At 51.1% G+C, this 69,484-nt stretch overlaps 2 protein-coding genes and 1 non-coding gene across 8 annotated transcripts; 2 read left to right on the forward strand and 1 right to left on the reverse strand.

Annotated features, from left to right (window-relative positions):
* Positions 1 to 1,815: 1,815 nt before the first annotated feature.
* Positions 1,816 to 31,559, reverse strand: EVI5L (ecotropic viral integration site 5 like). Of its 6 annotated transcripts, XM_057541298.1 has the most exons (21): positions 31,382 to 31,559; positions 20,307 to 20,490; positions 18,754 to 18,943; positions 18,124 to 18,348; positions 17,964 to 18,038; positions 17,182 to 17,307; positions 15,811 to 15,954; positions 15,573 to 15,662; positions 14,328 to 14,425; positions 14,184 to 14,244; positions 10,907 to 10,960; positions 10,004 to 10,036; positions 8,817 to 8,957; positions 5,840 to 5,968; positions 4,771 to 4,822; positions 4,294 to 4,434; positions 4,057 to 4,212; positions 3,824 to 3,970; positions 3,650 to 3,745; positions 3,474 to 3,569; positions 3,106 to 3,317 (listed from the first exon to the last, which is right to left on the reverse strand). In XM_057541298.1, the coding sequence occupies exons 2-21, from the start codon at positions 20,441 to 20,443 to the stop codon at positions 3,238 to 3,240; spliced, it is 2,271 nt and encodes a 756-aa protein (XP_057397281.1). In that variant the 5' UTR covers positions 20,444 to 20,490; positions 31,382 to 31,559; the 3' UTR covers positions 3,106 to 3,237. The 6 variants fall into 6 exon arrangements, with proteins under 6 accessions (XP_057397276.1, XP_057397278.1, XP_057397281.1 ...); XM_057541293.1 differs by lacking the exon at positions 4,771 to 4,822 and having other exon boundaries at positions 1,816 to 3,317; XM_057541292.1 differs by having other exon boundaries at positions 3,106 to 3,569.
* A 21,478-nt stretch (positions 31,560 to 53,037) lies between these two features.
* LOC114236197 (U6 spliceosomal RNA) lies at positions 53,038 to 53,144 on the forward strand. Its single transcript, XR_003622193.2, has one exon. It is a non-coding gene; the product is annotated as a U6 spliceosomal RNA (small nuclear RNA).
* Positions 53,145 to 55,802: 2,658 nt separating this feature from the next.
* On the forward strand, positions 55,803 to 58,977 carry CD209 (CD209 molecule). Its single transcript, XM_007169054.2, has 8 exons — positions 55,803 to 55,936; positions 56,116 to 56,190; positions 56,305 to 56,391; positions 56,691 to 56,840; positions 57,059 to 57,136; positions 57,380 to 57,531; positions 58,021 to 58,133; positions 58,542 to 58,977. The coding sequence occupies exons 1-8, from the start codon at positions 55,897 to 55,899 to the stop codon at positions 58,681 to 58,683; spliced, it is 837 nt and encodes a 278-aa protein (XP_007169116.1). The 5' UTR covers positions 55,803 to 55,896; the 3' UTR covers positions 58,684 to 58,977.
* The last annotated feature ends 10,507 nt before the right edge of the window (positions 58,978 to 69,484 follow it).

Genomic DNA, 69,484 nt, shown 5'->3' on the forward strand with positions numbered 1-69,484 from the left:
TCCTAGACCCAGTCCCTGAAGCCAGGTTCCTGTCAGACAGGAATCACCAAGTCCTGCCTGTCCCCCAACCCAGAAGCGGCTGCCTCCCAACCTGGGGTCTGAAGAGACATTGGCGCTGTCGCAGTGGGACACTGCCACCTCCACCCCTGGGAGCCAATCAGTTAGGTGGCAAACTACAGAAGTTCCTTTTTTTTTTTTTTTTTTTGGCCACACCTAGTGGCATGTGGGATCTTAGTTCTCCTGACCAGGGATCGAACCCATGCACCCTGCATTGGAAGTGCAGAGTCTTAACCACTGGACTGCCAGGGAAGTCCACAGAGGTCCCTTTTTAAGCTGGGCCCTGGTGAGGACCCAGGTGTCCTTGTTTCCAGATGCTGAGACAAGCCCAAGGGTAGGGGCTGACTCCTGACATGCTGGGCAGCCAGGGCTCCAAGGCCAGCCCCTGTGAGGGTGCAGGGCAGAACCTCAGACACTTCCCCCAAGGCCGTGCCCCCTCCTGGCAGCCAGCCAGGTGGAATTACCTGGTGGCAGCAGGAGAGGCAGACAGCAACTGCCAGGGTCTCAGTGTTAAATCTGTGTGATGGGAATGATGCATGGGCCCACAGGAGCTGTCGTGGGAGGGAATAGAACTGGGATTCGGCTGTCCTGGTGCATAACCAGTGTCCTGCCCTGCCGCTTGGCAGGTATCAGGCAGCAGAGTGGGGGACAGTTGGTGGGTCCACACTGGGTGTAGAGGGTAGGGCCTGGCTGGCACCTATTAAATGTCTCCTCCTAGGAAGCCTTCCTTTGCCATTCCTGGCTCTGTCACCTCTGTGCTAGCTGGGACTCTGCCTCAGCTCCATGGGCAACCCCACAAAGGATGCTGCCTCTCTGGGCCTTCTTCCCCCAGGGGAACCCCCACTGCCTGGCTGTTTTGTCTCTGCACTGCCCCCCAACACTGTAGTCTACCTGATGGTGCCTCTCTCACTTAAGCCCTCCATGGCTCCCCAGCGCTCTTAGTTCATAGTGCAAACTCTTTCTCCTGACTAGAAAAGCCCCTTCCCGGTCTGGCCATGCCCACTCTCTCCTGTTCCTTCTTCACAGACCTCATGTGCCTCCTGCTGGTCCTTGCGACGTCTCACCGTTATGCTTCTGCCCTTGCAGATCCCCCCCCCAACACCTCCTCCAGGAAGCCTTCCCTGATCTCCTTACACATTTGTCTAGGCACTTGCCACACTACTGTGCAGGCTAATCCCCGCCCCCACCCCAATGTCTGTCTGCTCCACTACACTTGGAACCCCTCAGAACCAGGCACAGTGGAGCACCCGGAAGGCCTTGGGAAGTGGGTGCCGAATAAACCAGATCCTGAATCTTCCTGAGGCCCTAAGACCCTTCACTCCTCTGTGTCTCTCAGGGGAGGCCCCAGCTGAGTCACCCAGGTGGGAAATCATGGCCCATCCTCCCTCCCCATCTCCAGAGCCACCCTCCTGAAAATGCCCTCCTCTAAGGGTCTGTCCATACGCCTGACGTCCCAGGTCCTTGGTGACTCGTTCCTACAATACTAACCGTCTCTTCCGACACCCACACTTATGCTCACACTGTACATGTGAATGTCCTTTCCTCTCCCACGCGGCACCCGACCTGGACAGCCTCTTTGGCCCCCTGCTACTGGCCTGCTATGATCTCCACCTCTGGTTCTCTTAGATGGTGGGAGGCTCCCAAGGACAAGGACAGCCTGCTCGCTTCCCCGCTGCTTCACTGGACAAGGGGCCGGGGACCCATGGCTGTGGTGATTCCCCTACCCCAAGGCCTGCCCCGCTCAGCATCCCTTGTCCGTGACTGTGTAAATACACTTTATTTTCCATCTTTCCCGCCTGGGCGACATGTGGAGTGTGAAGAGGCAGTGTGCAAAATGGTGGTGGGCAGTGTGGGGGGCACGTGGGAGAGCCCCTCGGATGCCCACCCTGGTCCCCAGGCTTTGTTACACTGAGGAGTGGGCGACCGGGAAGGGGGTACTGAGCATGGATCCCCACCCCAGGAAGTGCCGGGGAGACTGCTTGTGATGCTGCTCTAGGCTCCAGGAGCACCGAGAGGGTCAGCCCGAGGGGCGTGAGGCCCCAGGGGGTAGGGGTCTGGGGGCATCGTTGGATTTTGGCACCGTTCTTGGTTCTGACTCAGCAGAGACCACGGGACCGCCATGAGCAGGCACGGGGAGGCAACTCACCTGGGAGGCCTCCTCCCCTGGGGCCTGGCTCTGGCCAGAGAGTGGGGCCGGGGATACTGAGAAGGAACGGAAGTGGAGGCTGGGGACCCCCTGGAGAGGAGGCTAGCCTGGGTCGGGGAGCCCCTTCATCACTGGCCAGGCTGGGGCGATGGGACTGTCACAGAGGAAGATGTGGTGTGCTGGGGAGAGGGGGGTCTCTTCACTTCCTTACAGCTGCTCTGGCCCCCAAGAAGCAGGGACAGGCACTACCCAGGCCCTGGCTGGTTCCGGCTGGCCACTCACACCCTGGCCCTGCACACAGTAGGGGGGGCTTTGGTTTCTGTCGCAGGGGCCACAATGCCTGCACCAGGCAGGAAAACCCAGCCTGGCCATCTGTCCCCAGAGGCCAAGGGTCCCATGGGTGGTTCGGGGTGGTAACGACAGGCCTAGAGCGGCCTCTTCTTCCTCAGGCCTCCTCTAGCTCCTGGGTCCTTCCCAGCCGGGCCACCCTTGTCCCAGAAGGAGGCCAGCTAGGAGGGGGGACGTTCCTGCTCCTCCAGTCCTGGGACCCCTGGGTCCTCCCCTGCCCTGGCTGTTAAGAGGGGCATACCCTCCAGGTAACTGGGCCCAGAGGGGTACGGACCAAGATGGGTAAACACTGCTGGGGAGAGTGGGCCTGGCAGGGGACTCAGGATCCCCAGACTTCGGTCCTACCCTCTGCGCCCTGCCGCGCTGGTCCTGGCCCTCGGGGTGGGCGGGACCACCGAGGGCCTGGAGTTTGTTAAGTGCGGGCGGCGGCGAAGGAGCGGGCAGGCGGCGGCCCCGGGCTCCGAGCACGCGGGGCACTGCCTCAGTTGTCCAGGCCCTGGCTGTAGGGTGCGGCCAGCTCGTCGGCATCGCTGTCTGAGCTGCCCTCACTGTCCTTGGCCGGCCGCTCCAGACGGCGGAAGAAGCGCGCGTCGCGCGGGGACAGCGGGTAGAGCGCGTCCTGCAGCGCCGCGCCCACGCCCACGCCCACGCCGAGCAGCTCCTCGTCCGACGACGGCAGCGAGTCCTCATCCAGGTGCCGCGCCAGGCCGAGCCCATCGAAGGCCAGCGGGTCCTCGAAGGGCGGCGGGCCCTTCAGAAGCCGCACCTGGGGCGGGGGACCCGCGCGCTGGAGGCGTGGACCGACGTACCCACGGACGGAGTCCGGCCGCCGGGCCCCCTCCTCTCCCGCTCCCCGAGGCGCCGACTCCCGGCCCGTCACCGGCCGAGGACACCGGGGCTCTTACGCCCCTCCCGCGCTCACCTCGGCTTTCAGCTCCTCGATCTGGTCCTTGAGCTCGCGGATGTACTGCGACGAGTCCGAGTGGTTCAGCTGGCCCTGGATGCGGCCCTCCTCCCTCTGCGGGCGGGCCAGGTCGCCGGACTTCAGCGCGGAGTCCCGCCCCGCAGCCCGGCCCCAGCCCCGGCCCCGCCGCTTACCTGGATTTCCAGCTCGGCGATGCGCTGCCGCATCTCGGCCACCGCCGCCATGCTGTCCGCCTCCCTCAGGCGCACGGCCATCACCTCCTCCTTGCTCTGGGGGCGGGGGGACAAGCGGTCAAGGGGCGCGGCGGGGCGGGCGGGGGCGCGGGCGCGGGTGGGGGGGTGCGACACCTTGCACTCGGCCTCCGCCTGCTTGCGGCGGCTCTCGCTGAGCTGCGTCTGCAGCCCCTTGTTCTGCGCCGCCAGGTACTGCAGCTTCTCCTGCAGCGCCGCTCGCTCCGCCTCCACGCGGTTCAGCAGGTTGCGGTGGATGTGGTCCTGGGGGCGGACGGGCGGGGGTCACGGCCTCGCCGGGGGGCCGGCCCCGGGCTCCGAGTCCCCTCCCCAGGCGGGCAGCGGCCCACCTGCGTCTCGAGCTCCACCACGCGCTGCCGCAGCTCGCGGCCCTCGGCCAGAGCCTGGGCCTCGCGCAGCCGCACGCTCATCAGCTCGTCCTGCAGCTCGCCCACGACCAGCTTCCGCGGGGACTCCTTCCAGCGGCCGCCGCGGGACAGATGGGCCTGCGGGCAGAGGTCGGCGGTCGGCCTCCGCCTGGGAGCCCCGAGGCCGCTTCCTGCGCGTCGGGCGAGGCCCTCCCTCACCTGCCAGGTGTCCGAGAGCTCCTGCAGCTGCAGTTTCAGTTCCCGCGCCGAGGCCACGGCCTCGCCCTCCCGCACCTTGAGCGCCTTCAGCTCCTCCTGCAGCCGCGCCACGTTGTTCTCGTCGGGCAGCGAGCTGTTCCTCTGCGGGGAGAGGAGCGGTCAGAGCCCAGGGGAGCTGCGCAGCCACGCGGCCCTTCCCGCAGGCCCCACGCCCCGGCTCCCCTCTCCTCTGCGCTCCGCCTTGGGCGGCCCGGCTGGGAGAGGGCGCACCCTGGACCCCAGGATGCGCCGGGGGAACAAGGACCAGGCCCGAGGGGAGGAGACCCTGCCCTTGCCGCCCCGGCTGGACATCCTGGTCTGTAAAACCGGTGTAATAACAGCATCTGCTCTCTGGCACGACTGGCCTAGGGCAACCCCCTCACACCATGTGACTGCTAGTAACACTGGGTGGGCTGGGAGAGGACGGGCGCTACCCACCTGGGAATCTGAGATCCACACCCTCCGGGCCCAGACCCGGGACCTGGCCCAGCTGGAGCAGAGAAGACCGTGGATTTCAGCACCGTCTCCCTGGGGATGCACTGAGGGCAGGCTTAGGCCCTATCCTGGCCTCCCAAGGGCTCAGTGATGAGAGATTCATGCTCCAGCCTCTTGGACCAAAAGCCAACTCGCTGCATGAGGTTCTCCCTGACCCTTGTTTGAGTCTGGGAGTTGGGGTGGGGGGGGTGGTGGCAGACCTACTGGGCCCACATTTCCCTCTGATGTGGAGGGAGAGGGGTGGGAAGCCCAGCTCTGGGCAGGCGGGCAGTTGGGAACCGAGAGGCCGATGGCCCCATGCAAGGCTGTGGCAGAGACACCCCACCTGGGAGGGCACCCAAAATAGCGCAGCTTGGAGGTGAGGGGCATGGCTCCTGCCAGTGGGTGAGTGCTGCCCTCTGGTGGCCGGGGCACCTCCCTTCTGGCAGCGCACTGGGAATTGAGACAATAACCGGTGTGGAAGGAGCTGGGAAGGGACCAAGAGGCCTGGTGCCCCCTGCAGGGCTGCAGGTGGGAGAGGATGGCCCCCTGGGTGGTGTCTCCATGGAGGGGAGCAGCCCTGATGGGCCTGGGCCTTGGCCTTCCCTTCCCCTCTCTCCAATCCTGGAACCCAGGGCCTGAGGGGGACACATACAGCCCAGGGAGCCCATGAAGGCCACCGCACTGGTGGCCTGGTGCCTGACACATGAGGGCGGGCACACCCCTTGTGGAGTCGTGTTGCTTTTTGTATGCTTGTGTGTGTGTGTGCGCATGCACGTGTGTACCTCCAGGGCTTGAGAGGGTCTGAGGGTGAGGGGCCCAACTTCCCATCTGCCCAGACCCTGGTGTGGAGACCAAGGAGAAGGAGGCAGGGGCCGAGGGAGGTGCCCTGAGCTCCGTGGGGGCTGCTGGGGCAGGGGGCTCTGACTCCAGGGCCTGTCCCACTGGTCCCCCTGGCCGCCCCTTCTCCTTGGCTAGGGCCTCTTGTCACCTCCCCTTCCCCAGGGTTCCCCCAGCACCTGCCCAGTCGCACCTTCTCCATGTCTAGAACCTTGTCCTGCATCTCCCGCAGGGCCCCCAGAGTCTCGGTCTCCCGCAGCCGTGACTGCTCCAGCTCCGTCTCCAGGTGGGCCACAAAGTCCTCGGTGAGGCGCGGGTTATCCTGGGGGCGGGCAGAGGGCTGCGTTGGGCCCCAGGCTGTGGCCAGAGGTGGGCAGCCTTCCTGCCAGCCGGCTGTGGGCCCAGGCCTGGCCCCACCCCGTCCACCTCCAGGGCCAGGCTGTGGGTGGAGAGGGGGGTGAGGAGAAACTCCGGATCCGCCGGAGGGGCCAGATGCCAGGGGGGCCCTGATGCTCTGTGCCTAGGGGTCCTGGGAACAGAGGGGACTTTCCATGGCCTCAGGATGCCATGGAAAGGGACACCAGTGACTGGTTCCCAGGATCACTGGGATGAGGATGGAGGATGAGTTCTCCGGGGACCCCTTCCTGCTGTGTGGCCTGTGGCCTAACCACAGGGTGAGGGTGGCATGGGGCAGATGGGGAAAGAGTTTGCTGAGACTCCTTTCTTGGTCAGTGCCCAGGGGCTTCTCAAAGGTACCCTAGGAGTCCCAGGGGTGATGGGTGGGCCCAATAAAGAAGACCTGGCCGTGGGACTTCCCTGGCGGTCCTGTGGTTAAGACTCCGCACTTCCACTGCAGGGGGCACAGGTTCGATCCCTGGTCCGGGAAATAGGATCCCGCATGCTGCGTGGCGCAGCCAAAACAAAACAAAACAAACCTGGCCAGTGGGGGAGGGCAGCCCCTGGGGTCAGAGCGGGGCCTGCATCTTGCTGCCTGGGGAGCCTGGCAGGGCAGCTGCCACCCTCTTCCCCCACCTGCCTAGCTGCCCAGGTCTGCTCGCTGCCCTTGACCACTGGGGGTCTCTGAGGCCCATGGGTACCAGTGGCTCTCCCTTGGCTCAGAAGGGCTCCGGGCCCCATGCCAACCTCTTGCCAGGCTGCACCTCCTCCAGGAGCCTCTGGAGACCGTGCTCAGGGGCTGCACTGGCACCTCCCGCACTCCCTCCCTCTGCCTGCAGCGGCCTCCCTGCCTCACCCAGCTCTGATCAGGCCCTAAAGGCCAGAGCTCAGAGGTGGCAGGTGAATGTCTCTCTGACTGGCCTGAGAGGGGGCATCATGCCATGGGCGGGGTTAGCCCAGCCTCAGTTTCCCCACTGGCCTGGCTGCTTTAGAGCCAGGTGGGGCTACAGCACTCGAAGTTGCGGGGCAGGAGGTGGATGCAGGTGAGCAACGGTGAAGTTCCACCCCCCTGTACCTGGGCGCGAAGAATCAGCTTGCATCCCTCAGGTCAGGTCTCCAGGCCTGGGTGACGGGGCCCTCCTCAGCGAATGACCCTTCCGTCTCTCTACCCACTGTTTCTTGAGCACCCTGTGGTTTCTCCAAATCAGGGACCCCCCCTCCCCCGCCCCCAGCTCACTGCCAGGCCCTGCTGGGTTCAGCCCTGGATCGCAGGGAGCCTGCAGCATCCTTCCCTGCCCCTCTGGGACCTGTGCTGGGGCATGCATGCTGAGTTTGCAGGCTGCAGCTGCTGGTGGGTTGCCACATAAGGCAGGCAGCCTGCTGGGTACGGCTGGAGGAAAGTTCTGAAAGCCCTCTCTGGGAGAAGCGGACTCTCTGCAGTGCTCCAGCACATGGGTCCTCCCACTACCCATACGAAGTTCATGACCCCACAACAGACTTGGGCTGCCCCCTCACCCCCATCCCACCGGCTCAGACTGGTGGGCAAAGGCCAGCCCCTCTTCTGAGGGCAAAGTGCTGGGCGCTGGAAGGGGTTACCCTCCCCCTTGTCCCAGCTCCTGCCCTGCATGGCTGGCCCCCCCGGGGAAGCCCTGAAACTGAGTCCCCCTAAAGCTGAGTTCCCCTGCCAAGCTTAGGATTAACCTCTCCATCCAAGACTTTACTGCCTTTCTGTGCCACCCCTCCCCCCGTCAGGATTGACAAGTTTCAAAGAAAAGGGGGGGATTGAAACCGAGCAGGACCCTGTGGGGCCTTCCCGGGTACAAAAACCCTTCGGTGTCTCCGTTGCTTGTTTGTAGAAAAAGGCTTTAGTTTCCTAGGCCTTCCCTGAGTTCCAGAGCACAGCAAGCGGTTAATGATGAGGGCGGTAGGTCACAGGACGCCTAGGTCCTCCTGAAGGGACACAGATAACCGTCTGACACGGATCTTTGAGCCGTTCTGCAGAAACTGAGAGCCCCAGCCAGGTGGCAGACAGTGACTGCGTGCTGAACACAAGCACGCGCACGCCAGACTGGCTGGAGCCAGAAGGCTGATGCCGGAGATTCCCGAAGCATCACCCTGTTACCTCACCACCAGCCAATCGGAAGGAGGTCCATGAGCTGATGATGCATCCTAGGACCCTCTCCCCTAACACCGACTTTAAAAACCCCTGCCTAAAAGCCAGTGGGGACTTTATGCGTTCCTTTGAGGAGGAGCTGCCTGTCCTCCTTGTTTGCAATAGATGCTTTACTTTCCTCCGCCACAACCGAGTGTTGGTGGATTGGCTTTGCTGCATGTCAGGTGAGCGGATCCGGGCTTAGTTCGATAACAGCCCAACAGCCCTTCAGACCCTGGGGAGACACCAGGGCTCCCCCAAGGAATCACAGCCCCATCAGTGGAAGGAGGGGTCCCAGCAGGGACAGCTCGTTCCCAGGGGCTCTTGTGCTGAGGCTGGGGGCCGGGGAGGGTGACTGCTTTCCTCTCAGTGTGGTAGGCCAGACACCCTACTGGGGGGTGGGAAACGGAAAACACGGGATCCCCCCTGGGTGTGGGGCAGTTCGCTGCTGAGGGTGGGGGAGAATCTGCACTCTGCTCTGGGTCCCCTGCCCCCCAGCAAGGAACAGGCGGGCCAGGGGCTGAGGCAGGGCTGATTTGGAGCCATTTGCTCAAGAGCCCTGCAGGCAGCTGGGCACGGGGCGTGGCCTGGCCCGGGTGGCCCCGCCCACCCAGCCTGCTACCTGCTGCTCCTGCAGCTGCCGGATGGTGCTCTGTGCCTTCTGCAGGTCCTCGGCCGCTGAGCTGCACTGCTGCCGCACCACTGCCAGCTCCCGCTTGATGACGTAGTTCTCCTCAGCCTCCTGCGCTCGTGTCACCTGCCCCTGAGCACAGCGAGGACAGGGGGCCGTGACCCTCTGCTCACACCCCAGGCGAGGCCCACAGAGGGTGGAGGTGGGGCGGAAGGAAGAGGGGTGAGGCCTCCCACACTCAGAGCCTGGGATGGGGCGCCCCACGGGGCCTGGGGATGGGGGGACCGGCAGGAACAGGACACTGGGAGGAACCTGGAGGAACACAGCCACCCGGGGCCCAGGCTCTGGCTCTCAGCCTCCGTCCCGGGTGAGGAGAAAGAAGTCCTTATCCAGGGCACATGGCACAGCAGAGGCTGGGCTCTGCTGGTGACGCTGGGGACGTGGGGGTAGCCACGGGCCCAGAGGCTCAGGGCTGGCTCCTTAGGGCCAGGTCGGGGGGTGGGATACACCTCTCCCGGGGCCTGCTCCAGTCCTGGAGCCCGGGACTTCCACCTGCCCGAGGACCCCCCAGCCTCATCCCTTCAGCCCACCCAACTTAGGCCCCCCATTCCAGGCTCAGAGCCACCAGGTAGTGGGCAGAAGCTTCCAGATAAAGCCATTCAAGATGAGGCAGCAGCAGAAGCAGGTGAGTGAAAGAAGATGGCAGGCCTTGCAGGTGGAAGCAGAGAAGAGCGTGAGGGGCCAGAATGGGTGTGTGTGTGTGTGTGTGTGTGTGTGTGTGTGTGTGTGTGTGTGTGTGTGTGTGTGTGTGTGTATGTGTGTGTGTATTGCGGAGGCTCAGCCGTGCACACACCAGGGCCTGTTGCTGATGCAGCCTCAGGGTCCCCGAGCCCTCTTGGGTCCCCACCTGTGTCCCCTGGAGGGAGGAAGCCTGGGCATGTGCGTGTGGGTACACTCACAGATGCGCCCACACGCACCACGCGTTTACACGCATGCCCCCTCCCCCAGAGGGAAGCCTCCGCCTCCCGGGAGAAGCGGTCCCCAGTCACCCCCATGCGCAGCTCCAGGCCTGCCCCCCTCACCCCCCGGGGGATGGCAGCGGCCAGGGAAGAGGGGGTCTGGTGGTCATGTGCGGGGACCAGGAAGAAGTGGGAGCGGGAGACGAAAAGCTACAGTACCTGGATTAGCCTATCAGCCAGAGCAGCGCTCTCCTACCCGGTGGAGGGGTTCCGAGCGACAGGGGGAAGAGGCAGAGCAGGAGGCGCAGGGACAGGAGAGAGGGAGAGACAGACAAGAACCACTTGTCACTAACGCAGTGGACTGTCTCTAGAAGCAGGGAGAGAGGAGACCAGAGAACCAGAGAACCAGCAGGAGAGGACCCAGAGGAAGACCAAAGCCAGAGCCAGCTCCGTCCTGGAGAGGGGTCTGCGTGTGAGTGGGGAGGGCAGCGTCACTCATGGGGGCCGCCAGGCGGGGGCCTCACTCGTGAGTGAGGAGGTGCCGTCCGGGGAGGGGCAGGGGAGGGAAGCACTGGGCCCGGTGGGTGCATTTTAATTTGGAGGCAAAGTGAGAATCAAGGCTTTGGGGCAAGGGCAACAAATTCCACCTACTCCCTGTGGTCAGCGGAGGGTCAAGCAAGACTGAGCGGGGAGCTGGAAGGAGAGGATCCCCGTCTCTACTCCCATCTTTAAACACAGGTTGGGGGTCAGGGTCAAGGCTATGGCACCCCCTCCAGAGTGCAAGGCCGCCCCCTCCTCCCCCACCCCGTCTCCTTTCTTTTGTCCGAGCAGCCCGCACCCAGGCAGCCCGGGAGGGCACCGGGCACAAATGGATTTCCATGTTTGCAGTTGACAGGGTTATAACTCAATCCCTCCTCAAGCAAAGTTAAGCCACAGTCCCAAATTTATACAGCAGCCCAAATCTCAGTGGGGCTTGTGGTGGGGCCTCTGGGATTTACGCCACAGGCTTTGGGGTGGGGGTGCGCGGCGCCCGGGGCAGGAGGCTGGCTGGCCCTCTGGCTGCTGGGTCCTGCTCGGGGCTGGGAGGGTTCGGTGCCACAGGCTGGTGGCCGCACCCCTCACCTTCTCCAGGGTCTCAATCCGCTGCTTCAGGAGCCGGTTCTCTGTCCGAAGCCTCTATGCGGGGAGAGGGGAGAGCATGTCAGAGCCCGCCTCCTGCTCCTGTACACACAGAGGTCTGTCCCTTCAGGGCTAGGCCACCTCCGGGCAGGACGGCACCAGTGTCTCATGCTCTGGGTCAGTGATTCCATTGAACAGTCAAGGCCAATTCCCGTTCGGAATGGTCCACCAGGTGTTTTTTTAAAAACAAACTCTGGTTCAGTAAAAATAGTGTGATCACTTTGGTAGCTATGCACTGTGTGTGCGGGGGGTGGGGGGCTTTGGGGGCGGTGGTCCCTCCTCTGGAGTCTGTTTCTACCCCATGCTTGAGCCTGTAAAGGGCCAATGTGATGCCTCCCACGGGGCAAAGGCCTCTGTGTTTTGGGGGAAGCCGCTCGCAGACAGGTCCCACCCCTCACTGCTTCACTTGGAGCGCCAGGGTTGAATTCTCAGAGGACAAACTCAGAGTCTGGGTCCAGGGGAAGAGGTCTTGCTGAACACATGCTTCTTTCAGTTTGACAACTACATTTCTGCAACCCACTGAGAGCCAGCTGTACCCAAGAGTTGTCACTTTCCCTGGGCTGGGGTTCTGGAGATGGTCTCCTTGCTTCCGCCTTCCATCCTGTGCTGGTAGTCTTGGTTACATATTTGTGGTTTTAGGTTCCCTCACAGCCTTTTGGGAAGCAGGGGAGGTTCACATCTGCCTTGTACCTAGTTTCTAACTACGTACCCCTTAAGCAGTGGGTATAGAAATAGTTTTGATCGGCGGATTAGTGAGGGTCCTGCTTCCCTGCGGATCACACAGAACATTGCCTGGTTTCTACCGGGGGAGAAAAAGGTGATGGAAACACCCAGAACACTCCCAGGAAGCAACTGTGGTCAGAGAGAATTGCAGACTTGATTGATGGGCACTGACTCATTTCATGGGAGGGGAAACTAAGTCAGAGGCAGGCAGTGTCTTGCCCGAGGCTCCTGGCTCGCTGGGGTCAGAGCCGTTGCCGGCACAGGTCTCTGTTGCTCATAGGGATCCAGAACCAGAGTCCTGACCCCTGACCCCTGGAATGTCTGCCCCCTTTCTGGCCTCAACGCATTGATGCCACAAGCTCAGCCATCCCTGGAGGAGCTGGATGTGCCGACCAACAACTAACCGCTCTCCTCTTCCTCCCAAGGGAAAACCAGACAGAGAGTGAACAAGGACTACAGGGTCCTATGTACTAATCACACTATTAAATTTTTTTTTTCTTTTTTTGCCATGCGGCATGCGGGCTCTTCGTTCCCCAACCAGGGATTGAACCTGTGGCCCCTGCAGTGGGGGCGCAGAGTCTTAACCACTGGACCACCAGGGAAGTCCCTTTTTTTCTGTATTTTTGATGTTTTGACATCCTGCGGCCTTGCTAATCCTGGAGACACTGCCCCTCCCAGGGCTAGCTAACTCCTAGGGAGAGTAGACAACCTGCCTGCTAGCTTGCCTTCCACAGGCAAACCAGCCAATCCAGAGCCCATGCCCCCATCCACCTCCCTTATCTAACTCTCGCACACCACGCTAGTATTTCCCCTGCTCTCAATTGTTCCAGGACAGCTAGGAACCACCCCTATAGCCCAGAGCCTGGAAATTATTCAAACTAGCCAATCCTGAACTCTCTTGAACTTGCCTACCCTGCCTCGCCCATCCCTTCCTGTGGAAACCACAATAAGGGCTCTGGCCCATGCTTTTCTTCTTCTGCCTCCTGACCCACCCTGGTGCTTCCCCATGTGGCCCTGCGTGCAGAGGTGTGCCCCCTCCTGTGAGTAATAAACTCTTCTTTTGAAGGCAGTTGTCTCTGTGTCTGTCACCTCACCATACCTGATGAAAACAAATCCCAGGTTCATTTTTAAACAGGCAAAAGGTGCAAGGGCACAGGGCAGGGTCAGGGGAGAAGGCATCTGCCCTGCCCTTGGGCATGCAGTCTCCTCTCGTGATAAATTTCCAGGCTGGGCATGTGGTTTAAGGATCTGCTGTGTCCCTCTCTACTGCTGAGCCATCATGGTCACCATATGGCAGCAGGCCCTTGTCTGTGCATGAGCAAAACATACACGTTTGGACTGGTGCATCAGTAAAGCTGCCATTCCTGAGAAAGGGAGATGCTTAAAAATTCAGGACACAAGACTATTTCTCAAAAACTTACAAACAGGGCCGGGCAATGATGCCCTCTTTCGCCACTCAGGTATGGGTGGCAGGTGACCTGGATTCTAATCTAGGTTCTGTCTCTGCTTTTCTAGAGGAGGTAGGGATGACGATGATGGTGGTGGTTAATAATAATAATTATTTGAACAGGAGAGCGTCATCCCTATTTTGCAGAAGGGGACACTGAGGCTCAGAGAGGTGAATTCACCTTCCCGGCAGGTCACACAGCTGGTCTGCAGGAGAGCTGGGATTTGAACTCTGGTCTGTGGAACTCCAGTCCCAGCCACTGTGGGACTCTGCCCCTGAAGAGGACAGAGCCAGGCTGTGCTGGTGTTTGTGTTTGTGTCTGTCCCCCACCTCCACTGGACTGGGGGCCCTCAGTCCTGCTGTGACTCTGACACATAGTGCTCACTAAACGCCTGTTGAGGGAATAACCAAAATCACGTCTGGAGGGATGAAAGCAGAGGGAAGGAGATGGACGGACGTCTGGGTTCAGAGGTTCTGCACACCCAGAAAACCCTCTATGATGTTGTGATTTACAAGGAATATATACTTGGTCTTTGTCCCTGGTCCTGGCACAGGCTCCTAAAACCCTGGGAATTTCCTAAGTGAGGAGAGGAATAAAGGCGTCTTTGTTATGTTAATGAGATGACTTTTGGAAAGCCCTCCCCACCCCACCCCCCCATCACCTAAGGATGGTGCTGGTTGCCAGGGGACCCAGTCCTGTGATGAGAGGGTTGGACCTTTCAGTCCCACCCTCAGACCCCCGGGAGGGGAAAGGGCTGGAGGTTGAATCTCAGTGGACCTGTTCACCACCGTGTCCCCAATGCTGGGGTGGGGGGGGGGGGGTGGCCCTTGCTCCCATGCCGGCCTGGTGGTGAGTGAAAGGACAGGCAAGCTGAGGGACCACCTCTCAGAGCCTAAGGACCCCCTGCTGTGTGGCCTGCACTGGGTGGGCTGCCCTCTAGCGGCCGTCGAGGGGGCTCCCAAGGGCATATCCACCACCACCATCAAGCCCCCCCCCCCCACCGCCCCGCTGCTTCCCGCCAGCCCTGCCCAGGCCAAGCGGGGGCTCACTTTGATCTCGATCTGCTCTTCCATCTCCTTGCTCTTCATGGCTGCGTACTCCTTCTCCAGCCTGCAGAGGGGAGGGCCGACGTGCTCACTGTCTCACCCTCGGGGACCCCCTTTCTGCCAGCACCCTGGCCTCCCGGTACTGACCTCTTCATCTTCTTGGGGTTGTACTTGACCTGGTAAGCCTTGAGGATCAGCTTGTCCGGGCAGCTGTCGAACTGATGGGGGATTACCCTCTGGAAGTACTGTGGGGACACGGGTGGTCACGGACACAGGGGCCCTGACCGCCTGGGGCCACCCGAGCCCCTGCAGCACCCTGCTTCCCTGGAGGAGGGCCTGGGTACACCAGGAGGGACGGCCAGAGCCGGTCGGCCTGGGCGCTCGCCATCACCTGGCCTGTTGTGTGGATCGAGTGAGCGAGTGTGAGAAGCAGGAATCGTGAGAAGGAGCTGCCTGCAGCCAGGACCTCTGTTTGCAGGGAAAGCGGGCTTCGGGAGCTCCTGAGGGCGAAGGCCAGGTGTGGGTGGGGGTGGGGTCCGAGCACAGAGGACCTTCACGGAAGAAGGGGGAGACATGCCGCTGCCCCAGGGCAGTGAGAGGAGACGGAAGAGGCTGAAGGATCGGGGTGGTGCGGAGGAAGCCAGAGGGAGGACCCCTCAGTGGTCTGCCTGCTTGCCTGGGGCCCCTGGAACCTCTGCAAAGAGTTAAGTGCAAGCTGCCGGGTGGACACAGCTTGCTGCAGTTCGGGGCCAGGCTGGCTCCCGCTCCCTAGCCCAGCTGGCCCCCTCTGGCAGCTGCAGACAATGGATGCCCGTGTTCGTGGACACAACTGTGGCCTTTGTGCATTCTTCCCCGAAGCACCAGCTGGAGGACGCTGGGAGGGGGTGGGGGCCTGCATGATGGGGACATGGCGGTGAGATGCAGGCCGGCCTCTTCTCAGCAGGCAGGGCAGCTGGGGTAGGCTGTGGTGGGGCAGAGCGAGAGTCTGCCCCAGACCCCTCACTCCCTCCTGTGCCCTCGCCCGGCCTAGTTGCTGGGGCCGAAACCACACCCAACGCCTCCTGGTTTGGCCAGTATTACTATTTGCCATGTTAGGCTATGGGGACACAGAGCTGGGGGCAGGTGAAGCGGGGGGACTCCCAGGGCTCGGCCTAGGCCTTCCTCTCTCCCTGCTGCCAGGTTGCTGGCCCTGGGCTGTGTCTGGCAGAGCCTGGGGCTCCTTGGGCCCCCACCCACCCTGGTCCTCCATGGAGACCTCGGGGGGGCAGAGGTGATGGGAAAGGATCAGGGCGCTCAGGAAGTCCAGGGCCTCCCCATCTCTCAGACGGGCTCCACCTGCCCAGGTGCCCCTGCTGGGGGGCAAGCCTGCCCGCCCTGGCCCTCCTGGCCCACCTGGGACATCCCCTCCATGTCCAGCTGCATCAGCTCCATCTGGTTCACCTGCAGCAGGGCAAGGCCCACCCGGAACACGATCTCCAGGCCCTGCGAAGGAGGCGGGGGTAGTGCATCTCTGGTCACGCTCTCCTGGGGAGCCCTCTGACCCCTCCCTGAGCCCTGGAATCGTTTCCACTGGGGGCGTGAGTCACTCCATCCAGAGTGGCCAGGAGAGGAAGGGGCATGTGGTCCTCACCTCGTACATGAAGATGTCAAAGACACGCGTGGCGACGGGCAGTGGGAAGGTGGTCAGGAAGAGCGTGAGGAACCAGGAGGAGGCATACATGGACGTGTGGAAGCTCTGGGAGCGGAAGTGGGTGTTCAGGTCCGGGAGCTGCTCCTGGGGTTGGGGGAGGAGGCCAGGCACCATGAGGAGGGTGCTGGGCACAGCTGTCAGCACCCACAGGCTCCCTCCACCCGGAAGTGCTAGGCCTCAGTGCCTGCACCTCCAGGGAGCCTTCCTTGACCTGCCCTGGGCAGCCCCCCGCACTGTCTCCAGGTGGGGTGGCAGCACCCCAGAGCTCTGAGTAGCACTAGGTGGGGACATGGCAGGGATGGCAGAAGGCCCAGCTGCCCGTGGGACCCTCACCACCGCCCCCCACAATGCTCTGTGCTTTGTGCCCAGCAACGCTCAAGGGATGCCTGTCTGACTGGTCTGAACTTCAGACTGCTGGAAAGCGACAGAAACTGCGGGAACTGAGGCTGGAGAAGGCGGTAGGACTCCCTGGAGGTCCTTCACTGGGAGAACAGACCCTCGGGCTGTCCCCCGGCCTGCCCTGGGCTTCCTGACTCAGGAGCTCTCTGGTGGCGGCCAGCTCCTTCGCCACGGGAGCTCTCAGCTCCCCAGCCTGGGGTGGGATTGCTCCTTCTGTGTGGCCCTGGAACACCTGCTTGCTGGCACTACCGGTCCCCTCGACCGACGGCACCTCCCCATCCTCTGGGCCTGAGGAAGGGGGCTTTCACGACTGGGCGTGTCCTGCCCACTGTGGCGCAGAGCTGCCCCGCCCCACCTGCGACCGGCTTCCAGAGCAGGCCAGCGTGTGTGTGTGTGTGTGTGTACACACGTGTGTGTGTGTGTGTGTACACACGTGTGTGTGTGTGTGTGTACACACGTATACCGGCTCTCTCTGCCAGCCAGGAGCGGGCCCTGTGGGGCTGCTATTTATAAACAGAGGCGGCTGCGGTTCTCCAGTAATCAGCAAAGGCAGGCAGACAACACCTTCCCTCCTTCTGCCACACCGGGGAGCAGACAGGAGGGCGCAGTGGGTGTGTCTGAGCCGGACTGACCCCTCCACCCTGGCCGCAATGGCTCTGGGAGCCCCGAGCTCTGAGGAGCCCCCACTGGAAGGGGCTGGCCCCTGCCTGGTCCCTCAAAGCATCCTTCAGGGCAGTGCTTTACGGCCCCTTGGGGAGTAGAGCCCCTCTCTGAGCTGGAACGTCTGGATGTGATTTCTCAGGCGTGGAATTTTCAGTCAAAGAGACTCACTGGGACGGCCGACGTTAGCACCCGTATGTGTGGGCTGCTGGAGGTGGGGGGGCAGGCGGGACCGCCCCTGGGCCCACTCACCTGTAGCATGTACTCGAACTGGTAGATGCAGAGCCCCAGCTCTGCCATGCTGGGCTTGAAGAGCTCCCGCAGGCGGTACTCCTGCATCAGCCGCACGAACACACAGAAGGCCTCCTCCTCAGGCATCTGGGGGTGGGCGGGCAGGGGGCTGTGAGTGGGGGGGGGGCCGGGGGTGCCCACTGCTCTTCTTATGGCTTCGCTTGTCTCTGCTCCATTTACTTTTATTGAACGTGGACAGTGCCGGGCTGCCCGGACCCACACAGCAAACCTCTCTGGTAAATATCATCACCCTGTTTCAATGACAGGAAGCCTCCTGAGGCTGAAGTCACCTGCCCAAGGCTGCCTGGCAGGAAACAGTGGAGCTGGGACTTGAACCCCAGGTCTGGCCACCTCCAGAGCCCACGGTGGAGGCATCCTCTGGTCCATTCCCAGGTGTCTCCATTCTCCCCCTCCTAAGCCTGCTGGATTCTCTGGAGGAAACCCCAAGCCCCATAAACATCACACTGGCTGACCTAAGTCTGAATGTCCCATCCAACCCTGGGAGGTGACTGAGTAGGACGGCCTACCCCTCCCTCCAATCTTGGGACGGGATAGGGGACAGAACAGGTGGCCAGCCCTCTGTGCTCACCCCCTGGAGGCCTGGCTGGGAGACTGTCAGAGGTCACAGGTGGACACAGAGGGAGGTTCTGACCTAGGAGGACACTGGATGGAGGGAACACTCTCCTTTTGTCCACCTCCTGGGGGCAGACAGAGCCGGGAGGGGCTGGGCCCAGGCCACCTACCTGCATGAGGAGCAGGCCCACGATGAAGGCGCTGCCCTGGCAGTAGCCCACCTCCCGGTCCACCAGAGAGTAGGCCTGTGAGGGAACACATGCGAGTCAGGGCAGGGTTCTGCCGGGCCTGGTGACCGCAGCGGTTCTCCGTGGGGCCAGGGGTCCTCACCTTCATGACGTTGAAGAGCACCTCCTGGCCCAGGCTGTCCTGGCCCTTGAAGAACTCGTGCTCCGGGTAGGTGCGGGCGATGTCCCTGCGGATCAGCTTCTCACAAGGTGAGGACATCTTGAGCAGCTCCGAGTACTGGTTCTTGACTGGCATGTCCGTGGCGCTGCACAGGAGCTGCCACACGATGGCCCGGAAATGGTGCGGGATGCCCTTGCGGATCAGCTCCTGGCGACAGGGTCAGAGCGGGGGTGGGGGGGTCAGGGGTGGGATCGGGAGGCCGGGCTGGACCCCATCCCAGCGCAGCCTCCCCACGGCCGCCCAGCCCGGCCTCTGAGATCAGGTCCACCCATGCCTCACCCGGGGCCCAGAGCTCGGCTGAGCCACTGTACGGCACACGGAGTCCACGAGGCTGAATGCGCCGCCCCAGCCCATCATGGAACTCGCGGGCGGGAAGCAGGAGGGTGCCTGGGGTGCCAGCCCCTCCCTGATCTCCACACCCAGCCCCCCGGCCCTGGCAAGGCACCCCGAAAGTGCCCACACACCTCCAGTCCTGCCCTTTGCTCGTGCTGGGGCCCCTGGCAGACCTTGCCCACCCCCCGGCCACCCGCCCAGCCCCGCCGACTGCGCCACCTTGAGCAGCTTCTCCTTCCTGCGCCGCCACTCCTCCCACTCGTTGGCGATCCGGCCCCACAGGATCCATGTGTCCTCCTCCAGGTGGCTCAGGTTGGAGGAGGCTGAGGAGCTGGACACCAGCGAGGAGCCGCTGTTCCGCCGGGAGCCGTTCATGGAGCGCATGGACTTGGAGTCGGCTTCCAGGAGCCTGGGTGTGGTGGGGGGGAGGGGGGAGGCTGCAGGAGCTTCCCACCCTGGCCCCTGGGTCCCAAAGAGCCTGGCCCCTCCTCCCTGGGGTCCCAGAGGATACCAGGGATTGGGTCTAAGTTATTTTTCCTGAGCGGCACGTGCTGAGTGACTTTGGCCAGTGCCCTAACCTCTCTGAGCCCTGGTCCTGATGCCGGGAGCCCTGGAGAGGCTGCCATTCATGCGTCCCATTCTGTGCCTGGCCCTGGGCTGAGAAGCACGGGGAGTAGCTCACTTAGTCTCGTACCAACCCTGTGGGGTGGGTTTTGTAAAGATTTGTTTACAGACGAGGTACAGAGAGGGTGAGATGCTGGCTGGGGGCACCCAACTAGCAAGGGGTTGCATTAACCACCTATTTCTGAGGCTTTGACATCTGGGGCCTCCCTGACCCAGGAGGGACTGCCCCTCCCAGGCCTAGCAGATTCCTAGAGATAATTAAGGACTTGCCTGCTAACGCACTTTTCATATGCAAACCAACCAATCCAGAACCCACAAACCACGCACCTCTGTTAGGCTCTTGCACTCAGGGCCACTATCCCTCTGCCCTAATCACCCCAGGGCCGGGTACTAGACAAATTGGCCCAGCCCTTATGCCCCCAGCTTGCTGAAGGTATTCAGACGAGCCAGTCCTAAGCCTGATTACATTGCCTCACCATTCCTTCTGGCAGAAACCACAATAAAGGCTCTTGCCCACATTTTTCTCATTCCCTCTGCCTCCTGACTGACCCTGGTGCTTCCCCGGGTGGCCCTGCATGGTGCATGGTGTGTTGTGCCCCTCCTCTTGGAATCTGTGCGTAACAAACTGTCTTTTTTTTTTTTTTTTTGGCCATGCCGCAAGGCATGTGGGATCTTAGTTCCCTGACCAGGGATCGAACCCATGCCCCCTGCAGTGGAAGCATGGAGTCTTAACCACTGGACCACCAGGGAATTCCCCAAACTGTCTTTTTAATGGCAGTCATCTCCTGATCTGCTGGCCTCGCCATACTGGCATAATAATAAAACCTACACTTTAAAACAGGGGGTGGGCCAGAGGAGAAGTGGGAAGGGCCAACTTCAGAGTCAGAGGATTTACTCTTCCCTTCGACAAAGGCTAGAGAAGTGAAGGCCAGGTTCACTGGGCCCCCTGATACCGTGGCCTCCTCATCTGAATGGGAGAACCGTCTGGTGGGAGGTGACAGCAAACATCCTTGTCAAGCCTCTGGTGGGAGCTGTCACTTGGCCCAGGGCCAGGCCTAGCTCTGAGTGTGAGGTGGCACCAGCAACTTCTGTTCGGGGCCCAGGCTGTACCCCTGGGGCCTCTCCCTTTCCCTCAGGTCCCAACTCACCGGTTCTGCTCTTCGAGTTTGGCCAGCAGCTCTAGCTCATCGGGGCTGAGGTTCTCGGAGTCAGAGGTGGGGGAGCAGGTGGGGCCCGACAGGGCCTCCTGGGACGAGGAGTCGGGGCTCAGAGTGGGGCTCGCCATGGTGGGCAGGCTCCTCAGCCGCGAGCAGGGCCAGGTCACAGCTCTGTCTGGGGACCAGAGACATGTGTGGTCAGCTTTGGGCAGGGTGCCCACACTGTCCCGCTGGCTCTGGACCAGTGAGCCTGCTGGTCACCCAGAGACACTTCCTCACCCTGGGCTTCCCACCTCTGGTCTGTCCACCTGGTCACTCCTCATCCCCATGCACCCCAGTCTAGTTGACGGCCTGGCCGGCCCCTTCTGCTCCGGGGGCTGGCTACTGGGATCCCTGCCTTGGTAGTCCAGATGCCTGGATGGAATCAGGAGGGCAATGGCCAGCGCCTCAGCTGTCCTGCTGTCCCTGCGCATGAGCACCAAGTCTCAACTGACACCCTTGAGTCTTCAGCAGGGCCAGGGGCCAAGGCTCCCCGTCACACTCAGGGTCCCTGCTGCGACCTTGGGGGTGCCGATGCCCCTGCTTTGGTGGCTGTTCCTGACAGCTTTGGTCCCTGTCCCCAGCTGCGGCCTGTCCTGGGAGCCCTGCCTCGGCATCTGACCTTCCCTGTCTCATCAACCAAAGTGGGCTGCTGGCACAGCCACAAGCAATTATTCTCTACTGTTGATTGTCTGGTGCTGCCAATGGCCAGAAGAGTCAACTCCCCTTGGACTGGGAAGCCAGGGACATGTCAAAGCGCTAGGAATCTGTGCTCTGAGGGCCTCAGAGTGAGAGCTACAGGCTCTGATCAGTATCCTGATCTTGGCCTGCCATGTGCCGGGTGGGTGCCGGCCCATCTCTCCTACTCCTCCTGGGGATGGTCCAGCCCCACCCTCCTGGGAGCTTCAGGGCCACTGGCTGTGCCGAAAGCAAAGGCTCTGGGCTCAAAGGGGACAGCGTCTGAAGTGTGGCTCCCCTTGGCCCTCACCTGACCTGGCTCTGACCGCTCAGCCACAGAGGGGCCCTCGCCCAGGTCCTGGAGAGGGGGCATCTGGTCTCCAGGCAGCAGGAGGACAGTCACAGAACAAAAGCAGCCCATTTTGCACCTGCCTGGCACCCTCAGGTCACTGAGCACCTTCCCACAGCCCAAGCTCAGCCCCCAACCAACACCTGAGGGTCCACAGGTCAGCTGGACTTGATCCTGGCCATGCACTTGATTCTAGTCTCCCTCCCTTGTGCTCCCCTGTCAAGGGGCAGCGGGCACCATTTTTCTTTCACCTAGTGGGGGGCTCATAACCCTCCCACCCCAGGACTCTGTGGCTCCCCAGGGCCACTGGTTCTGCTTCTGGCCCCTGAGGGTCCCCCGAGTTTGTCGGGCACTGAGGGCTCTAGCTTTTGGTGAGTGGTACAAACTCTAGGCGATGGCTCATCAGAAGCAGAAGACCTTTTCCTCCTGTTGCCCAGATGGCTGGGGACAACCTGCCCCAAAGACCAAGCCATGGTGTACCACCAAGCCAGGAGTTAATCATTCCTGAGAGAGGGCCAGTGGGGGCCGCTCCGGGGCTTCCCGCAAAGTCTGTGGCTGGCCCGGGGCAGAGAGGGGCCATGGACAAGAAGTGCTGACTTGGAAGGATCTCTCTGGGCAGGGAGGGGCTGGGAAGGCCGCGTAGGTTTCCCAACTTCAGAGCTGGGAGAGGGGAGTAGGTGGTGGAGGCGAGGATTGAAGCCCCATAAGCACAGCTGGATTTGGGGAGTAGTGGGGGCCTCAGAGACAAAGACCACACGTGGCCAGGGCTGGGGCTGGGGTCCACTGTCTCCGTGCTGATCCCAGGGGATCCCAGCCTCAGAAGCGCATTGCCTTCCCCCCCAACCCCAACCCTGGCCTGCAAAAAGCCCAAGAGAATGGTTCAGCTCTGGGTTTCTGATTAAAAGAAACTACTAGGGCAATCCACTAGCAGAGTTTGCTCAGATACTTATCACAAATTAATGTGTATTTCATACAAGAAATAAAATGTATTCGATATCCAGGGCTTAAATTTGCAGTCTGAGAGGCAGAACCTTCTGGTCCCTCAGGAACTTTCTCTTGACTCATCCCCATACTCTCTAAATGCTGCGCAGCCCCAGAAGCCATCCTCCTGATGCACGCACAGAGACACACACTCCTTCACACTCACACACTCACACTTACCCACAACCTCACACCCCACTCAGATACATTCACACTCACAAACCACCTCACACACACAGTCTTGCATGCATATGCACACACGCTCTGACATACACTCACACACAGTCGCACACCTACACGCTCAGATACACAATCACACACTATCTCACACCCACACACCCCTTTGCCCCTACGTGCACACGTACACACACACATGCACGCTTCCTGCACTGACCAGGTCTCACCACGCCTGGAACCGAGTACATACGGATGGACATGGGCTCACTGCCCTCCTAGCTCTGTGAGCAGCCCTGTCCCTTCTCCAGAGCGCCCGGACTCTTACTGCCTCAGTCCCTCCTTCCCTGGCGCTTACTGGGGGCCGTCTGAGGGCCGGGCACTGTTCTAGGGGCAGGGATGTGGAGTGGAACGAGGTGAATGAGCCCCCATCTCCCCAGGGCACGCGGCCGCCCTACCCTTGCTGGAGGGGCACAGAGTCGCAGAGACAAGGCAGGTCCCCTCGAGTGCTGAGGGGCCACTGGCCTCTGAGACCCACACACAGGCCCTCCAGGTCTGGGGTCCCAGCCTCTCCACGGCCCCATTTCAATGCCCTTTGCTTCTGCTTCACTGCAGCCACCCGAAGGGGGTCCCTGGCTCCTGCGGAGTGGGCAGTGGGCCACCTAATGCCGTCCCTGCTGGCACCACCGCCCACCACGCCCTTATAAGGTGGCCCACGGCTTAGGAAGCTGAGCCAAGCCAGAGGGGTGGGAGAAGACTGCCGGTGAGCTGGGGGTGGGGTCGGGGGGCAGAAAGGTCCGGATGCTGGGGACCCTCCACCTCCCTTTTCCTCTCCCTCGCAGGGGCGTTTGGACACTGCCAGCCATGCTTCCTCCTTCTTGAAGTCCTCTCCCACCTCGTTTCCAAGAGGCCAGGTTCCTGAGGCTCCTCCTGCCTCGGCCCAGCCTGGCACCCCTTCCTCCACAGGCCCTGCTTTGGCCCTTATCCCTTCCTGCCCTCGGTGAGCTCACTTTCAGGACATAAATGACCAGATACATGTCGGTGATTGTGACACCCTCGTCCCCATCTTCTCCTTTCTCCTGAGCACCAGCCAAGATTGCCAACTTGCTCCAGGATGGCTCAACCAGATCCACCACCGGGGTAGGAATCACCACTGTCTGGGCCCCTGCTACTTCTGCGACCCGCACTGAGCCTGGTACAACGTGAGAGTCGAGAAATATTGGAGGAATAGAACCTGCCTGCCCACCCACCGGTATTTCCTTAGTGCCAGCCAGGTCCTGGGCACCATGCTGAGGGCTGAATACTGCTGGGCAAAGACAGAAGCAGCCCCTGCATGCCCAGAGCATACGGGGGTGGGGAGCGGGCAGAGACCAAGAGATGATCATCTGCACTTTCTATTACAGACTGAGAGAAACGCATGGAATAAAAGATGAGGTAGAGTGGAAAACAGTCTGGCAGTTCCTCAAAAAGGTAGACAGAGAGTTGCCAATATGACCCAGCAATTCTGCTTCTAGGTTATCTACCTGAGAGAATGGAAAACGTACATTCACAGGAAAACCTGTACACAGTTCTTTTTTTAATTCTTTTTTTTTTTTCCTGGCCGGGCCACACCGCACGTGGGATCTTAGCTCCTCAACCAGGGATCGAACCAGCGCCCCCTGCATTGGAAGCGTGGAGTCTTAACCACTAGACCTGCAGGGAAGTCCCACCTGTACACAATTGTTCACAGCAGCACGATTCACAATAGCCAGAAAGTGGAAACAACCCAAACGTCGATGGATGAATGGATAAATGAAATGTGGTCCATCCAGACAATGGAATGGTATTCAACCATAAAAAAGAAGGAAACTGATTTTTTTCGGTGAACTCTTTCCTGGCAAACCACCCCCTGCCCCCGACCGCCTCCAGGGTTCTGGCTCACTTCTCTCCCCTCTCCCCGAAAATACCTACCCCTATACCCCAGCCCAAGACACATTCTATGGCAATTCCTACTATACACGCCTGCCTGCCCTACTGGGTCATGAACCTTCTGGGGGCAAAGGCCTATCTTCTTAATTTTCTACTCCAAGCCCCTAATGCAGCATCTGGCCGTTAGTAGGTGCTCAATCAATGTCTGCTGGATGAAGGAGGAGAAAAACCTCTGTGCTGCTCAGCCAGGTGATCAAGGTCAACACCATCAGTGATAAGTCATGTTGAGAGCATGTGCACTTGATACGCTGACATGAGAAGGGCACTTCATCTCTGGGCCTTTCTCCCCAAGACTATGAGGAAAACATGTGACCAATCCAGATTAGGAGACACTTTAGAAAATTCCTGACTAGTCCTCCTCAAAACTGTCAAAGTCATCAAAAACAAGGAGAGCCTAAGAAAACTGTCCCAGATAAGAGGAACCTCAGGAGATGTGAGGACAAAATGTCCTACGGGATCCAGGAAGGGGCCCTGGGAAAGAAAAAGGAAATTAGGGAAAAACTAAGGAGATCTGCATAAAGTATGGACTTTAGTTAATAATAATGTATCAATATTGGTCCATTAATTATAACAAACTTACCAGACAATGTTACTAATATGGGGAAACTGGCTGTGAGTGTGGTGTCTGTGGGAATGCTTTGTACTATCTTCTCAATTTTTCTTTTTTTTTTTTAAGAAATGATGAGAGATTACATCTATTTATTTATTTATTTTTGGCTGCATTGGGTCTTCGTTGCTGTGCGTGGGCTTTTTTAGTTGCGGCGAGCGGGGGCTACCCTTCATGGTGGTGCGCGGGCTTCTCATTGCGGTGGCTTTTCTTGCTGCAGAGACCAGGTTCTTGGCACGCGGGCTCAGTAGTTGTGGCTCGCAGGCTCTAGAACGCAGGCTCAGTAGTTGTGGAGCATAGGCTTAGTTGCTCTGCAGCATGTGGGATCTTCCTGGACCAAGGCTCGAACCCGTGTCCCCTGCATTGGCAGGCGGATTCTTAACCACTGTGCCACCAGGGAAGTCCCGATCTTCTCAATTTTTCTGTAAAGCTAAAACTGTTTTGAAAACTAAAGTCTATTTTTAAAATTTAAAAAAAAAAAAAAAAGAAGAAGATTCTGTACCAGGGTAGACAGAAACGTAAAGGACAGTTTTATAACATGTGAGAGGTGCCCTAGCGAGTAGAGAGTTGCTCACTGGGTCTCCTGACGAGGCCGTAGAGGAAGAAGGATTTGCACTTGGATTTCTTTTCTCTTTCTTTCTTTTTTTTTTCTTTAAATACTGAGTGACCCACGTATTTTTAAAACAACCATTTCATTTTATTTTCACTGAGCGGCTTGCAGGATCTTAGTTCCCCGACCAGGGACTGAACCTGTGCCCTCAGCAGTGAAAGTGCAGTCCTAACCACTGGACCACCAGGGAACTCCCTGCACTTGGATTTCTGACTCCAGAGCCTTTGCCCCAAGTTGATCAGCTGAGCTGTCACTCTGCATTCAATGACTTTAGAAACAACCTACGTAAAACACCGAGTGCAGTGAGCACTCAGTAAATGAGTTACTCTTTTTCAACAGGGAGAGTGAGTGAGTGTGTGTGTGCCACCTTTCAGAGGCAGGCAGAAGACCCCAAGACTCCTTTACTTTTGCTTTCCTACCCACCCCGCCTCCATGCCCCACCCCCTACCAGCCCAGCTTCTGATCCTCTACCTCTAATGATTATGGGGACCCGGAGTCGTTTCTAAATCTGAAGTCTTGAAAGATGCCACGTGACCCCATCTGCTCAGACTGACAGACTATCAGTTGGGCCACTCAGACCACCCCGACTCCTGGGGAGACGGCCTGACGTCTCCAGGTCTTTTCCTTGGCCATGGGGTGGGCATTTGATGGGCGAGCTGCCCCTCAGGTAACAAGGACGGCTGCTGGAATTCAGCAGTCACTGCCGACCCTCCTCGTCCCCAGTTCTAGCCGCTCCTCCGTGCCACCCGGGATGTTTCCACATCCATGTACCTTCCTCCATGGCTGTGTGTGTGGATAAATGATCCCAGATCTCTTGGCCTCCCAGGAGGACTTCAGGGCCAGCAGCGTGGGTTCAAATCCCTCCTCACCTACTTTTCTATCTTTCTGATCTGGGTACAATGTGCTTTGTCTCAGTTTCCTCATCTGAAAACAGGGCTGATGATAGTACCGACCTCACAGGTTTTGTTGGGAGGAATAGATGAGCTAAAACCTGTCAAGTACTTAGGACAGGAGCTGGCCCATGATATTTATTTCCCCCTGGGTGGAAAGTTCCATGAGGGCAGGGGCTGGCTAGCCTACTAGTGGATCCCCAGAGTCTAGCGTACCATCAGGCATCTGATATTTGTGGACTGAATAAACAAACTTCCCCTCCTCAGCAGGCCCACCCCTTACGTGGCGGCGCTGTTTAAATATTAAACGCAATACAACTAAAATCATTGTTATTGGTAGTAATAGCAGCAGCGGCAAGTACCTTCAGGCTAAAATCAGCTGTGGAAGGACCTGTGGAATCCCTTCTGACCTAAAAAAAAGTTTACTACCTTGCATGTCAGCAGCTACTTTCTGCCACCATCACAGGTTCCTTCCTGGCAAATCCCTGATTTCTCTATATTTCAGTATCTCTGAGAATGACAAAGGAAACAATTTAAAGCCCTCATAAGCCTTCCAGGGACAGGTGGATAAGAGAAGTGGCATCTTGTAAAGGCTCTCGGCTCTTCAAAGCCAAGATGGTATCTTTCCTGCTGCAAAGGCTGGCTGGGCCAGGGCCCAGGGCGAGGTGGGTCGGCCCTGTCTTTGGGGGCTCTCCAAGCACATGGATCTGACCTCTTTCTGCAGAAGAGATCCAGGCCCTCTTTCAGAAGTGGGTGAGTGGGGAGGACTGTCAGCTCCTAAAATCAACCAAGTGTCTACTAGGCATCTGTTATGTGCCCTGTTCTCGCCTAGGACTCAACTATGAACAAACAGACATGTGCCCTGCCCTCGTGGGACTCTTGGGCTGGGAGATAGCCCTCAATGAAACAATCTCACAGGGACTTCCCTGGCAGTCCAGTGGTTAAGACTCCATGCTTCCAACGCAGGGGGCACGGGTTCCATCCTCGGTGGGGAACTAAGATCCCACAGGCCGCGTGGCGTGGCCAAAAGATAAAAAACAATAACAAAAAACAATCTCACAAACACATCACGGTGCGCTGAGAAATGAAAGAAAAGTGCCAGTGGGGCTCTTGAAATCTCCCTGGAAGGGATCAATCTCTTCCCCAGCCCTGGTGAGTTGTTAGTTCTCCTAACTAACCTCCCTCTTGCCCTCTGTTTGGCTTCTAGAACATGTGTGCAGCAGACGTCCCTGGGCGGGGGGCGGTGGTGGGGGAGGTTTGCTGCCTTTCCAAGTTCAATTCCAAATACTGGTCCCTTTGACCAGGGAGCGTCCCATGGTGTGTGCCCCGTGGATGGCATTTGGGACACGAAGGCCTATAGGATGAAACCCACCAAACAAGGCACGCTTCCCTGCATGCACCATGCTTGCTCCTGCCGCCTGGGCATCTTCCAAGCACTTGGGCTGCCTGGAACACCCCTCCCTGCCACGCCTGCCCAGAGAGCTCCTCTCCCAACTCGTATGTCATCTCTGCTCCACCTTCCCTGATGCCCCGGGGAGGCGCCAGGCCCTTTCTCTGCTCCACAGCATGCTGTCCATTAATCTGTCTCCTGCTTCCACATGGGATGGGATGGTAAGGGCACGGGCTGGAATGCTGGTCCCTCCGGGTGGTTTGGGGGGATTAAATGAGATAGTATGTCAATGGGGCTTGGTACGGGGCCTGGTGCGCAGCACGGCCTGATCAGTGCGCTCCTGGTTTCAGCTCTCGCCTGCTGACGTGGAGAGGGTCTTTAGATGCAGGGCAGGGGCCACCCCTGACGTTCCTTCACACCCCAGCCCCTGACTCGATTCCCAGTACGTGGTGGGGGGCTCATCCGGAACAACCAGCACACATATTCTGCAAGAGGAAACTAGAGCACAATCCTCCGTTCCCCCTGCACCCATCAAAAGCACGTGCACAAAGACCCGGCCCTGGCCCCCCAGTCTAGGGTAAAGGGCACTGATGTCTTTCACCAGCCCTTTCCGGGAGCCTTCTCGTGTTTTCCTAAGGAGTCCACAGTCTATCCCGGGGAGGCTTCTGACCCCACTGCATCTGCACAAAGTACCCCCTGGGGAGGCCGTGGAGTTTGTTTCCTGTGTGCCTCGTGACCTTCAGAAGTCTCTTCGTTCACTCCTCCCTTCAGCACGTGGGCAGAACAAACCTCTATCCGCCCAGTGTCAGAGGTCTACGTGGGGTGTGGGCACTGCCAGCAAGCAGGCACCCGACTGCCCTCTGCCCCCCTGGGAGGTCCCTGTGGGGCCACAAATCCCACAACCAAATGTCTCTTAGCCCTGATGTAAACTGGCTCAGCCATGGAAAGACAGCCATTATCCACTGAGGCATCAGCTAATTCCAACCAGGGGCCCAGGATGCCCAGTGACTCTGCTAGCACCCACAGGTGGGCGACTGCCCTCCTGGACCCCACTGACCCCTTCCACATGGTGCCCAGGGGACATTCAGGGCCACATCCTAACCTCTCTGGCTCCCCTGAAGTACAAAGTCCTGGTCTCAGGATTTCTCTCCCCATTTTCTAGATGGGTAAGTCAAGGCCCCAAGTTTAGATGCGCTTTTTCCCAGAGCCATCCAGAATCCACTGGTAAATATCCACAAAGAAGCCTGGGCTTGTTCCTCTGGGGTTTTCCAGGCACGCTTATGTCAGACAGGCAGTGCTGGCCTGATCTGGATTCCCCTCAGGCAGGACCTGGGGCTCCTTCTCAGTCCCTGCGGTCCTGGCTGCGCTGTCTCGCCAGTTCTGTGATCTGCCCTCCTCTTTGACTTGCCTCATCCCAACCTGCAGTCAAACCAAACCACCTGCAGCCGACCACAGAAGCCCAGGGGAACCCACAGGTTGGACCCGAGGGTGTGGGCTGTATGGGCGGGAAGAGCCAGTACACCTGGAAAGACACGACGACATGGGTCCCCCAGATCCATCCCAGCCCGGCTGAGGGAAAAAAAACCAAGCCAACTCCTCACTCGTGTTCCACCAGAGCCTCTTCAACACATTTTTCCCTTCTGAAAATATTCCTTAACAAAGAGCTGTCTGCTTCTGGCAGGCCCAAACCCAGCCCCACTGGGTCTCAAATGCCAGGATCGAAGGAAGCTGTTTCATCTTGGCATGACACGCCAGTCGTGGGTGAAAGAGTTCTCGGGGCTGTCAGGGGCTGGCCCTGCCATCTGAGGCCAGCGGGCGTGATGGGGTCAGGATGCTGGTCCTACCAGTCTGGTCAGACTTCAGGACCGGGGCCAGGAGCAGGCGGTACCCCTACCCCTCTGCCAGGGGTGGCAGAAATGAGGGGGCAGGCAGTGGTTCTTCTGGGGAGACTGGTGTAGGAAAGAGAGAGAGCATCCTTCCCTTTGAAGAAGGGTAAAGCGGGGGAGATGAATAAAGGGGAAGAGGCCTGGGGCAGGTGTCCACAGGGGTGCTGGGAGATTCTGGGTCACCCCGCCACCTCCAGGGCCCCAGTGGGGGCACGGGCTCAGGGAGGCTGGTGCGGATGGGAAGGTTGGCTGCCTGGGGCAGGGCAGGTAGCTCATGTCTCTGAGTCTCTGCCTGAGCTGGGAGCTGTTGGGGCCTCCAGGAGGACCTGGGCAGGTGAATTCCAAGGAGGGGTGCTGAAGTGCTGAGGAGCCGTGTGTGTGTGTGTGTGTGGGCGCGTTGAGGGGGGCAGGTCCCAATTGCCTGGCTCTGTGTTGGAGGTCTTAAGTTTTTCTGCGTGTGTTGGGGATCCAAGTGTCTGTCCGTGTGTGTGTGTGTGTGTGTGTGTCTGTCCATGTGTGTGTGTGCGTGTGTGTGAAGGGCTCCTGAATGTCTGTGTGTGAGGGGCCCAGGGTGTCTATCAGTATGAGATGTTGGGGGTTCATGGGTTTTGCTCTGTTGCCTCCCAGATGTGTGTGTGTGTGTGCGCTTGTGTGTGTGAGTGGGGCCCTCACAGAGGTGGGTGTCCCTTGGGTGGGGAGTGGGGTTCAGAACATCTGCTGGGAGGTCCTGAGCATGAGGTGAGGGTGGATTTTCAGGAAGTAGGGATCAAGACGAGTCAGGATAAGGGTGTGTGTGCAACGAGGACCCTGAGGAGTGGATTTCAGGGGTGCCCTTGGGCATGGGGCTGCTGGGGGTGGGAGATGGCCCAGCAGGCTGAGGTGGGGCCTGCGGGCAGGAATCCGGATTTACAGAGGCTGGGGAGGGGTCCTGTGCAGTCAGAAGGGAGGGGTATGGCTCTAAGATGGGTATCCTTGGGGGTGGGGGCAGGTCTGGGCCCACAGATAGGATGTGAAGTGAGGGGAGGGATGGCGTGGCAAGGGGTCTACAGATGAAGGGGGTCTTGAGGGATTGGGACAGAGAGAGGGAGGAGGTCCTGGGCTTGCGGGGGCGCTCGTAGGGGCTGGGTCTGCGGGGTGGGGACTGGGGGAGCCCTGAAGGGTCCGGGAAGGGGTCCTGAGGGTCAGTAAAGAGGGTCAGCGGGGGTCACGGGCCTGAAGGGGCCTCCCGGGGAGGGGGCGGCGTGGGGGAGGAGGGCGCCCGGAGGAGTCGTGGGAGGGGCCCTGAGGGGTCGGGAAGCGTCGGAGCGAGGATGGGCAGGGGCCAGGGCCCGAGGCTGACGGCCAGGGTCCGTGCTGGGAGTGCCGAGGGCTCCCGGCGTGGGTTCTGGGGCGAGGGGGCCCGAGTCCCAGTCTTGCCCGGCCCCCGTGGGCCGCAGCGCGGAGCCGCGGGCCTGAGAAGGCGCCCGGGAGGCCCGGCTCGCGCCGCCTACCTACCTGCGAAGAGCGCGCCGCCTTAGCCATGCCGAGCCTCGCCGTCCCGGGCCGCGCCGCCGTCCCGGGCCCCGCCGCGTCTCTCGTCCCGCAGCCCGGCCCGGCCCCCTCAGCCGCCCCCCGGGACCGCGGCCGCCACCGGCTCTGTCGCTGCCATTTCACCCGCTGACAGGAGCCGCTGCCCCGCCCCCGAGGCCCAGTCAGCCAATTCACCGCCCCCAGGCGCTCTGGCTCCGCCCGCTGGCCAGGAGTGACGGGGTGTCTGGCCAATCCATGGTCACTCCGTAAGGAGGGCGAGGGCCCTGGCTACAGCCAGAAGGTTGCCGCCTTTAAGGAGAGAAGCGAATTGAAATTAGGGAAGCAGTGAAGGACGGGGTGTTTTGCCTATCGGAATGTGGAATCCTGTTGATCAACACTTGTCAGGGCCAATAGGAAGGAGAGAGGGGTGTGTCCCTGAGGGAAGGCTGGGTCCCTGAGGAACCCCAGACAGAGGCAGGCCAGCGTTTGGCTCTAAGCCCCGCCCAGAGTCGGGCTTTTTGCCCAATAACGAGACTTCCTGGGACGGCCATTATTATCTGCCCCTCAAACCTCGGCCATGGTAACTCTTAGGCCTCTATAAAGAAGATTGACACCTAGGGAGCCAATGACACTGAAGGAGGGCGGTGAAGTGACGCTCTCTGGCCAACGAGATCGTGTGAGGCTAGCCTCCCGGGCGGTGGGGCTTGAGGCCTGGTGTGAATGAAATACGGGAGGGGCTGAGAAGGGCGTGGCCTAGATCAGTGATGGGGCGGGGGCAGATCAGGTAGAGGCTAATGGGTTGGGTCTGAGAAGGGGCGTTGCCAGAAATCCCTTAGGCTGAGGGACTACCTCTTCTCTGACCCCGGCTCTGTGCTGAGGGCGGGGCTTTGGGTGGTCAGGGTGTCACACCGGAGACTCAGGCCTGTCCCATTCTCTAGTCTAGGCCGGGTTAGGTATCTTCTCTGAGGCTGACAGTGTCTTATGTTCCCCCATCAAACTCAGAGCACGCTGTTATCACTGCTTACATGGCCCTCCCATCCCCCACCCCTCCTAGATAGATGGGGGCGGGGGAAGGCAGGGCCTAGGTCAGGGCGTCCCTGGCATTGCTGAGCAGGGGCCCAGAACATGGGAACTGCTTATAAATGTTTGACGAATGAATGAATGGCGGGCCCAAGATTATTCACAGGAAACGGAAGGGTGGGGGGATCACTCAGGCTGGGGAGGGAGATGTAGAGGCAGTTACATATAGGGGGCAAGACAGAGAAAAGGACAAGTTCCCACCCCAAGATGCAGGGGTGGGCCCTGGAGGGGTGTGGGGCAGGGAAGGACCCTGTCACAGAAGAGAAGGTGACATCGTAAGTTCAAAACGGAGAGACAGAAATGGAAACGGGGAAGCCTGGCACCCAGAGTGGGGAGTGTCAGGACCTTCTGAGGTTTGAGATCTCAACCTTCTAAATAGTAGGTAGGAGGTTCCTTCTGGTTTTGGGAGCGGTGAATGCCATACAGCCACGCTTTCTGCCCTTGTCCATCCGTCTCCGCCTCTGTCTACGCTCTGTCCCGTCTACATTTTGCCTCTGTCTATTCTCTCTTTGTCTCTGTCTCTACTCTGAATCTGTCTACACCCTCTCTGCCGCTGTCTATACTCCCTCTCTGTGTCTTCCCTCTCTCCCTCTCTCTTACTATCTATTGTACATTGCATCTATTAAAATTTTGGAACTGTTAAGAAAAGCTTTCAAGCGTATTTCTAAAAACTCTGTGGTAAAAATAATTATAATGAATTCCTTCTCCCCCACATGCCCATATACCCGCATATCCCATTTTTTAAAAAAAGAACATATCTTTGGGACTTTCCTGGTGGCGCAGTGGTTAAGAATCTGCCTGTCAGTGCAGGGGACATGGGTTTGAGTCCTGGTCCGGGAAGATCCCACATGCTGCGGAGCAACTAAGCCTGTGTGCCACAACTACTGAGCCCTTGTGCCACAACTACTGAAGCCCGTGCACCTAAAGCCTATGCTCCGCAACTAGAGAAGCCACTGCAATGAGAAGCACGCGCACCATAAGGAAGAGTAGCCCCTGCTCACTGCAACTAGAGAAAGCCCATGCACAGCAACAAAGACCCAACGCAGCCAAAAATAAATAAATGAAATTATATATATAAAAAAAAGAACATATCTTTGATCCCCTGGCTGTCCAGTGGTTAGGACTCCATGCTTTCACTGCCGAGGGCCCAGGTTCCATTCCTGGTTGGGGAACTAAGATCCCACGTGCCGCAGGGCCAAAAAAAGAAAAGAAAAGAAAAGAAAAGCATATCTTTGCCTTCTCCTCCCTTTTATTTTTGGTGGGGGGATCTTAGTTCCTGGGCCAGGGATCGAACCCATGCCCTTTGCAGTGGAAAGGTGGAGTCTTAACCACTGGACCGCCAGGGGAGTCCCTATTTGCCTTCCTTCTTTTAAAGCTTATGTGCTGGACATTTCATAGTCCTTGACAAATCCAAGGTGACCTTGGATTTGCAGAGTATGAAGCTGAAGAGAATCTTATGGACATTGTCCTCTGATTCCTGGGTGGACTTGGGAGGTGGGGGGAGGACTCCTATGGGCACGTTAGAGATAGGATGCAGGGTAAGTCAGGAGGGCAAGAGTGACACCAGGATGTGGTGAGGGTCAAGTAGTCACCAAAGGACAATCTCTGAGCTGGCTGCCCGTGGTCCCTCAGTGCAGAGTGAGAAGCCATCATAAAGGACAAATCTTGGGGTTTGCCTTCAGAAAAGAACAGTTTGATGTGACCCACAACTTCCAAGATACAGAAGAACCTGGACTGGTACAGGAGGTGGGGGACAGAGGGGTCTGCAGAGGCACAGACCTGGGTGGGGTCCAAGGCCACCCAGATAGAGGTCATGACCAGATCGTTTCTGGGACCTTGCCTAGGAGATAAGTGGCATCTGGTGTCTGGGGAATAAAGTTAAACACTAGGAAGATGCACAAGGCATCTGACCCTCTCATCCTTACTCTGCCATATTCACACAAAGGATGGTTTTATTCTGGGGACACTTTGATTCCATTTTTATAAGCACAGTGGGAAAAAAAATCCAACACATTTCTGTTGGAAAAGACTTTTGAATCCTAAGCTGAATCTAGCCAATTAGATTGCTGGATCACTTTGCTATTCAGTGCACTTAAACCGTTCCCAATTTTTTTTCAGTGTTCATTTTTACTTGATTGAAATCATTTTTATCAGGAACATTTTTTTCCATGTGATTTTTGCAGTAAACATTTGATTTGTTAATTGGACTCTTTTTGTCCAATTTTTACCAGCTGTCAATTCTACCTCTGTGATTTTTTTTTGGGGGGGGTGGTTGTCATATCTTCAGAGTCAAATTTTGCATATTTAAATTTATTAAAAGACTCTTCTCAGTATTTAGCAGATAAGTTTTAGCACAATCAAAAATTTTTTTCTGGACTAAGCTTTGGACTCAAAATTTGTTTGTTGGGAATATTGATTAATATGGGCTCAGACTTGATACTTTGTCTTATAAAGAGCGAAAAAGGGGACAATATATGTAGCTCCTCCTATGAAGAAGTAGAGTCTGTTTCCCCATCACTTGAATTTGAGCTGGCTTTATCACTTGTTCTGACCAACAGAATGCATCAGAAGTGATGCTGGGCTAGTTCTGAGCCTAGATCTTAAGAGGTTTAGCAGCTTCTGCTCTTTTTGTTTTTTGGAGAATTTTTAATTGTGGTAAAATGTATATAACCTAACATTTGCCATTTTTAAGTGTACAATTCAGTGGCATTAGCTGCATTCACAATGTTCTGCAATCATCACTACCTACTTCCAAAATTTTTTCATCATTCCCAAGTAGAAACTCTGTCCCCATGAAACAATAACTCCTCATTCTCCCCTACCCCACCCCCAGCCCCTGGTAACCTCTATTCCACTTTCTGTCTCTATGAATTTATCTATTCTAGGTAGTTCACCTAAGTGGAATCATACAATATTTGTCTTTTCGTCTGGTTTATTTCACTGAGTAAATATTTTCAGGTCCATCCATGTTGTATTAGAACTTCATTCCTTTTTATTAAAAGCTAAATCATATTCTGATGTTTGTATGAACTATATTTTGCTTATCCATTCATCTGTCAGTGGACGCTTGGGTTGTTTCCACCTTTTGGCTACTGTGAATAATGCTGCTATGAACACGGGTGCAAAAGTACCTGTTTGAGACCCTGCTTTCAATTATTTTGATATATACCCAGGAGTGGAACTGCTGGATCCTATGGTACTTCTATGTTTAGCTTTTTGAGGAACCGCCAAAGTGTTTTCTACAGTGCCTGCACCATTTTAAATTCCCACCCGCAATGCATGGGGGTTCCAATTCCTCTACATCCTTGCCAATATTTGTTATTTAAAAAAAACTATAGCTATCCTAGTAGGTGTGGACTATTATCTCACTGTGGCTTTGACTTGCATTTACCTAGTAACTAATAATATTGAGCATCTTTTTATGTGTTTATCGGCTGTTCGTATATCATCTTTGGGGAAATGTCTATTCAAGTCTTTTGCCCATTTTTAAACTGAGTTGTATGTTTTTTGTTGTTGTTATTGAGTTGTAGGATTTCTTTATATGTTCTGGATATTAAGCTCTTATCAGATATATGATTTGCAAGTATTTTCTCCCATTCTGTATGTTGTCTTTTCACCTTCTTGAAGACATCCTTCGATGCATAAAAGTTTTAAATTTTGATGAAGTCCAATTTATTTTTTCTTTTGTCGCCTATGCTTTGGATGTCATATCTAAAAATCCATTGCCAAATTCAATATCATACAGATTTACTTCTATGTTTTCTTCTAAGAGTTTAATAGTTTTAGCTCTTATATTTAGGTTGTTTTTCCATTTTTAGTTAATTTTTATATATGATGTGAAGTAAAGGTCCAATTTCATTCTTTTGCATGTGGAAATCCAGCTGTTCCAGCACCATTTGTTGAAGACACTATTTTTTTCCCCATTGAATGGACTTGGCACTGTTGTGAAAAATCAACTGGCCATAGATGTATGGGTTTATTTCTGGATTTTCAATTCTATTCCATTGGTAATACATCTATCCTTGTGCCAGACCACACTGTTTCGAACTGTTTTGTTACTGTAGCTTTGTATTAAGTTTAAAATCAGAACGTATGAGTCCTGTCAGCTTTACATTTAAGGTAGTCATTGATGTACTTATTGCAATTTTGTTAATTGTTGTGGTGGTGTTTTGTAGTTCTTCTTTCTTCCTTTCTTCTTTTGCTCTCTTTGCTTGTGATTTGATGAGTATCTTTAGTGTTATGTTTGGATTCCTTTCTCTTTTTTTGTGTATCTATTATAGATTCTTGGTTTGTGCTTACCATGAGGTTTATATATAGAAATCTGTATATGTACATGATTATTTTAAGTTGCTGATCTCTTCAGTTTGATCATATTTTAACAACCCTGCATTTTTCCTCCCCCCCCACAATGTTTACTGTTTTTGACATCATATTTTACATATTTTTGTTTCGTGTATCCCTCAACTACTTATTGTGGATATAGATGACTTTATTACTTTTGTCTTTTAACCTTCCTACTAGCTTTTTAAAATAAATTTATTTATTTATTTATTTATTTTTGGCTCTGTTGGGTCTTCGTTGCTGTGCGCAGGCTTTCTCTAGTTGCGGCGAGCGGGGGCTACTGTTCGTTGCGGTGCACGGGCTTCTCATTGTCGTGGCTTATCTTGTTGCGGAGCACGGGCTCTAGGCGCACAGGCTTCAGTAGTTGTGGCACGTGGGCTCAGTAGTTGTGGCTTGCGGGCTCTACAGCTCAGGCTCAGTAGTTGTGGCACACGGGCTTAGTTGCTCCGTGGCATGTGGGATCTTCCTGGACCAGGGCTCGAACCCGTGTGCCCTGAATTGGCAAGCGGATTCTTAACCACTGCGCCACCAGGGAAACCTCCTACTAGCTTTATAAGTGGTTGATCTACTACCTTTACTGTTTATTTGCCTTTAACAATGAGATTTTTCCTTTCATTATTTCAGTTTTAGTTATGGTCTTTTCGTTTCTGCTTAGAGAAGTCCCTTTGACATTTCTTGTAAAGCTGGTTTGGTGGTGCTGAAGTCTTTTAGTTTTGCTTGTCTGTAAAACTTTTGATCTCTCCTTCAAATCTGAATGAGAACCTTGCTGGGTAGAGTATTCTTGGTTGTAGGTTTTTCCATTTCATCGCTTAAAATATATCATGCCACTCTCTTCTGACCTGCAGAATTTCTGCTGAAGAGTCAGCTGATAGCCTTATGGGAGTTCTCTTGTACATAACTTCTTGCTTTTCTATTGCTGCTTTTAATATTCTCCCTTTGTCTTTAATTTTTGCCATTTTAATTACAACATGTAATTAAAGAGGTATGGTCCTCTTTGGGTTGATCCTGATTGGGACTCTCTGTGATTCCTGGACCTGGATGTTTGTTTCCTTTCCCAGGTTAGGGAAGTTTTCAGCTATTATGTCTTCAAATATGTTCTCTGCCCCTTTCTCTCTCTCTGTTCTCCTTCTGGGACCCCTATAATGTGAATGTCAGTATGCTTGATGTTGTTCCAGAGGTCTCTTAAACTGTCCTCATTTTAAAAAATTCTTTTTTCTTTTTTTCTGTTCAGCTTGAGTGATTTCCACTATTCTTTCTTCCAGTTCACTGATCCATTCTTCTGTATCATCTAATCTACTGTTGATTCCTTCAAGTGTATTTTTTAAAAACATATTTATTTATTTGGCTGCCCTGGGTCTTATTTGCAGTACGCAGGATCTTCGTTGCGGCTTGCAGGATCTTTTAGTTGTGGCATACGGGATGTAATTCCCTGACCAGGGATTGAACCCTGACTCCCTGCATAAGGAGTGCGGAGTCTTAACCCCTGGACCACCAGGGAAGTCCCTCAAGTGTATTTTTAATTTCAGTTATTGTACTCTTCAGCTCTGTTGGTTTTTACTTTATATTTTCCAACTTTTTTTTTTTAAATGCCTAACTTCTGGGAATTCCCTGGCAGTCCAGTGGTTAGGACTCTGGGCTTTCACTGCTGAAGGCTCAGGTTCAATCGCTGGTCAGGGAACTAAGATCCTGTAAGCTGTGTGGCACAGCTAAAAAAAAAAAAAAAGCCTAACTTCTCACTCTGTTCATCCATTTTCCTCCTTAGTTCTTTGAACATCATTGTGATCAATACCTTAAACTTTACTGGGTAGGGTTGCTATTAACCTTTGCCTGTTGAGAAATTTGGTTATGACAGTTTCTGCTTGTTTGTTTGTTATTTTAATAAATTTTTTAAAAATTTATTTTATTTATTTTTATTTTTTGGCTGTGTTGGGTATTCGTTGCTGTGTGCGGGCTTTCTCTAGTTGTGGGGAGCGGGGACTACTTTTCGTTGTGGTGCGCGGGCTTCTCATTGCAGTGGCTTCTCCTGTTGTGGAGCACAGGCTCTAGGTGCGCAGGCTTCAGTAGTTGTGGCACATGGGCTCAGTAGTTGTGGCTCATGGGCTCCAGAGCGCAGGCTCAGTAGCTGTGGTGCACCGGCTTAGTTGCTCCGCGGCATGTGGGATCTTCCCGGATCAGGGCTCGAACCCACGTCCCCTGCATTGGCAGGCGGATTCTTAACCACTGTGCCACCAGGGAAGCCCTCTGCTTGTTTTTTGATGTTTCTGTTGGGGGTTGATGAGAGAGCTGCCTACCCTGCCATTTAGCCCAGTAACCTGGGTGATGAGAGGCACATGACTCAGTCACCCCTGTGGCCTCAATCACCAACCAATCAACCTCCAGCTATGAATAAGTCTATCTGTTCCCATTTTCTATTGCTGTGCAACAAACCATCGTAGAACTCAGTAACATAAAATAGCAACCATTTAAAATATATTCATGGGTTCTGTGGGTCAGGAGCCTAGACAGGGCACAACAGGGATGGCTTGTTTCTGCTCCGTGGCATCTAGGACTTAAGCTGGGAAGACTTGAAGGGCTGGGGGGTGCCTAGAGTGGCTGGGAGCTGGAATTATCTGGTGGCATTCCTATTCACATGTCTGGTTTCTGGGCTGGGATCACTCAAATGATTGGGGTCTCTTGGGGGGGAATCCCTCTTTTTTTCTGTAGTCTCAGGGTGTCTCCATGTAGTTCCCTCCACATGGCATCTCTAGCATGGCAGCTTCAAGGTAGTTGGACTCCTTACATGATGTCTCAAGTCTCTGGGAGTGAGTCTTCCAGCAAACAAGGAAGCAGCTTCCATGGTCTTTTATGATCTAGTGTTGGAGATCATATAATATTGCTTCTGCTATACTCTATTCATTGAAGCAGTCCAAACCCACCCAGATTCAGGGGGATCAAGACCTCCTCTCTTGATGGGAGCATTGTCAAAGTATTTTCACTTATCTTGTAAAACTGCACTGGCTAAGTAGCCAGACTTAATCAACCCACCAGCTGACCACAGATGCATGAATGAGCTCACCTGTGCTCAGCAGAACTTTCCAACAGAGTCAGACCCAAATTTCTGAACCACACAATTATGAACTAAATAGTTTTTATTTTGAATCATTAATTTTTGGGGAGGGGCAGTTTGTTATGCAGCAAATGCTGACTGATACATCTTGGCGGGTACATAGCACTCACCACGCCTAATATCTGCTGATCACACATCTTGGCAGGTACATAGCACTCACCATGCCTAATATCTGCTGATCACTTCCTGGAGCCCTGCAAGGTGATGCAAATGAGCAGACCCATGGCTTCTGTAGTTCAATGACTCCTCCCTGTCTGTGTTCACCCTACAGTCCACTGCCCTTGGTTTTACCTGCCATGACAATTCCACCCATCCCACTGCTCCTTGATTAGTTTCAACAACCCGTGAACAGAACCCTGAACATAATAAAAGAAATGTTGAAGCACTCCTTAGCTATTCTACTCTTAGACTATACAGCTTACTCCATTTAGTCTCTCATTTTACAGATATTAGTTGAGCATCTACTATATGCCATTCACTCAAAAACACTGGAGACATGATAGTTAATGTGAACAAAAGGGTCCCAGCACTAACAGAATTATAGTCTGGTGGGATATGGTAAGCCGTTTCTAAAATGGTCCCTACCTCTTGGTATTCATGGCCTTGTGTAATCCTCTACTAAAGAGTAATTTGCTTCTAACCAGTAGAATATCTCATCATGAAGAAATGTCATTTCGGAAATTAGGTTACAAAAGATTCTGACTGCTGTCTTGCTGGCACTTTCTTCCTTGCTGGCTTTGATGAAGTTGCCTTGTTGGAGAAACTCATGTGGTAAATAGCTAAAGGCATCCCTTGACCAACAGATAGCTAGGAACTGAGACTCAGTCCAACATCCCACAGGAAACAAATCTGACCAAAACCCACATGCGTGAGGTTGGAAGTGAATCCTTCCCCTATCCAACTTTCAGATGAAACCATAGTCCTCCTGGCCATCCCCCTAATTGCAGCCTCAAGAGAGATCCCAGGCAAAGGATCCACTAAGTCATGACTAGATTCCTGACCTGCAAAAACCTGGGATAACAAATGTGTGTTGTCTTAATCCACTCAGTTTGTGGCAATTTGTTATATAGTAACAGGTAACTTCTATGTAGGGGAGCCAGAGGTGAAACAAACAAATCAATGAACAATTTGGAGATAGATCACAGAGTGATACAAGATATCCAAAGGGAGCCAAGAAGAAGCTTGAAATCTGAGCCAACTGGGGCTTCCTTGGAGGTCCAGCGGGTAAGACTCTGTGCTCCCAATGCAGGGGACCCGTGTTCGATCCTTGGTTGGGGAACTAGATCCTGCATGCATGCTGCAACTAAGAGTCTGCCTGCTTCAATTAAAAGATCCAGCACGCTGCAACTAAGACCCAACGCAGGGGCTTCCCTGGTGGTGCAGTGTTTAAGAATATGCCTGCTAATGCAAGGGACATGGGTTCGAGCCCTGATCCAGGAAGATCCCACATGCCACGGAGCAACTAAGCCCATGTGCCACAACTACTGAGCCTGCGTGCCACAACTACTGAAACCCGCACGCCTAGAAACCGTGCTCCACAACAAGAGAAGCCACCGAAATGAGAAGCCCGCGCACCGCAATGAAGAGTAGCCCCTGCTCACCGCAACTGGAGAAAGCCTGTATGCAGCAATGAAGACCTAACAGAGCCAAAAATAAAATAAATAAAATAAATAAATTTATATTAAAAAAAAGACCCAGCGCAGACTAAATAAACAAACAAAAAACAAACAAACAAACAAAAAAACTGAGCAGACTAAATATCATACAAAACACTAGAAAGGAAAGTAATTAAAGATCTAGTACCTAAAACAACATCAGAACAAGATTGTTTTATAGCCTCGTCCTTGTCTCCCTATACCCTAGCTTGTGGCCATTTGGTGTTTATAACCACTTTGGGCTTTCACTTTTGACCTATTGGATCTTGGGTGGTTTCTCACTCAGTTCTGGTCTCAGTGTCTCCCCCAGACTTTGCTGCCCTCTGCAGCCTCAGGCTGGCTGCAATCCTGGAGAAACTGGACAATCAGTCCATCCCTGGTTCTCTTCCTTTCTCGTCCTTCCAACAGCAGAAGGGGATTTGGACTGCAAAGGTTCATAAATGACAGGCAAATTGCAAGGTCAGGCAAAAGAAGAGGAAGGAGATGGAGCAAGAGCCGGCTGGGAGGAAGGAGGAGACCCAGCAGGTGAAGCCATCAAGGGAGTCCCAGGAAAGTGGGGTTCAAGCACGAAGGAGGGAGTGGCCACCTTTATCAAGGGTGAGGCCAAGACAAAAATGGGTCTGCTGGTGTTCTCAAAGGAAAAGTAGATACTGCCATTGGTGGTTTTGGGAGGGGTGAAGGCAGGAGTGAGAACAGCCCTTTTCTGAGAAGTGTGGTGACACCTAGAGGTTTTTCCCCAAAGATGGAAGAAAAGTGCCTCTGTTCCTGGAAGTCTTCCTGTTCCAAGACGTGAGGCACAACTCATCCACATCACCAGGAATGGAGCCTTCGAGGCTGGAGCAACAGCTGACCCAGGACCCTTTACTACAGGGCAGAATGTGTGATGGGGCACGCCTTCCTTCCTGGGGCTCTGGAGGGCTGCAGTGCCCAGGAGGGTCTAAGGCTCAAGGTGAGGAAATGAGCAAACCTGGAGGATTGTGAAGTCACTCTCAAGAATAGGTAAAATACTGAGAGAGGGAGGAAGGGCAGCATGCCAGGCAGAGGGACCAGCTAATGCAAAGGCAAGGAGGCCGGAAGGTATCTGTTCTGTAAACCTGTGTTGAAGCCTCTTTGACCACTGGGTGGTGCTGTCCAACCTGGCGAGAAACACAGTAGGCTGTCCATTCCCTGATTCCTGCCCACAGCCCACAGTGGTCTCCTCCTGGTCTGTGTATGTTAGCTGAGGTTCTGGAATTCTGGTGCTGGTAGGTTTCTGTGAGGCCAGCCCAACCTGGGTCCCATTTCAATGACACCTCTAAAGCAGCAGGTGGCACTTGTCTGAGAATCAGGGAGGAAGGTGGGGTATAACCTGGGGCAGATCTTTGGGGAAATCCTTCTGCTGTCAGATCAAAGCTTATAAGGTATGACAGAGTCTGTGCAGCTCAACTGGTTTGGGAAGGAGCTCCACGTGGGTAGGCAAGGAAGACTTCCTGGGGGAGGTGGTATTAAAAGATGATGCGATTTGTTGGTGGAAGAGAGATGAGAATCCAGGCGGGAATGTAGGACAGGGCAGCTACATATGTCTGTGTGGTACAGAAGATGAACTAGGCAATGGAGTGAGACAGTATTTCCTCACTCATGTCATCTGCTTACTAGACATTTGTTGAGATCTGATGAGCTTCCCGGTTGGTAAGGGTGGCGCACACCAGTTCCAAGGGGACAGAAGCACCTCCACGCAGGACCCTTCTGGACCTTGCCTTATGTACTTTATCTGGTTGCTCACCTGTCTCCTTTATAATATCCTTTATAACAAACCAGTAAATGTTTTGGTAAGTATATGTTTCCCTGAGATTTGTGCGTTCTAACAAATTATCAGACTTGAGGAGGGAGTCATGGGAAACCCTGATTTGTAGTGGGTGGGTCAGAAGTATGCATGGCCTGGATCTACACTTGGTGTCTGAAGTTGAGGACAGTTTTGTGGGACTGACCCCTTAACCTGTGGGATCTGTTAAAAACAAGACAACAGAGCCAAAATGGAGTCACTTATAGTGAGCCTCACATCACCAAACTCAGTCTTAATGACAGAGCTCTCTCAGAAATGGAATCTTAAACCAGCCAATAAGGAATCGTCTGATAGACCCCTACCATCCCCTACAGGAAAATAATCTTACAATGACCCACCCACTTTTTTGCCAGTACGACTTCCTTGATCCTGCTCCCTTCTGCCTATAAAACCTCTAGCTTGGGACTTCCCCGGTGGTCCAGTGGTTAAGAGACTGCGCTTCCATTGCAGGGGGCATGGGTTCGATCCCTGGTTGGGGAGCTAAGATCCCGCATGCTGCGCGGTGTGGCCAAAAAATAGAAAATAAAAACCAAAAAAACCCCAAACCAAAAAACCTCTAGCCTTGTACAGCCCTTCAGGGCTCCTTTCTATCTGCTAGACTGGATGCTGCCCAATTCATGAATCATTGAATAAAGCCAATAAGATCTTTAATGTGTACACAGTTGCTTTTTTTTTTTTTTTTTAACAGATCTGATGCTGTCTCCAGGTGGATAGTGTCAGGACTGCGTTCAATCTGTAGGACATCCAGTCGGAGTCGGGTGAGACTGGGAGAGTGGCTTGGTGATGTTGGAAAATACTCCAGAGCTTTCTGACGGTCACGTTCTAGGGGAAAGGTTACATGCTGAAGGACGAGTTGTTTGAGAGGAGATGCAACAGGGTGGTAGGAGAAAGGGTGTTTTCAGTTCGAGCGATCCGCACGTGCAAAGGTCAGGAAGTGAAAGAGAATGTGGCTTCCTAGAGGAACTGAAAGTTTTTCAGCAGGACTTTAGGGCCCCAGGAGGAAAAACGGGATGGCCGGTCCAGGATCCAATCACGAAGTGTTGAACACCAGGCGGAGGGGTTTATAATGAACAGTAGTAGGAATAGCCCATCCAAGAGATAGTATCTTGTTTCATCTTCCTGAGGGGTTGGTGTTCCAGCTCTGTTGATGTGTCTCTGGAGATGGGAAAGCCACCACCTCCCCAGATCTGCCTACAGCTGTGAAGCCATGAGAATGTCTCCTCAACTCCTGAGCCTCAGTTTTCCCCATATGTGAAATGGGAACACAGAGCGTCTTAGTCCTTTCAGGCTGTGATAACACAATGCCATAGATGGGAGGCTTAAACAACCAACATTTATTTCTCACAGTTCTGGAGGCTGGAAGTCTAAGATAAACGTGTGGGGAGATTTGGTGTCTGGTGAGGACCCACCTCCTGATTCACAGAGGACCATCTTCTGGCTGTGTCTTCACATGGCAGAAGGGGTGAGAGAGCTCTCTGTGGTCTCTTTTATAAAAGCACTAATGCCATTCATGAGCTAATCACTTCCCACATGCCCACTTCGGAATATCATCCCCTTAGGGATTAGGTTTCAATATAGGAATGTGGCGGACTGGGACACAAACATCCAGTCGATGATACAAACCCGCTTCACAGGGCTGTCATGAGAAAAGTTAGGTCTCTTGGCACCAAACAGATGCCCAATAAAAGTTCTTTCCCTCCTCCTTTCTTTCTTCTTTTATTTTCTTGGCCGTGCTGGGCAGGTGGCATGTGGGATCTACTTCCCTGACCAGGGATCGAACCCTTGCCCCCTGCAGTGGAAGCACAGAGTCTTAACCTCTAGACCGCCAAGGAAGTCCCCCTCCTCCTTTCTTTAAGGAACAAAAACCCCTCCGAAAGACCTTGAACATGCCGCACAGTTGGATCTCCCATGCTCTGTTCAACCATCCACCAGCACTGGTCACTCTGGTTGTGTCATTACTTTTCCATCAAGAATATACAAGGGAGGGACTTCCCTGGTGGTCCAGGGGTTAAGACTCCATGCTTCCACTGTAGGGGGCGTGGGTTCAATTCCTGGTTGGGGAATTAAGATCCCACAAGCTGCCCGGCGTGGCTAAAAAAACTTAAAAAAAAAAAAAAAAAAAAAGAAAGAAGAATATACAAGTGATAATAACTCATTTATTATCATTGTTGGAGTGCCCACTACTTGCCAGGCAGTGTTCTTGACTTTGGGGATGTAGCAGTGAAGAAAATAGACTCAGTCTCCTCCCTCTGAACAGCTGGCTCCCAGCTGTTTTTATAAATAGTTTAGTGAAACTCAGCCCCACCCATTCACTGACATATTGTCCGGGTGCTTTCATGTTGCAGGGGCAGAGTGGAGGAGCTGTGTCAGAGACTGACTGACCCACAAGGCCGAAAAATACTTGCTATCTGTCCCTTTTCAGAAAACATTTGCCAATTCTTGGTCTAGAAGGTTACATTCAGGGTGAGACAGTTAGTAGACAGATAAAACTTTGAACCTGAATCTGGCTCTCTCTCTCTCTCTCTCTCTCTCTCTCTCTCTCGGACTTCCTAATTAAGAGAGGCAAAAAAAAAAAAAAAAAAAAAAAAAAAAAAGGCCATGAAGAACCTAGTGGCAAGATGGGAATAAAGACACAGACCTACTAGAGAATGGACTTGAGGATATGGGGAGGGGGTGGGGTGAGAAGTGACAGGGTAAGAGAGTGTCATGGACATATATACACTACCAAATGTAAAACAGATAACTAGTGGGAAGCAGCCGCATAGCACAGGGAGATCAGCTCGGTGCTTTGTGACCACCTAGAGGGGTGGGATGGGGAGGGTGGGAGGAAGGGAGATGCAAGAGGGAAGAGAAATGGGAACATATTGTATATGTATAACTGATTCACTTTGTTATAAAGCAGAAGCTAACACACCATTGTAAGGCAATTATACTTCAATAAAGATGTTTAAAAAAAAAAAAAAAAAGAGAGGCAAAACTATCAATTCCCACCCCACACCCTCCCGGCTTTAGCACAAAGTAAGTGGTGAAGGAGTGCTGGCAGGATTTCCATTTCTGTTGAGAATGTAGAAGTCCCCCAAAGACCCTCCCTTCCATGGTGATAACTAGAAAAACCCATACTTTTCAATAGGACTAGTCAAGAGTGAATGCAAAGAAGCCTTGATGAGCTGGGTTTCAGACATAAAAATGAGCCCTTCAGGGACTTCCCTGGTGGTCCAGTGGTTCAGACTCTGAGCTTCCACTGCAGGGGGCACAGGTTCGATCCCTGGTCAGGGAACAAAGATCTCACATGCCAAGTGGCGTGGCCAAAAAATTAAAAAACAATTAAAAAAAAAAGAGCCCTTCACAGGTGAGCCAAGAGCAGTTTTAGCGTCCGTACCAGGGGGCAGGCAGACACCAGCTCTGGGTATGGATGGGCTTGCATAGATGGAGAGGTGTTTAGGGGACAGGGTAAATCATCCAGTTCTTAGATGACAAGAGTAAGCATTCCAAATGGTGGGTACCAGAGTGCTGGAGTCCAAACTTGGTGAGGAGAGCATCCTCGTGGAGGGATGGCTGGTATGGGATGATGTCAGAGCCCAAGTGAGGTAAGCAGGACAACAACATGGGGGTCTGTCTACCTGGAGGGAGAGGGTCAGTGTCCAAGTGCAGTGAGGAGGGCATCTACCTAGCATAGGGCAGGGGTCCCCAACACCCGGTTCATGGCCCGTTAGGAACTAGGTTGCACAGCAGGAGGTGAGTGGCAGGCCAGTGAGAGAATCTTCATCTGCCGCTCCCCATTGCTTGCATTACCGCCTGAACCATCCCCCGACCCCCACCCCGGTCTGTGGAAAAATCATCTTCCACAAAACCGGTCCCTGGTGCCAAAAAGGTTGGGGACCGCTGGCGTAGGGGATAGTGATGGGAAAATGAGATTGGCTATATATAGGGGGATTGATGAAATAAATAAATCCTGCAGGGTAATGGGAACCAGGTTTCCCACCATCAGAAAAGAGTGTTACAAAGATGAATGGAGCGGGAGTTCCCTGGTGGCCTAGTGGTTAGGATTCCAGGCTTTCACTGCCATGCCCAGGGTTCAGTCCCTGCTTGGGGAACTGAGATGCCGCAAGCTGTGTGGCCAAAAAAAAAAAAAAAAAAAAAAAAAAAAGTGAATGAAGGGAAAGTTAGAATGAACCTTATTGTATTTAATTGGAGGTGTTGGTGTGAACTAATGGTTTTCAAAATATATAGAGAAATAAATGTGTGTGTGTGTCTGTGTGTGTTTTCTCATCTGCCTACTCAGAAGTCCTGGGATCAGTGACACCCCAATAATAATGAGCATACTTAATACTCAGGTCTTGGTTTCTGAATGCCATTCTCCACTTAAAAGCAACCAGGGCTCTTTGGAAAAATGGTTGATTCCAGGGTTCAGACAAGGAAAGTCTGCTCAGCAAAAAACTGATAGGCACATGTCAAAAGGACACAGAAGCCAGCATGAAAGGCTTCCACTGGCCAAATCAAAGAAAATTTAGGCATCAAAAAACAGAAAGGAAAAAAGGAATGTCAGCAAAAATGGCGAGTAAAATTTGCCTTTCCATAAAAACAATGAAAAAACCGCAGAATTTGTCAGAATCAACACTTTTAGAACTCTGGCAATCAACCAAAAGCTTACAGTAATTCAGGGAGTATTTAGTCAAGACTGAATCTCAGTAAAGAACAATGAGCTTGGTGGAATTTTAACGCACCCTAGTCCCATTGCCCACTCTCCAACTCAGAAATAGCCTTACAGACTCACAGACATAGAGAACTGACTTGTGGTTGCCAAGGGGTGGGGGTCGGGGGGAATGGATTGGGAGTTTGGGACTAGTAGATGCAAACTATTATATAGAAAATGGATAAACAACAAAGTCCTACTGTACAGCACAGGGAACTATATTCAATATCCTGTGATAAACCATAATGGAAAAGAATGTATATATATGTATAATTGAATCACTTTACTGTACAGTAGAAATTAACACAATATTGTAAATCAACTATACTTCAATAAAATAAATTTAAAAAAAAGAAATAGCCTTGGGACTTCCCTGGTGGCACAGTGGTAAAGAATCCGCCTGCCAGTGCAGGGGACACAGGTTCGAGCCCTGGTCCGGGAAGATCTCACATGCCGCAGAGCAACTAAGCCCATGTGTCACAACTACTGAGCCTGTGGTCTAGAGCTCTTGAGCCACAACTACTGAGCCCAGGTGCCACGACTACTGAAGCCCGCGTGCCTAGAGCCCATGCTCTGCAACAAGAGAAGCCACCACAACGAGAAGCCCTTGCACCGCAGTGAAGAGTGGCTCCCACTCACCGCAACGAAGACCCAACGCAGCCAGAAAGGAAGGAAGAAAGAAAGAAAGGAAGAAGGAAAGAAGAAAGAAAGAAAAGAAAAATATTTAAAAAAAAAGAAGTAGCCTTAAAAAATAACAGCCCACATTCCTGGTACTGAAGAAGAACAGAGTTCTTCTTCTTACAGAAGGAGAACTTACAAAGTTCTCCTTCTTTGTAAGGAGCTCTTACAAAGCCTCATTCCCAAGGAAGAGTAATTATCTGATCTGTCTAGTGGTTCCCCAGAAGACCACACTGAAACAGCTTGTCTTTAGTTGACCTCACTTGAACTTGCCCAATGCTAAAAACCTCTCCGCAGGGAGCACCTGTCAAATGCTTTAACAACACAGCTGCCTGAGGTGATGGATAACATTTGGGGGTAAATAATAGCTTAACCAAAAAGTCTTAAAAGGAAACGTTAAGGAATGAGATGTCCCTAGGGACTTTGACAAGTTCCAACATACCCTGGGAATCTGGAAGGCCACATGCATGTGGAGGGCTGTGTGCATATCCAGGAAAGATCTGAAAAGGTGCTAAGCTCTTAATTCTGGCAGACTTTGAGGCTCTGAGAAAGCAGGAAGGGGAGGCGAAGGCAGAGTTGTAATCTTCCTGGCTGAGTGTTGAAGTTGTGTCTAAACACACAGAGATCTTGGGTGAAGACTGGGGGACTTTTAGTTTCAGGTTTTCAAGGAAGTCTGTTCAATCACTAGCTAAGCACCAAGCTAAGTAGAGATTTTAGTAACCGTACATGACAGAGAATAGAGACTTTGCAGAATTAGTTCAGAAAAGTCATTAAATAAACAAAAAAACAACTACTATGGAAAAACAGCAATGGTAACAAACCTTCAGGAGGAGGGAGAATCTAATTTCCATAGTTGCCATATTATATTACAAGGCATACCTGAGAGATATTTTGGGTTTGGTTCCAGACTAGCACAATAAAGCAAATATTGAAATAAAGCAAGCCACATAAATTTTTTGGTTTCCCAGTGCATATAAAAGTTATGTTTACACTATATTGTAGTCTATTAAGTGTGCAATAGCATTATGTCTAAAAGAACACTGTACATACCTTAATTAAAAATACTTTATTGCTAAAAATTACTAATCATCATCTGACAACTTAGAGTTGCCAAAAACCTTCAATTGTAAAAAAATGCATTATCGCAAAGCCTAATAAAGTGAAGCACCATAAAATGAGGCATGCTTGCATTTGAAATGTCCAGTTTTCAACAAAAAATTATGAGAAATACAAAGAAACAAGAAAATATTACCCATACACATGAAAAAAGTGAATAGAAACTGTCCCTGAGAAAGTCCAGATATTGGTTACTAGACAAAGACTTCAAATCAGCTGTTTTTAAAGTGATCAGTGAGCGAAAGTAAATCATATTTAATAAACTAGAGAAGTATGAGAATAATGTATCACTAACTAGAGAATATCAATAAAGAGATAGAAATTATAAAAAGGAACAATGTAGACCATTCTGGGGTTAAAAAGTACAGGGACTTCCCTTGTGGCACACTGGTTAAGAATCTGACTGCCAATGCAGGGGACACGGGTTCGAGCCCTGGTCTGGGAAGATCCCACATGCTGTGGAGTGGCTGGGCCCGTGAGCCACAACTACTGAGCCTGCGTGCCACAACTACCAAAGCCCGTGTGCGTAGAGCCTGAGCTCTGAAACAAGAGAAGCCACCTCAATGAGAAGCCCGCGCACCACAAGGAAGGGTAGCCCCCGCTCGCTGCAACTAGAGAAAGCCCACGTACAGCAATGAAGACCCAATGCAGTCAAAAATAAATAAATAAATAAATAAATAAATAAATAAAAGTACGATAACTGAAATGAAAATTTTACTAGAGGGCAAATTGCTATTGATTTGAGTAGGTAGAAGGAAGTATCAGCAAAAAATGAAAACGGATCCATTGAGATTATCCAGTCTGAGGAACAGAAAAAAAATTAACAGAGCATCAGAGACATGTGGAACACCAGCAAGCATACCAACATATGCATAATGGGAGTGTCAGAAGGAGAATAAGGACAGAAAGGGACAGAAAGAATGTTTGAAGAAATAACAGTTGAAAACATCCAACATTTGATGAAAATGTTAGGTTACATATCCAGAAGCTAAATGAACTCCAAGGAGGATAAATTCAAAGAGATCCACACTTAGACACATAATAATCAAACTGTTCAAAGACAAAGAGAATCTTGAACACAGCAAGAGAAAAATGTCTCACTTTGTACAAGTGATCCTCAATTAGATTAACAGCCGTGGATCATCAGAAACTGTGGAGGCCAGAAGGCAGTGGGAAGACATATATGAAATGCTGAAAGAAAAAACCTGTCAATCAAAGATTCTATATCCAGTAAAACTACTTTATTCAACCATAGACAGGAATACAGTACTGATAAATGTCACATCATGCATGAGCCTTGAAAACATTATGCTAAGCAAAAGAAGCCAGACACAAAAGGGTGTTGTATGATTCCATATATATGAAATAGGTAAATCCAGAATAGGTAAATCCATAGAGACAGAAAGTAGATTAGTGGTTTCTGGCTCTGGGGGGAGGTGGAAATGGGGAGTGACTGCTTAATGGGTATGGGGTTTCCTTTTGGGGTGATGAAAATGTTCTGGAACTAGATATTGGTGATGGTTGCACAAAATTCACAACATTATGAATGTACTAAATGCTACTGAACTGTATGGTTCGGATGGTAAAATCTATGTTACGTGTATTTTCCCACAATAAAAGAAATGAAAGGAGTATTTCAGGATGAAATGAAAGAACACTAGACAGTAACTCAAATCCACATGAAGAAATAAAAACACCAACAAAGGTAACTACACAGGTAAATATAAAAGACAGTGTACATGTATTTTTGGTTTGCAACTCCTTTTTTTCCTTCATCGGATTTAAAAGACAACTGTTTAATGCAATCATTAGAAATCTAAGTTGATGGGCACATGTGTATAAAGATGTAATTTGTGATAATAGCTGCACAAAAGGAGGCAGAAATTGAACTAAATAGGAGCAAAGTTTTGTATATTATTAAAATTAAGTTGATATTACTCTGAACTAGATTGTTATAAATTAACAATGTTAATAGTAAACCCCAGGGCAACCACTAAGAAAATAAGTCAAAAATATATAGTAATAGAAATATCTATTTAATAGAAAACCCTAAAGACTCCACACAAAAACTACTAGAACTGATAAACATATTCAGCAAGATAGCAGGATACAAGATTAACATACAGAAATCTGTTGTATTTCTTTACACTAACAATGAAATATCAAAAATGAAAAGTTAAAAAAAATCTCTTTTTAAACTGCAACAACAACAACAACAAAATAAAATGAAGTTCTTAGGAATTAACCAAGGAAGTGAAAGACTTATAAGCTGAGAACTATAAAACATTGAAAAAGGAAAGTGAAAATGATTCAAAGATATAGAAAGATAGCCCATGCTCTTGGACTGGAAGAATTAATATTGATTAAAATGGCCATACTACCCAAAGCAACCTACAGATTTAATGTGATCCTTCTTATACTACCCATGACATTTTCTACAGAACTAGTAGAAATAATCCTAACATTTATATGAAACCTTAAAAAAACCAGAATTGCCAAAGCAATCTTGAGGAAAAAGAACAAAGCTGGAGGCATAACCCTTCCAGACTTCAGACAATACTACAAAGCTACAGTAATCAAACAGCATGGTATTGGCACAGAAACAGACCAAAGGATCAATGGAACAGAATAGAGAGCCCAGAAACAAACCCACACACCTACGGTCAATTACTGTTCAACAAAGGAGGCAAGAATATACAATGAAGAAAAGAGTCTCTTCAGCAAGTGGTGTTGCGAAAGCTGGACAGCCACATGTAAATCAATGAAGTTAGAACACACCCTCACACCCTACACAAAAATAAACTCAAAATGGTTTAAAAACTTAAATATAAGACATGACACCATAAAACTCCTAGAAGAGAGCATAGGCAAAACATTCTCTGACATAAATTGTACCAATGTTTCCTTAGGTCAGTCTACCAAGGCAAAAGAAATAAAAGCAAAAATAAACAAATGGGACCTAATCAAACTTATAAACTTTTGCACAGTTAAGGAAACCATAAACAAAACGAAAATACAACTTACAACTAGGGAGAAAATATTTGTAAATGATACGACCGACAAGGGCTTAAGTTCCAAAATATACAAACAGCTCATACAACTCAACAATAACAACAACAGCAAAACAACCCAATCAAAAAATGGGCAGAAGTGCTCGCTTTGGCAGCACATATACTAAAATTAGGACGATACAGAGAAGATTAGCATGGCCACTGCGCAAGGATGACACACAAATTCGTGAAGCGTTCTATATTTTTGAGTTATTTGTAGTGAGGTGGATGGACCTAGAGTCTGTCATACAGAGTGAAGTAAGTCAAAGAGAAAAACAAATGCTGTATGCTAACGCATATATATGGAATCTAAAAAAAAAAAAAAAAAGGTACTGATGAACCTAGTTGCAGGGCAGGAATAAAGATGTAGACATAGAGAATGGACTTGAGGACACAGGGTGGGAGGAGGAAGCTGGGGCGAAGTGAGAGTAGCATCGACATATATACACTACTGAATGTAAAATATTTAGCTAGTTGGAAGCAGCAGCATAGCACAGGGAGATCAGCTCGGTGTTTGCGATGACTGAGAGGGGTGGGATAGGGAGGATGAGAGGGAGGCTCAAGAGGGAGGGGATATGGGGACATATGTATGCATATGGCTGATTCACTTTGATGTACAACAGAAACTAACACAGTATTGTGAAGCAATTATACTCCAATAAAGATCTATTTTTTTAAAAAACTGGTTAAATAAAAGGACAAGAGAATAAAAAAAATGGACAGAAGAACTAAATAGACATTCCTCCAAAGAAGACGCACAGATGGCCAATAGGCACATGAAAATATGCTCAACATTGCTAATTATTAGAGAAATGCAAATCAAAACTACAATGAGGTACCACCTCACACCGGTCAGAATAGCCACAATTAAAAATTTACAGGGGACCTCCTTGGTGGTCCAGTGGGTAAGACTCTGAGCTCCCAATGCAGGGGGCCCGGGTTCAGTCTCTGGTCGGGGAACTGACCCTGCAATACATGTTGCAATGAAGATCCCACATGCTGCAACTAAGATCTGGTGCAGCCAAAATAAATAAAATAAATAAATAAATAAATAATTTTAAAAATAAATTTAAAAAGTTACAAATAATAAATGCTGGAGGCTTCCTTGGTGGTGCAGTGGTTAAGAATCTGCCTACCAATGCAGGGGACATGGGTTCGAGCCCTGGTCAGGGAAGATCCCTCATGCCGTGGAGCAACTAAGCCCGTGCCACAACTACTGAAGCCTGAGCATCCTAGAGCCCGTGCTCTGCAACAAGAGAAGCCACCACAATAAGAAGCCTGTGCACGGCAACAAAGAGTAGCCCCTGCTCGCCGCAACTAGAGAATGCCTGTGTGCAGCAACGAAAACCCAACGCAGCCAAAAAAAAAAAAAAAATGCTGGAGAGGGTGAACTACTATATAAAAAACTACTATATATAAAATAGATAAACAACAACGATTTACTGTATAGCACAGGGAAGTACATTCAATATCTTGTAATAAACTATAATGGAAAAGAATATGAGAAAAGAATATATACACACTGAATCACTTTGATGTACACCAGAAACTAATACAACATTGTAAATCACTATACTTCAATTTAAAAAAAAGAAGAAAGTGTCTATTTAATATGAAAAAAGTAGTAACGAAGGAACTGAGGAATGAAAAAGAAATAAGACATATGAAAAACAAATAGCAAAATGGCAGATAGAAACCCTACCTTATCAGTAATTACATTAAATATAGAAGAGTTAAATTCTACAATTAAAAGGTAGAGATTGACAGAATGAATAAAAAAGATGATCCAATTACATGCTGTCTACAAGAGACTCACTTTATTTATTTTTTAAAATAAGTTTATTTGTTCTATTTATTTATTTTTAGTTACATTGGGTCTTTGTTGCTGCACACAAGTTTTCTCTAGTTGTGGTGAGAGGGGCCACTCTTTGTTGTGGTGCACAGGCTTCTCATTGCTGTGGCTTCTCTTGTTGCAGAGCATGGGCTCTAGGCACGTGGGCCCCAGTAGTTGTGGCACACAGGCTTAGTTGTGGCATATGGCATCTTCCCGGACCAGGGCTTGAACCCGTGTCCCCTGCATTGGCAGGCGGATTCTTAACCACTGCACCACCAGGGAAGCCCCAAGAGACTCACTTTAGATTGTAACATACACCCAATTGCATCAGATAGGAGACCAGGGTCCATACAGAAATAAATTGGAAGCTCAATACACAAAGTTTCAAAGTGACTCTCTACAAAATACTTAGTAACTACAAAGGGGAAAAAAGTAACTGCTTTGTGTAGTGGTTAAGCAGGGACTCATGGGTCAACTCCCAGCCCCACTGCTTTTGAGCTATGTGACCTCAGGCAGTTGCTTGCCCTCTCTGTTTGTCAGTTTCCTCATCTGTAAAGCAGAATAATAACTACCTTCCTCATAGGGCTATTGTGAGAACTGTTAGACCATTAGGAACACACCTGTGGTTAGCAAATCCAGGCTTATTACTTGCTACAGTGAGGGAGAACACACACCAGGGGGAACAGTGGGCACATGCTTAAGTGTTGTTATTACTGAGTATTCATCATTAGAATAGGCAATTTATACCCATTACTAGTGCGCTGTATTAAACCTTACAATTACGGTGTGAGGCAGGGTAATTGTCCCATTTCACAGTTGAGGAAACTGAGGCTCTGAGAATGTGAGGCTGAAGGTCCCAGGACTGGATAGAGGTTGGAACAGTGCCTTCTGGCACCAAAGTTGACTGCACAGCTTCTGCCCGATCCTAACTGACCTCTCAGTTGTGTCAGGCGCTTTATCCCTCCCCGGATTTTTCTGAGAGGAAGTGTTATCCCCATCCTGTTCCTCATTCTTCCTGAGTTGAGAAAGAACAGATCTGAGGAAGGGCTACAGAGGGGAATACGTGGGGTTATAAAAACCATAGTCCAGAGAGGAGTTAGAAAGAGGGGCAGAGAGGAAAGGAGGATGGCAGAGATGTGTAACCCCAAGGAGCCGGGTGGCTCTGGTGAGGCTGGACCCCCAGTCTGGGGTGATGGTGGGATGACAGGTCCCCAGTGTCCTGAGGGTGCTGGGGTCTGGCCTTCAGCTTGCAGGGAAGGGGGAGGGTCTGGTCTCCAGCTTGCAGTTCTGAGAGAGGGCTCAGCAGGCTTCCAAGTTCAACTGCATGTGCTCTGTCCTATTCAGAGGAGGAGACATTTGGGGGCCAGAGACTGGCTGAGAGACACCCTGGACTCCTACGCAGTTTGAGGAGCTCACCAGGTACCAGAGTGGCTGGTTCAGGAGCAGGCAGCTGGGGAAGGGGGCGGTTAGGGGGTGGGGTGGGACAGGGTCTGCCCCTGAGCCCCAAGCTCTGCCCATCTGCTGGTCCTGCAGGGTGTCTGACCCGGAACCCTCTGCTTCCCCTACTGCTCTTCATCTCACTGGGTTTCTTCATGCTGCAGCTGACCACCCTGGTTCAAGGTGAGTCAGCATCTGGGGGTTTGGAGTCCTGGGTCCCTTTGGGTTTTCTCTCTGGGATGGTCTTTGCCCTTTTCCACATTCCCCAGACCTACTAGGGCTGGGGCGTTTGGGCTCCGTGTCACCTTCTGTGTGACCATGGGCCAGTTACTCCCCCTCTCTGATCCTGTTTCCTCACGTGAAATGCAGTGCATCCTCCCCTGTGGGTAGCTTAGTTTCCCTGAGACCTTGAAACCGGACTTGGCACCAGGTCAGGTATAGAGTCGGCGCTCATAAAGGGGGAATTCTCTGCTCTGTTGTAGTTTCCAGGATCCAGGTCCTGCAGAGAGATTTGGGGGACCACCACGAGGAGAACAACAGCCTGGATGAGGAGCTGGACGCCGGGTTCCAGAGTCAGAGAGGGGATGGGGCTCCGAGGGAGCATGACCTTGGACCAGCCATCACCACCAGGGGTGAAGGAGAGAGGGCAGGAGTGGGGGAGGGGATTGGAGCCCTGCAAGAGGTCCTGGGGGCTGGCAATGTTGGGCAAGTCACTCTCTAAGCCTCAGTTTTTTCGTTTGTGTCATGGGCTCTTCAGGTCCCTGTGAGATCCATACGTAATGTTGTCATGGGGCCCTCTCTGCACCAAGCACACAGTAGGTGCTTAATAATTGAGGTCCTCTCCCTCCAGCTGATGTTGCACAGGGGCAGATGCAATCAAACCTGGAGGAGATCCTGCAGCACCTGACCTGGATGAATGCCACCCTGGGTAAGGGTCCCATGCCAAGGTCAAGAGGAAGTCACAGGATTGCGGGTGGGGCTGGGACCCACCTTCTATGGCTGCCACGCTGAGGAGGGCAGGACAGAGCCGGGATCTTTCTCATGGATTTCTTGGGGACTGAGCTGACAGTTGAACACAGGGGCTGGCCCTAGGTTCCCAAGATCTGATGCAGGTGTGTGGGGCCTAGGAGCCAAGTGACCTCTCTGTCCCAACCCCATTCCTCCTTCCCAGCTGGCCTGTGCCGTCCCTGTCCTTGGAATTGGGGACTCTTCCAGGGAAGCTGCTACTTATTCTCCTGGACCCAGAGTGACTGGAAATCTGCTGTCTCCGCCTGTCAGGACATTGGGGCCCAGCTGGTGATCATCAAGAGTCCTGAGGAGCAGGTGGGCTGGGCAAGGTTCCCCTTGGGGCTGGGCCATATGACTGGTCAACAAAGAGCTTTCTGCTGCACTCCTCTGCCCTCTGAGAGATGGAGGTCCACGGGGTAGATGGGGGTGAGAGGTGGGAGGCAGTCAGGGAAGACTTCCTGGAGGAGGAACCATAATGGACTCGGGAAGGTCAAGTGAAAGAAGAACATGTTTGAGAGGAGCCCATGTCTGGACAGAAAAGGAATTCAGAGTACCCTTGAGACCACACATAATGTATGTCAACTGAGACACAAGTTAACACATATCCACACATGTATGTATATTAACACACATCCACAGCCTCCATGCACATGTGAACACATACCACTGGAGTAGGGGCTATAGGCTAGACTGTGAAAGGAACTTCCATGGGAGGCAGGAGACCATGGGAACGTGGGCAAACATGGGACGCGTGGCGTTCAGGGATCTTCCTCCTGATACCCCTCTCCCCACCCCCACCCCCAGAAATTCCTGAAGATTTGGTATGTCAGATATAATAAACCCACCTGGATTGGCCTCAGTGACCACCACAATGAGGGTTCCTGGAAATGGGTGGACAACAGCCCCCTCCAACTCAGGTGACCTCCCAGTGACAATGGCCCGAGGGTGTGGGCAGGGACGCCCCTCCTTCAAAGCAGGGTTGCTCAGACTCTGGGACTGGAAAGTATCACCTGAGGCGCTTGGTGAAGATGCAGAGTCCTGGATTCATTCTGGGGGTGGGAGTGGTGGTGGTGGGGACCTCGGATCCTATAAGTCTGGGTAAGGGCCCAAGAATCTGCATTTTAACTTTGCCAGAGCTGATGCTAATGGAGGTGAATTCCAACCCTAACCCACATTTCCAAAACCCTGCCTCCAAACTCCTCACCACCCTCTGGCTGGTACTTGGCAATTTGCCGCCAAAGCCCAGGGACCAGCTCCTCCAAAGGGGGGCCTGGGGGTGGGCTCTGGGTGGAGTAGGGGGCTCAGAGCTCTCATGGGGTTCACAGCTTCTGGAAAAAAGGGGAACCCAACAACCACGAAGATGAGGACTGTGTGGAATTGTACAACGATGGCTGGAATGATGGCAAATGTAGCACACAAAACTCCTGGATCTGTGAGAAGCCCTCGGCTCCCTGCCCAGCCCTCTGAGGGTCACTGCCTCCCCACCGACCCCACCCTGTCTTGGTTGGCAGAGATCAGGCGACTGAGACATGCGGTCTGCTGGTTCCTCTCAGGCCCCACCCGTTTCTGTTTTTCCCTTTGGTGAATTCCCATCCCCCTCCTGTACAGAGGTCTTCGAGATCCTGAGGGAGATTCTGAGACCCCCTTATCCTCTAAGACCCATCCCACCATAGGCTATAGACCATCTTTTTTCATCTATTGATGGTCTCAGCCCCCCCTCAGCCCCCCCATGACATCCCCTTAATAAAGTCATACATTGCATTATGTGTCCCACTGAACTTATTTTTGTTCCTTTGCCACTGTTTCAGTTACTATAGTTTTGTTTTTTTCAGTTACTATAGTTTGATAATCTGTTTGATGTACACTAGGACATTGCCTTTTTTCAATATGTTTTTCTCTACTACTGTGTATTTTATTTCCCAGATACAGTTTTGAATCAGTTTGTAATTTTGGTTGGGAATGTACATATATACATATATGTATACATATACAATACATATAGGTATGTATGTGTCTGTCTAGCTATCTATGTGTTCATTGATTCATGAACCAATTATTTATTCAGGTACTTTATTTTTTCAAAACATATTTCATTGAAGTATAGTTGATTTACAATGTTGTGTTAGTTTCTAGCGTACAGGAAAGTGATTTTATACATATATATTTTTTATTCATATTCTTTTCCATTATGGTTTATTACAGGATATTGAATATAGTTCCCTGTGCTATACAGTAGGATTTTGTTTATCCATTCTATGTATAATAATTTGCATCTGCTAACCCCTAACTCCCAATCCATCCTCCCCCACCCTCCCTCCCCTATTTGGGTACTTTAAAAATGTCCTTCAGTAAAGTTTTATGATTTTCTTCATATAAATTTTTTTTCTAAATATTTATTTATTTATTTATTTGGCTGCGCTGGGTCTTAGCTGCAGCACGTGGGATCTAGTTCCCTGACCAGGAATCGAACCCGTGCCCCCTGAAGTGGAAGAAGGGAGCCCTAACCACTGGACCACCAGGGAATTCCCTCCCTCTTCCACATTTAAAAGACCCGGTGATTACATTGGGCCCACCTGAATAATGCAGTCTAATCTCACAATTTTCAGATCAGCTGATTAGGGGCCTCATTTCTACCTGCAACCTTACTTCCTGCTTTTCCATGTAACATAAACTATTCATAAGTCCTGGGGATTAGGACATGGGCATCTTTAGGGGAGATGTTATTCTGTCTACCACGTGTTGTACTTCTTATGGATGTGCTGTACGAGGTAAATCTCAATGAGTTGGTGGGTAATATCCCAACTCTCTCTGCTCTTGACTTAGACAACTCTGAGGCATGTTTCAGAGCTTTTAGAGGTTAGCAAGAGGAATAAGCCACCTACTCAATAATGCCAATAATGCTTTCTTGGGGTTTCCCTAGTGGCACAGTGGTTAAGAATACGCCTGCCAATGCAGGGGACACGGTTCGATCCCTGGTCCGGGAAGATTCCACATGCCATGGAGCAACTAAGCCCATGTGCCACAACTACTGAGCCTGCGCTCTAGAGCCCATGAGCCCCAACTACTGAAGCCCTCGCGCTCTAGGGCCCGCGTGCTGCAACCACTGAGCCCGTGAGCTGCAACTACTGAAGCCCGCACACCTAGAGCCTGTGCTCCGCAACAAGAGAAGCCACTGCAATGAGAAGCCCACGCACAGCAATGAAGAGTAGCCCCTGCTCGCCGCATCTAGAGAAGGCCCACATGCAGCAATGAAGACCCAATGCAGCCAAAAAATAAATACAAATTTAAAAAAAATAATGCTTTCTTATGGCTTCCTTCCCTTCTCTCCTAGTGCCCTCTGAGGATGACACAACAAATCAACCTCTTGTACTGAAATCCTTGTCTTAAGGCCTGCGTCTGGGGGAACTGAACCAAATTCAGGTTGGGCTCATGGGACTCATTTCAAGCAGTGCATCAGAAATATGCCTGGTAAATAGATGGGCTGAGACTAGATTGACCATGTCATTTCCAGACTGGGACATTTAAGAAGGATTGGTGGTCACCTCCCTGCACACTCTTCTCTCCCCTTGCCAACGCGGGAACCCACAATTGCAACTTGGATGCAAGATAGCTTCTCTGATCTGCAACAGTTTTGCAAGAGCGTGTTTTGGCCATGACTGTGTTGTGTTACATTGCTGAGATGCTGGGGTGTATTTGCTATTTGTGGCATAGTGTAGCAGATTCTTAGTAACTTGTCCACAGAGGAATTCCAGAACCTCGGCTCCCAGCCATGCACCTGGCATGTAGAGGAGAGAATTCTTCCCAGCTCATTCTATGAGGCTAGCATAATTGATTATTAAAAATAATTCCAGTGAAATATAAGGGGACAAAGGGGGAAAAAATGGAAACCGTTGAACTGTGTTGAAAACAAAAATGATCCAGGAATCACACTGTCCAAATTCAGTGAATGCTGGAATGGCTTTTCTCAAGAAAAATCCCTCCAGTAATTATTATAGTTCCTATTTACCAGCTTGTGTTTGTAAAGACAGAATTAAGAGATCCCCATGATAATTTCCAGCCAAGATGCGGTACCAGCTCCTGCTTGAAGTAAGTGAGAAACTGGACAAAGTATATGAAAGAATTATTTTCAGTCTCTGGAGATAAGTGTAATGCAGTGGTCCTTGAAAGGGGAGAAACAAGGTGAGCCCTACAATTGGCCCAGCTGACTGCCTGGAAGGAGTTTCCAGTTTGCAGTGCAGGGAAGGTAAACCCAAGCAGAGCTCTGAGTTCTCACTGGCTTGAGGAGATAGAGTTGGTAATTCAGGCAGGCTGGAAAGGCTAGAATTCAACGGACAGAGTCCCAAGAAGAGAGAACTGAATAGAGAGAGCTCTAAGAATCTGCAGACGGTCCCCATTCAATCTTTTTTTTTGGTGGGGGGGGCGCTGCATTGGGTCGTCACTGCTGTGCTTGGGCTTCCTCTAGTTGTGGCAAGCGGGGGCTACTCTTCATTGTGGTGCGCGGGCTTCAGTAGTTGTGGCACGCAGACCCTAGAACGCAAGGACTTCAGTAGTTGTGGCTCGTGGGCTCTAGAACTCAGGCTCAGTATTTGTGGTGCACGGGCTTAGTTGCTCCGCAGCGTGTGGGATCTTCCCGGACCAGGGACTGAACCCTGTCCCCTGCATTGGCAGGTGGATTCTTATCCACTGCGCCACCAGGGGAGTCACCCCCCCATTCAATCTTTGGTGGAGTTTTGATTGGTACATGCATGGGGAGAAATTATATGAGGTCAAGAAAGAACCACTCAAGTGCTTTAGAAGGAATGATACCCCAGACTCAACATATGACTGGGAATATCAGAAGCCCACCCTCACAGACCTGTCATATAAGCAAGCAATAGCTTTTGTTGTTCTAAGCTGTTTTGGGATTGTTTGTTACTGCAATGCAACCTAAGCTGACTGATGCATGTTCCTGGGTGTACCAGCCCCCACACATCCAATGCCCAGCATCTGAGACACTTGGCCACCTAAAGACTTTTCCTGACCATCAGAGTCCTCCCTGCCCACGTACAAGGCAGCCAGGAATGCCCAGGAATGATGATGCCACCACATCTCCAATGACTGATCAGAGTTAATGGTTAAATACTCCAGCTCACTTATCCTTCTGGAAGGAGGACTCTGAGGCAAAGTTTTCAGCCTCAGTTGCCTACCATCATTACTTCCTTATTAACATCCTCATTATCGGTTCCCTTCCCTTCCATTTCTCACATCCCCACTGCCTTTGTCATGCTTCCCAGGGTCATGTCCCAAATAAATTACACCTGAGTCTCTATCTTGGAGCTCAGCTGGTGGAGAAACCACTAAAGGCACAAACTCAATAGAAACTTTGCATTGAGATAAAAGTTATGAGTTAAAGAAGTGCTGGATGCATTTATTTATTTTACTCTGTACTTTGAAATGATTTTAAGGCTTACAAGAGAAGTTGGGGAAAATACACAAGTTCCTAAATACTCTTCATCCACCTTCCTCCAGGGTTAACATCTTATGGACCACAGTATAATGATCAAACCCGGGAACATCACATTGATACACTATTATTAACCCAACTACAGACCTTATTCGGTCCTTTTCCTGGCTCAGGATGTCACATAGCATTTAATTGTCATTCTTTAGTTTCCTCCAATCTGTGAGGGTTTAGTCTTGTCCTGTCTTTCATGCTCTTGACATTTTTGATGAGTGTTGGTCAATTTTTCTGTAGACTGTCCCTCAGATTGAGTTTATCTGGTGTTTTTTTTTTTTTTTCTCCTGATCAGATTGAGGTTATCCTTTTTGGCAAAAATATCACAGAAGTGGTGTTGCATACTTCCCAGTGCCTCATCTCAAAGGTTATGTAATGTCGCTACGTCTATTATTGTTGGCGTTAACCACAGTTATCTGGTTAAGGTGGTGCCCACCAGCTTACTCCATTGCAAAGTGAGTCTTTTCCTCTTTGTAATGAATAAATATCTTGTGAGGAGATAACGTTGGGAGTTAGAAAATATTCCATTTCTTATCAAACTTTTATCCACTAATTTTGGTATCTTGTGGCTTAGGTGCACTTTTGATATTGCTGTGTCCATTGTTCTAGGTCTTCTGGGGAGGCAGAGCTCGGAAACACATGCGTGTGTACAAATAGGCATACATAGACATACTATATGTCTGTATTTCTGTATCTACTTATCTGGACACATATATTAAAAACCATGAGTTCCTACTGATACCCTACTTGTAGTCCAACATCACAGAGTTCATTCTGGTCTTCCTCCTCCCCCACCTCTTTTATTTTGGCTTCACCACACAGCTTGTGGGATCTTGGTTCCCTGACCAGGGATCGAACCCATGACCCCTGCAGTGGAAGCTCAGAGTCTTAACCACTGGACTGCCAGGGAAGTCCCTAGCTTTTCCCCTTTCCTTATTTGTAACACCTTTTCTCCAACAGTGAGAAATATGGTTCTCATTAACCACAATATATTTGCTTATTTGTTCAGCCAGAGAATACACAGGAAGGAGTTGCAGAATTTCTTTTTTCTTTTGCAAAAAAAAAAAATATTTTTATTTTTTATTTATTTATTTATTTTAAAAAAAATTATTGCATTTTATTTATTTATTTATTTATTTATTTATTTATTTAATATTTATTTTTGGCTGTGTTGGGTCTTCGTCTCTGTGCGAGGGCTTTCTCTAGTTGCGGCAAGTGGGGGCCACTCTTCATCATGGTGCGCAGGTCTCTCACTATCACGGCCTCTCTTGTTGCGGACCACAGGCTCTAGACGCGCAGGCTCAGTAGTTGTGGCGCACGGGCCCAGTTGCTCCGCGGCATGTGGGATCTTCCCAGAGCAGTGCTCGAACCCGTGTCCCCTGCATTGGCAGGCAGATTCTCAACCACTGCACCACCAGGGAAGCCCTATTTTTATTTTTTATACAATTTTTCTGGTAACGTCTTTAGTGTTTTCTGTGTATGGTATCATGTCATCTGCAAACAGTGACAGTTTTACTATGGCTTTTCCAATTTGGATTCCTTTCATTTATTTTTCTTCTCTGATTGCTGTGGCTAGGACTTCCAAAACTATGTTGAATAAAAGTCACAAGAGTGGGCATCCTTGTCTTGTTCCTGATCTTAGAGGAAATGCTTTCAGCTTTTCACCATTGAGTATGATGTTAGCTGTGGATTTGTATTTTTTATACAAATTTTAATGGTTACTTCCCATTGATAATTATTACGAAATATTAGATATTTTCCCTGTGTTGTACAATATATCCCTGTAACCTATCTTACATCCAATAGTTTGTACCTCCCACTCCCCCACACTTATATTGCCCCTCCCCTTCCTCTCCCCACTGGTAACCACTAGTTCTCTATATTGTGAGTCTGTTTCTTTTTTTGTTGTATTCACTAATTTGCTGTATTTTTTAGATTCCACATATAAGTGATATCATACAGTGTTTGTCTTTCTTGGTCTGACTTATTTCACTTAGCATAATGCCCTCCAAGTCCATCCACGTAGCTGCAAATGGCAAAATTTCATTCTTTTTTTATGGTTGAGTAGTATTCCATTGTGTGTGTGTACATATGTATATATATATCTGTATATATATATATGTATATATATGTGCCACATCTTCTTTATCCATTCATCTTTTGATGGACACCTAGGTTGTTTCCATGTCTTGGCAATTGTAAATAATACTGCTATGAACATTGGGGTGCATATATCTTTTTGAATCAATGTTTTTGTTTTTTTCAGATAAATACCCAGGAGTGGAATTGCTGGGTCATATCACAATTCTATTTTTAGTTTTTTGAGAAACCTCTGGACTGTTTTCCACAGTGGCTGCACCAATTTACAAATTTCTAATTCATGCCTCTATGAGAAAAAAATCATCCCATTGTTGGATGAAGGGAATCCTCTCAGAGATTCTTCAAGAAAGGCTAGTGGGTACAGAGATCCTTATTTCTTGTACGTATTTGAAGGACAGCTGGGCTGGATGTGGAATCCTTGGTTCACACTTTCATTCACTGAGCTCTTTTTTTTAATGCTCCTCCATTGTTGTCTTGCTTTGAACATTAGTTTTGAAAAGTCTGATACCAGTCTAATTCTTATGACTTTGTAAATTATTTGATCTGGAAGGCTTAAGGATTTTATCTTAATCTTTGAAATCAAGTAGCCTGACTGGAATATGTCTCAGAGTTGACCATCTGGGTTAATTTTCCCAAGTACCTGGCCAGCCCTCTCAGTGTGTAATTTCAGGTGATTTTCTATTTCTGGAAAGTTTTTGGATTATGATTTTAAATATCAGCTCTGTTTTCTTGTTTTGTTTTCCTTCTTCAAGGACCACAATAATGCATGTATTACTCCTTCAGTGTCTGAAATTCCATTTCTGTACATTTCCCCTTGATGCCTTTTCACTTCTTTCTTCATGTCATTGTCACTTTCTTTTCTTTGCTTTGCTTTCTGGTTTTTTTGGGCCGTGCCATGCAGCATGCAGGATCTTAGTTCCCTGACCAGGGATTGAATCTGTGTCCCCTGCATTGGGAGTGTGGAGTCTTAACCACTGGACTGCCAGGGAAGTCCCCATTGTCACTTTCTTAGTTGTTTTTCTGCTTTTATCCAATGCCCTTTATTACACTTTCATTTGAGTTTATTCTCTCTTGGGTACCTTATAATTTATTCTGCATTTCTGAAATAATTTTTTCTTTTTCTTCCACTTATTTCCTGAGTTGATTCAAATCTCTCTTCATCTACCCCTGTTTTTCTTTTCTGCCCACATCAGTACTTGGTTCTTTAGTTTTTGAATTTTTGATGTAAGATGATTTTTCATATCCTCAAATGCTTGTTTGATTATATTTAATTCTCTTTAAAGTGTTGACTTACGGTTTTCTTTTACTTCCTGATTCCTTTTCTGGGGGACTTTTTCCTCAGCTGATTTGTGTGAATTTTCATTTTGTGAATCTTTTCAATTACTCTCTCTGAATTTACTATTTTCCTTTTGTTCATATGTGTCATGTATTGGGGATGTTTTATGAGATAGGCAGCTCAATGTTACCTGCTTATGTCAATGCAGCAAAATCGACTTACTTTAGTGGATTTTGTTTTGGTTTGTTTTGTTGGTGGCAGGAATAGGTGGCGAGACCTGCAATTAAAAAAAATTTTTATTAGAGTATAGTTGGTTTACAATGTTCTGTTAGTTTCTGCTGTACAGCAAAGTGAATCAGTTATACATATACATATATCCAGTCTTTTTCAATTCTTTTCCCATATAGGTCATTACAGAGTATTGAGTAGAGTTCCCTGTACTATACAGTAGGTCCTTATTAGTTATCTATTTTATATATAATAGTGTGTATATGCCAATCCCAATCTACCAGTTTATCCCTCCCCCTGACCCTGCTTCCCCCTGTGGTAACCATAAGTTTGTTTTCTACATCTGTGATTCTATTTCTGTTTTGTAAATAAGTTCATTTGTACCATTTTTTTTTATTCCACCTATAAGTGATATATGATATTTGTCTTTTTCTGACTTCACTCAGTATGACAATCTCTAGGTCCATCCATGTTGCTGCAAATGGTGTTATTTCATTCTTTTTTATGGCTGAGTAATATTCTATTGTATATATGTACCACATCTTCTTTATCCATTCATCTGTTGATAGACATATAGGTTGTTTCCATGTCCTGGCTATTGTAAACTGTGCTGCTATGAACATTGGGGTGCATGTGTCCTTTCAAATTATGGTTTTCTCTGGATATATGCCCAGGAGTGGGATTGCTGGATCATATGGTAGCTCTATGTTTAGTTTTTTAAGGAACCTCCATGTGGTTCTCCATAATGGTTGTACCAATTTACATTCCCACAAACAGTGCATGAGGGTTCCCTTTTCTCCACACTCTCTCCAGCATTTACTGTTTGTAGACTTTTTGATGATGGCCATTCTGACTGGTGTAAGGTGATACCTCATTGTAGTTTTGATTTGCATTTCTCTAATAATTAGTGACGTTGAGCATCTTTTCATGAGGTGCATGGCCATCTATATGTCTTCTTTGGAGAAATGTCTATTTAGATCTTCCGCCCATTTTTTGATTAGGTTGTTTTAATTAATTAATTAATTAATTAATTATTGTCTGCTTTGGGTCTTCGTTGCTGCACATGGGCTTTCTCTAGTTCCGGCGAGTGGGGGCTACTCTTTGTTGTGGTTCACGGGTTTCTCATTGCAGTGGCTTCTTTTGTTGCGGAGCATAGGCTCTAGGCGCGCAGGCTTCAGTAGTTGTGGTACGCCGTGCTCTAGAGCGTAGGCTCAGTAGTTATGGTGCATGGGGTTAATTGCTCTGAGGCATGTGGGATCTTCCAGACCAGGGCTCGAACCTGTGTCCCCTGAATTGGCAGGCAGATTCTTAACCGCTGCACCACCAGGGAAGACCCTGTTTGTTTGTTTTTGATATTGAGCTGCATGAACTGTTTGTATATTTTAGAGATTAATCCCTTGTCGGTTGATTCATTTGCAAATATTTTCTCCCGTTCTGTGAGTTGTCTTTCTGTTTTGTTTATTGTTTCCTTTGCTATGTACAAGCTTTTAAGTTTAATTAGGTCCCATTTGTTTACTTTTTTTTAATTTTCATTACTCTAGGTGGGAGACCTACAATTTTGTCTTGAAGGCCCTACATTTCCCCCCTTTGCTTCTGTTCCTTTTTTGCTTCTGTTCTTCTTCAGAAGAAACCAACCCTGCTGACACCTTGATCTTGGACTTCCACCCTCCAGATCCAAGAAAATTAATTTCTGTTGTTTAAGCCCCCCAGTGTGTGGTACTTTGTTATGGCAGCCTGAACAAACTAATACAAATGAAACAGGAGGGAAGGGGACAGGGCACAACCTTTAAAGGAATGACATAGCCCGAGGACACGACATAAACTGATTAGAACCAAATAGGTCCAAGATGGCAGATGAGTCAACTTCCACTAGACCTTGAGCTTCAGTATACGCTCATTGTAACACATCAGTAAGCTAAATGACAAACCCACAGGCGTCATGACAGTTCCAAGGCCGACCATAAAGGTCAAAAAGTGGGCGGTGGGGGCTTCCCTGGTGGCGCAGTGGTTGAGAATCTGCCTGCCAATGCAGGGGACACGGGTTCGAGCCCCGGTCTGGGAAGATCCCACATGCCACGGAGCAACTAGGCCCGTGAGCCACAACTACTGAGCCTGCGTGTCTGGAGCCTGTGCTCCGCAACAAGAGAGGCCGCGACAGTGAGAGGCCCGTGCACCGCGATGAAGAGTGGTCCCCACTCGCCGCAACTGGAGATAAGCCCTCGCACAGAAACGAAGACTCAACACAGTCATAAATAAATAAATAAAAGAACGTGAATTTCTAAAAAAAAAAAAAAAAGTGGGCGGTGGCCCAATTTCTGGAAATTCCCACCCCTTCCCCAAAATAGCTGGAATTCTCCTCCCATTCATTAGCCTTTGAAATTACCCACCTCTACAAAAACTGACAACCCCATACCCTGGTGCCACTCTCGCACTCTGAGATGATCCACACTCTGTCTGTGGAGCGTGTTTCTCTCTAAATAAATCCACTTCCTACCTATCATTTTGTCTCACTGAATTCTTTCTGCGATGAGACATCAAGAACCTGAACTTCATTAAGTCCTGAGACCAGGTGTGTGCTCTCAGTTAAATGACTGTGGGTTCAAGTCCCAATCTGGGTTTGGGCTGGGTTCGAGTCCCAGCGTGCGGGTTCAAATCCCAATATGAGTTACAGGGTTTCACAATGACTAAATATAGTGTGGGATCCTGGATGCAATCCTATAACAGAAAAAGGACACTGGTGGAAAAACATGAAATCTAATGAAGCCTGGAGTTGAGTTAATAGTATTGTACCGGTAAGAATTTTCTCGCTGTGACAAATGTATGACGGTAACGTAAGACGTTATTGACAGAGGAAGCTGGGTAAAGGGTACACCAAACTCTCTGTATTGTGGTAGCAACTCATCTGTGATTCTAAAATTATTTCCAAATTAAGTTTCTTTAAAAAGACTCAAAAAAATCTATTTAAGATTCTACTTATATGAAGTACTTAGAAGAGTCCAATTCATAGAGACAGGAAGTAGAATGGTGATTGTCAGGGGCTGGAGGAGGGGGATGGAAAGTGAGTGTTTCATGGGGACAGAGTTTCTGTTGGGGATGATGGAAAATTTCTGGAGGTGGATGGTGGGGATGGTTGCATGACAATGTGAATGTACTTAATGCCACTGAACTGT

This window comes from Balaenoptera acutorostrata, chromosome 2, assembly GCF_949987535.1.
Source record: "Balaenoptera acutorostrata chromosome 2, mBalAcu1.1, whole genome shotgun sequence".
In the NCBI taxonomy this organism is placed as follows: Eukaryota; Metazoa; Chordata; class Mammalia; order Artiodactyla; family Balaenopteridae; genus Balaenoptera; species Balaenoptera acutorostrata.

Bases quoted from the DNA above. Each gene is read 5' to 3' on its own strand.
- EVI5L (XM_057541292.1), bottom strand. From the start codon at position 20,443: ATGGCGAGCCCCACTCTGAGCCCCGACTCCTCGTCCCAGGAGGCCCTG. The intron at 10,961-14,183 runs GTGAGCCCCCGC...CTCCCCGCATAG, and splicing joins AAGAGCAGATCGAGATCAAA to AGGCTTCGGACAGAGAACCG. The intron at 4,213-4,293 runs GTGAGGGAGGGC...CTCTGCCCGCAG, and splicing joins AGCTCTCGGACACCTGGCAG to GCCCATCTGTCCCGCGGCGG.
- CD209 (XM_007169054.2), top strand. From the start codon at position 55,897: ATGGCAGAGATGTGTAACCCCAAGGAGCCGGGTGGCTCTG. The intron at 55,937-56,115 runs GTGAGGCTGGAC...TGTCCTATTCAG, and splicing joins CAAGGAGCCGGGTGGCTCTG to AGGAGGAGACATTTGGGGGC. The intron at 57,532-58,020 runs GTGGGCTGGGCA...CCCCACCCCCAG, and splicing joins TCAAGAGTCCTGAGGAGCAG to AAATTCCTGAAGATTTGGTA.